Raw genomic sequence first — 72,089 nt, 5'->3', positions numbered from 1 at the left:
GAATAAAGACAAATTGCTGGAAGCAGTTGAGGTCGTTAACTTGCACATCACAACGTTGTTGGAGAAAACCGGTGTCGTCACACTCGCCACTCCTTGATGCTGATCGAAACAGGAGCACGCACACTCTGCTTTCTTGCCGGATCGCGTAGATCTTCTCGGGAACATATGTCCCGTTCGCTGGTCTTAAACTTGGCTGAAACTGACTAAAAACATTGTTTCGGCTGAATTATTATGAGAGAAAAAACACTGTTCCGGCTGAAAAAAAAAGAAGCCGAATAAGTCGAATATGGAATAAGCCGAACGAGGCCATATTCTACTGCTTGCACAGTAGTTGTGATAGATGATGTTCCGGTGAACTTTTACACGTACTACATTGTGCCATTTTTTTAAAAAAAAGTTCAAGTAAAGGTTGTTGGTGATAAAATTCGAGATGGCAACAGATTTAAAGGCGAAGAATATGCATCAAATGCGCAGAGACGGGGGCGAATTCAACTTTGCCACCAGCTTTGGTCCTAGATGAAAGTATCATTTTAGGTTTAGTCTAAATAAAACTATCTTACCTCTAACTAAACTAGTAGAAAATAGTATTAGAGATGTTTTACGGTGCTTGGGAGGAACCATAGGTTCCTCTCTATGAAAATTATCTCAACTGTGATCTTAAAACAGACTAATTAAATTGTAGTTAAGACTAGTCTAGTAATTGCAACATTAATACATCCGCCCAGCGCTCGGCTCCCGGGGCATCATCGGCGTTGGGCCTGCCTCGCGCTCCTCCCCCCGTCCTGGTCCATCGCCGCCTCCCTCATGCACTTCCTCGGGCTCCGCACTTCGCTGGCCTCGTCAGATGCCCTGGGCTGGAGTCTGGAGGAACATGTCATGCAGGAGCCTGACCACGCACCCTAGCTTAGCCGCTGATCGGCGCTCGCGTGCGTTTGCGTCCACCAGCTGCGGGAGACGATAAGAGAGAGAGAGAGAGAGAGAGAGAGCAGAGAGGGAAGGAGCTGCAGGCCTGCCCAATGGACGCCGCGTGTGCCAGGGAGCCCCGCGCGCGCCAGAGCTTGTGCCCGGCAGGTGCCACCGCGCCGCCGTGATAGAGGGAGCTGCATGAGAGGATAAGAAAGAGAGGGAGCTGCGGACATAGAGGACGCCCAGGAGACAAGGAGCATAAAGTACTATTGTACCCTTTAAATTTATTTTGAAAACAATTCCTGATCTATATATTTTTGGTTCCAGGCCCACACATTACTGCACAAAAATATTTTGCAAGGCGTTTTGAAATGGGCCTCGGAGGCGGGCAGGCTTTTAAACCGCCTCGGTTAATGCCTGGGATTAACCGATCATTTTTTATTAACCGAGGCGATCACCGTCAACCGCCTCGCAAAATCGATTTACTGAGGCCCTAAAATCTATTAGAGGCCTGCCTCAGAAATTCAGGCCATTTTTGGAGGAGGGCCTCTTAAAATGGCCCGCCTTGGTTAATATGGCCGAGCCCACTAACTGTTGGCAAAGCCCATATGAGCCCGGTTTTAACTAGGAGTATATATACTGAGGAAACCCTAGGCCACTCTTCTAGCCCCCGTCCCTCTCCTAGCCGCGCCCCTTTTCCCCACGCGCAGTCGCGTCTCCCTCCCATCTCCTCTCCCCCACCCGCTCTCCTCCAGCAGACCAGCATGCTCTCCCTCACGTCAACGGGCTCCTGCGGCGGCGGGGCTCAATGGCGCAACCCCGTCGTGCTCGGTGGCGGGGCTTGGTGGCGCGGCCGCCCATCGGAGCTCGTTGGCGCGGTGGTGGACCTCCCGTCGGGCTCCGGCAGCTTAGTGGCGCGGTGGCAGGGTGCGGTGGCACGGCCTCCCGTCGGGCTCCAGCGGCGGCGGACTCGGTGGCTCCAGCGGTGGGTTTCCCTTACCCTCTCTTCTCCCGTCGGGCTCGAGCGACGGGTCTCTCTCACCCTTTCTCCGAGCGGCCACCACCAGATCCGCCGAGGAGAAGCCCGATGTGGCGAGGAGGAGCCCGGATCTGGCGAGCGGGTGTAGCGTCGGGGATCGGTGGCGGCACAGATCCGACGAGCGCATCGGCGGCGCGTGGATGGGCTCAGTGGGCCCGTGGATGGGCTCGCCGGGCTTATCCATGTGTTTTCCTTTTTGGGGGGCTTTTTATTCGATTTACCGAGGCGGCCATCGAACCGCCTCGGAAAAGATCCCATTTACCGTGACCTTTTGATCGAGGCGGTTGGGATGCCCGCCTAGGTTAAGCATTTATGCTCGCCTCGGTAAAGTTTCCTGTAGTAGTGACATATTTCAGGTTCCAGCCCACAACTTAAGTTTCTCTACAATGATTCTTCTTTATTTTATAGTCATTCGATCTATCCAATTGTATGGCTCTAGTTTTTTTCAAGCACCGTAAAATATCACATAGTATTAATATATTTATAACTTCAAATAGTTATATTATGAAAGTTTATTTCCGGACGAATCTAATAGTGTTTATTTAATATGTTAAATAGTAGTATCTTTTTATATAATTTGGTCAAACTTATTTTGAGTGAATACTATTTTAGATATTAAATTGTTCTTGTGACAGTTGACATGGTGGATGAGGCCATGCATGATAAGACATGGCATCGATAATGCTCAGCGGATCCTTGGCATCCACCGCCCACTTGATGTACTGTGATGGCTGATGCACCACTTGCCAAATCATTGTCTTCTGCTCGCCAAAGAAATTTCTAACACACAATGACAATGCGCAGCTCTTATACAAGTAGAAACACACGCACAATGCAACTTGATCCATGGAAGATTCTCAAACCTATAAATTAAGAAGCTGGTAACCATTTTGATTGCCTAAACTTAGCATCAAAACTAAAGAGAATATTTTTGTGTGTTGGAAACCATTTTCATATGTCCATTTGCTGCGTTGGTTCAAGTCTTTAAAAGATCCTTTTGCCACCGATGAGCTTTTAGTTAGATATAATTTCTCGATCGTGTACCACTGGAAAACTTTGAAATTCTCGATCTACATACCATTAGAAAACTTATTGTGGCTTCCACCACTTCGGTCGGCCTTTGATAAAAAATGGCCAAAGTGAGTTGTGAACTTTGATGATCTGAAGTATGTCACACACTAACACGTTCACTGGTGCAAGGCTTTTTACTCCTGGTTGGAAAACCCCTTTAGTCCCGGTTTCTTAACCGGGAGCACCAATCTGGGACTAAAGGTATCATCTTTTAGTCCTGGCTTGACGCCCGGGACTAAAGGGGGGCCTTTAGTCCCGGTTGGAAACACCAATCGAAAGTAAATGGGGCCTCCAGGTCTGGTCAGGGACCGCCACGGGGCAGGACCTTTAGTTCCGGTTGGAAACACCAACCGGGACTAAATGTCCCTCTCTCTTTTTTTTTCCTTTTTCTGATTTCTATTTTTGGTTTCTTTTTCATTTAATGATTAGTTTTGATATTAAAATACATTTTCGAATACGCTGCTAATAGTAATATATATGTGTACTTCGCACGCGTAAGTTTTCGTTCAAACTTTGTACATAAATAACAAACGAATATACGCGTACATGCAAATATATATGATGATCATATATATACACACGTTATTTTATGTACATATAATATGTGCATACATATATATAAGGCTGGACGAAAAACTCGAAGCTCGTTAACTCGCTCGGCTCGTGGCTGGCTCGACTCGGCTCGGCTCGGCTCGTTATGATAACGAGCCGAGCCGAGCCAGGATTTTAGCTCGTTAGCTATAACGAGCCAACTCGAGCCAGCTCGTGAGCCGCTCACGAGCTAAACGAGCCAAGCTTCCAGGAAAAAAAGTATCAAAACTTGTATTAGTTTTTGTATTACTTCATGTCTTGCACTTTACAATTGACTGGTAACTGGTCTAGACCCTATAAATTGACTGGTAACTGGTCTAGATGCATTTCTTTTGTATTATTATTATTCTCAAATTTTAGATAAATACAAATATTATATTTTGTGTATTTTTTATACCTGGCTCGCGAGCTTAACGAGCCAGCTCGAGCTTTTAACGAGCCGAGCCGAGCTGGCTTTCTGGCTCGTTAGGATAACGAGCCGAGCCGAGCTAGCTCATTATCTTAACGAGCCAGAACGAGCCGAGCCCAAACGAGCCGAGCCGGCTCGTTATCTAGCCTTACATATATATATATATTACAAAGGTTTGATATATAAATTGTTTATGTCCTTAGCAATTCACTCCTCCAGATTTGGCATCCACGTTTCGTTCGGGTCATTGTAGAACTCGCCGTTGGGGTTGATGACCTGGTCATTTAGAAATCCTGCTATAGTCTCTCGAATTGCTTTAAGTTGGTCAAGTCGTATGACTCTTTTCCTCAACCATTCAGTCTTCAATAAAAGTTAAAGGAAAAAAGTATTAATATATATATATATGTATTGCTTATGTAATTACTTATACGTACAAATGAGAGCAATAAAGAAATTGTAAATATACGATCGAAATAATATAAAGGAAAAAGTATTTATATACGTACTTTGAGTTGCTCTTCAGGAGTTCTTTTTTAGTACGCCATGATGAACTCGCAAACATAGTATCCGCAGTAGTTGTTACACTGCTCCTGCCTTAGAACCCACTTTTACGACAAAAAAATCATTTAGAGTGAATTGAAATCATCATATGGTGTTAATTGAATATAAATGTGTAGTTATAGTACTTACTTTGTGTGCGATTACATCCAGTGGCGCTTTGCAATGTTTTATTTTTTGTTCCTCAATGAACCTTTTCCGAACCCTGCTCCCAATAAAATAAAAAAATAATTTAACCTTTAATAATTGTTGAGAGATCGGCGCCATTATATATATATGTTGTTATAGAGAAACTAAATTAATTACCCTTGTATAATATCTATCATGTCTTGATACTCCGTTTGCGGTTTTCTCAACGAGTCTAAGATTTTCAATCTACTATTGGCCATATCGATGACCATCAATATCCAGTGATTGCTGTTGTCGATGGGGAACCCTACGGGCCCCCCATAGACCATACTGCAGGGAGGTAGGCTTTGGTAACAAGGCCTACAGCCCAATCGCCAAGAAGAACGCGAAGCAAAGCCACGTGCAAAACCAAAACTCCAACTCAAACTATACAAGGAAAGACGCTTGAAGCGTAGCTTAGGACTCTGACCTTGTATCCGAATAGGACACAAACAACGCCTCTCAGCGCCTGGACTATAAAGGGCTGGTGAGGGTACCCATTGTAAGGGAAGAACGCATACCCGATACTCAAAGCAATACAACGCAAACAGGCTAACGCCAAAACTGGACGTAAGGTTATTACTCGACTAAGTCGAGGGCCTGAACCAGTATAAATCGTGAGTCTCTTTGCGTAACCGCCGAATTCCGCTATTCGCCGAAGCCCGAACAACTGTCCCGGGTACCCCCGTGGCAGGCTATCGGTGGTAAAACATCGACAGCTGGCGCGCCAGGTAGGGGCTTTCGACAAATTTTTTCTCGAGAGTTCGGCGGACCTCAACCTTAAGATGACCTTTTTGGCGGGAACAACCTTTGTCTTCGGATCCTGGATCTGCAAGGCTGACGGCGACGGCAAGCTTCGTACCTGTCTCCGAGAAGAAAAAGAATTCGATGACGAAGTTCAATACAAACTCGCCGAGAAGATGATGAAACTCTCAACTTCGGATACAACTCGGAATAAGGAAGAAAGTGGATACGAAACTGACTCTAAAAAAGAGATACAACCCGATTCCAAGACAATCTTCACGGCACAAGAGCCAAGCCTAATTGGACTCAGAGACACAACAACGATCGCGAAGGGATACGACCCGTACAACTCAAAGAAGAACTTGGGAACTTACGGACTGCGCAACACGGCATCAATCTATCAACACTTTACCCAAAACAAGATGAACTCAGCAAGAAGAATACTCCTGGAGGGCGCACAAGAAGGGATGATCATGACAATGACCCCACAAGATTGTGTGGTGCATTGGCCAGGTTCTTTCACCTCAAGCAAAGTCCAGACTGGCACGCACGTTAAAGAACTACCTTATCAAGAAGGAAAAGAACTCGGATCCAGCTCAGAAGCTACAGATAGCTCAACCAAACGAAGGATGGAATATCATATAAGAAGAGCTCGGAAGAGGTATACTGTATACATGGCAGAGCAGTTAGAACAACCTTTGGAACCACCACAGATACCAGATATAAAATCTTCAGACGAATCAGAAGGTAACATCTCGCCAGATAAGAAAAGCAACAGCAACGAAAATGATGAGCAAAGACTAGCAAGGCTAAAGAAGAACAAATTGAAAGCTGAAAGGAGGAACCGGGCTAAACAAAGGAAGCAAGTCTGGAATAAATACAAAGCGGAGCTAATGGAATACAATAGAAAGAAGGCGGAAAAAGAAGCCACAAAAATACAAAAAGGGAAAGAATTGAAGAATTAACAAAGGAGTTGTACACCCTCACAAATAACGGGAAAGCAAAGGAAGACCAGAAGAAAGAAGTCAGGGGATCAGAAAAACAACCCGGCGAAGAAGTTCCACAGGAGCCACAAAGAGAGCAGCCACCCAAAAAAATTGAATTTTCAAAGGATAGGACCAGTAGAAAGTGCTGATATCAATGGAAGGAAGGAACACTACTCAAAGCAACAAGAAAGAGACAAACCAGAATTGAGCCAACGCTACCAAGAAATATCAAGAAGATTTGACAAAGAAGATGACTACTGAGAGTCTGAGTTAAAAGAAGACAGGTCTTATTACAGAAGGGCAAGATCGCCAGATTACGGAAGAATGGAACCATACGACAGATTCCCTTGTTTCGCAGGAAGACTACAAACTTTAAAGCTACCGCACAAGTTTAAACCAGCAAATCATTCCAAGTATGATGGCAAAGTCGAACCAAGACAATGGCTAAGGGTTTACTCCCAATCTATTGAATTAGCTGGAGGAGACGACGACATCAAGGCTCTATTCTTCCCAATGGCCCTCGAAGCAATGCCGCTACAATGGTTTGACAAATTGAGGCCAAGATCAATCAGGTATTGGGAAGACTTGCAAGAAGCTTTCTGCAACAACTTCACAGGCATTATTACCCATCCAATGACTGTAGCCGAATTGAAAGGAGTAAAGCAAAGGAGAGGAGAAAGTCTAAGGGAATACTATAGAAGATTTGGAGAATTCAGGGCTCAAGTCCATGACATTACTGATAGGGAGGTGATAGAGGCCTTTGTAGAAGGAATCTGGGCAAACTGGCAATACAAGGACTATTTCAATGAGAATCCAAGAACAAATGAAGACTTCAAGAAGGTTGTTGAGAAGCTAATTTCGTCAGAAGAAAGAACTCGGCATAGATTTGCTAGGGACAACCAAGAGAATAGAAGACCCGATTACAGACAGCAAGACAAAAGACCAAGGCAAGACAATATGGTGGCAACCACAGACACCAAAAGAAGATACAATGGCAACGGCAATGATAACAATGGTAGCAATCACAATGGCAACTACAACAATAGCAACAACCATAACAACAGCGGTTACAACAGTAATAGCAACTATCAGAGTAACAACTACCGAGGAAGAGCGTCGGAAAACATAGAAAACATGCCGTGTCACATACACCTAGGGGCCAGACACAAGTTAGTTGAATGCAGCACTTTTCAGCGGCAATTCATGAAGAGAGAAAACAGGAATCAAAACAACTCGGAGCCAAAGCAAGAAGAATCCAAGAAGAAGGAAAAGAGAGCTGAAGGAGATTATCAAGAACCCCAACGCCAATTAGCGGTGATATTTTCAGGTGTTCCTAACACACGAAGCAAAAGACAAGAGAAACTAGCTCACAGAGCCATCATGGCAGCTGAACCAGCCATCCCAAGATATCTAGATTGGTCAGAGTACCCCATCCACTTCACAAGAGAAGACCAATGGACCAGTGCAGCAAACGCAGGATGCTACCCGCTGGTACTAGGTCCGACTATCGTAGGAGTAGCAGTAACTAAAGTACTCATCGATGGATGAGCCGGGCTTAACATAATTTTCGTAGATACTCTCAAAAGGATGAATCTAGATTGTGAAGATCTAATGACACCCACAAGCACACCATTCTACGGAATAGTACCCAGCAGAGCAGTTATGCCCCTCGGACAGATAACCCTACCCATCACCTTTGGCACACCAGACAAATACCGGACAGAATTCATCAAATTCGAAGTTGCAGACTTTGAATCATGCTACCACGCAATACTTGGGAGACCAGCTTTAACAAAATACATGGCAGTACCACATTATCCATACCTACTGCTCAAGATGCCAACAACAAAGGGCGTATTATCATTGAAAGGAGATCTAAAGAAAGCACATGATTGCGATGTACAAGCAGTACAAATATCCAAAAGATTACAAGATATAAAGGAAGGAAAGGAGATTGCAATGCTGGCCAACGAAATGAACCCAGATGAGATTAAGATACCGGCTAAGAAGCCAAGCAACTTCGCACCACCAAAAGAAGCCGCTACCAAGACTATTGACCTATTGACTGGTGATCCAGAGAAGACGGCAATCATCAGTGCAAATCTCGACCCCAAATAGGAACTCGCGCTCACCAACTTTCTTCGGGACAACAAAGATATTTTCACTTGGAAGCCAGCAGACATGCCAGGGGTCCCAAGGGAGTTGGCTGAGCACATAATTGATGTGAACAAAGGGTCCAAACCCGTTAAGCAGAAGTTATGAAGATTCGCTCTAGATAGAAAAACAGCAATCAAAAAAGAGATCACCAAGCTCATGGCAGCAGGATTCATCAGAGAAATAATCAACCAGGATTGGCTTGCCAACCCGGTCCTAGTAGAGAAGAAAAATTCAAAAGAATGGCGCATGTGCATCGACTACACAGACCTCAACAAACATTGCTCAAAAGATCCATATGTCCCACCAAGAATTGATCAAATCATCGACTCGACAGTAGGATCAGCTCTGTTATCCTTTCTAGATTGCTATTCAGGCTATCATCAAATATCCTTAAGAGAAGAAGACCAAAGCAAGACATCGTTCATTACACCCTTTGGGGCATATTGCTATAAATCAATGCCTTTTGGGCTAAAAAATGCAGGGGCAACATATCAAAGAGCAATTCAAACTTGCTTGGGGAGTCAAGTCAGAAGAAATGGAGAAGCATACATTGATGATGTAGTAATCAAGACAAAAGAACTTAGATCATTGATAGAAGACCTTGAGGAGACTTTCAAGAATCTAAAAGCATGGCAGTGGAAGCTAAACCCCACAAAGTGTGCTTTTGGGGTACCATTAGGACAACTACTCGGGTTTCTAGTCAGTAACCGAGGAATTGAAGCAAGTACAAAGCAGGTTAAAGCCATTATGGATATGAAACCTTCAAAGAAAGTTAAAGACATACAAAAGCTTACAGGATGCATGGTAGCACTCAACAGATTCATCTCCCGACTAGGAGAAAAAGGGCTACCTTTCTTCAAATTATTGAAAAAGGCAGGAAATTTTGAATGGACAGAAGAGGCAGAAGAAGCATTCCAAAAGTTAAAAGAATACTTGGCATCATCACCAGTAATGACACCACCAAAAAACAAAGAGGACATGATGCTATACATTATAGCAACCAAGAACATTGTCAGCACAACAATTGTGGTTGAGAGAGAAGAACCTGGACACGCATACAAAATGCAAAGACCAGTCTATTACATAAGCGAAGTACTAACAGAATCAAAAGTGAGATACCCACACGTGCAAAAACTACTTTATGCAGTGTTGATATCATCAAGAAAGCTGAGACATTATTTCCATGAACACAAGATTACAGTGGTAACCAATTTTCCACTTCAAGACATTCTACGCAACAAAGATGCAACAGGCCAGATATCAAAATGGGCAGTAGAACTCGGTGCTCTCAACCTTGACTTCAAACCAAGAACAGCAATCAAATCTCAAGCATTATCCGACTTCATTGCTAAATGGATAGAAATCAGTCAAAAAGAACCCGAACCAATACTTGATCATTGGAAAATATATTTTGACGGTTCCCTAAAGTTAGGAGGAGCTAGAGCAGGAGTACTATTCATATCACCAGAAGGGAGACAGTTAAAATATGTGCTACAAATACTTTGGCAGGCAACTAACAATGAGGTAGAATACGAAGCATTAATACACGGTCTAAGAGTTGCAAGCTTGCTTGGGATCAAAAGACTACTTGTCTACGGTGATTCAGCTATAGTAATCAATCAAGTCAACAAGGATTGGGATTGTACAAAAGATAATATGGATGCGTACTGTGCAGAAGTCAGAAAATTGGAGAAAATTTTCCAAGGGCTCGAAATCCATCATATACTAAGAGATTCCAACATTGCAGCAGATATGCTAGCCAAATTAGGATCAGATAGAGCAAAAGTACCACCCGGTATATTTGTGGAAGAACTCACAGCCCCACCATCAAACAACTCGGAAACACAGAAAAAGAGAAGGAGACAACAGATCCAATGGAAATAGGTCAAGCAGAAGAACCAGACCAGTCAAGACAAATCATGGTCATACAAAGTGATTGGAGACAAACATATATTGATTTTATCAAAGAGAAGAAACTCCCCGAAGACAAAGCAGAAGCAACCCGGGTTGTACGAAGAAGCAAAAACTACGTTCTGGTGGGGGATAAACTATACAAAAGAGCAACATCATCAGGAGTACTGCTTAAATGTGTTTCGATAGATAAAGGAAAGGAAATCTTGGATGAAATCCACTCAGGATGCTGTGGAAATCATGCAGCCTCTAGGACACTAGTCGACAAAGCATCCAGAACCGGTTTCTATTGGCCAACAACACTCAAAGATGCAGAAGAGCTCGTCAGAACATGCAAGAATTGCCAAATGTTTGCTAGAAAATCACATGTGCCGGCTCACAACTTAATATGCATACCGCCGGCTTGGTCGTTCTCATGCTGGGGGCTGGATCAAGTCGGACCACTCAAAAAAGCAAAAGGAGGCTTAGAATACATATTTGTGGCAATCGACAAATTTACAAAGTGGATTGAATACAAACCTTTGGTCAAATACAGTGCAGAAAAGGCAGTGGAATTCATACAAGACATCATGCATAGGTTCGGCATGCCCAATAGAACAATCACAGATCTTGGTTCACCATTTACAGCAAGAGAATTCCAATACTGGGCAAGAGATTGTGGGATAGAAATCGACTTTGCATCAGTAGCACACCCGTAGGCCAATGGACAAGTCAAAAGAGCAAATGGACTCATATTACAAGGTTTAAAACCAAGATTATATGAAGATTTGAAAGATTATGGTGGAAAATGGACCAACGAATTACCAAAAGTAGTATGGGGTCTAAGAACCCAGATCAGCAGAGCAACTGGATATTCACCGTTCTTTCTGGTCTATGGATCAGAGGCAGTACTACTAGCCGACTTAATATGGCTATCTCCAAGAATAGAACAATATGAAGAAGGCAAAGCAGAAGAAACAAGGCGGTTAGAAATTGATTCAATAGAAGAAATAAGAGACAATGCAATCATACAAAATGCAAGATATCAGCAAGGGTTACGAAGACATTATGACAAAAGTACTCAACCGCGATCACTAAAGCCAGGGGACTCAGTACGACGACTAATCTAGAAGAAAGATGGATGACACAAACTACTTAGTCCATGGGAAGGACCCTTCATCGTAAAGACAGCAACAGGACCCGGCACATACGAGTTGATGACTCTAGATGAAATACCTGTAAAGAACACTTGGCATATCAGCCAGCTCAAAAGATTCTACAATTAAGTACAACAGATTGTACTCAAGTTTCAAGAGAAATAAAACAGAGATTATTCAAGAAGAACAGCTTCAAATATGAGCCCTGTCCAACGGACAGAACCAACCCGTAATCAGGTTGGGGAAAAAGGGGCTTCCCTGTTAATAGCCAACTCGGAAACGGTTGCGCTACATGGGCAATCTTGTCACTCAACCATATGGAGATGGTCTGACTGACGGCCAATGGCCAAATAGCTTCTTGGGTAAGGAGACCCAAGCTAGCATTTGTCACTCTACCATAAAGAGATGGTACGACTGACAGCCCTATCCAACGGACAGAACCAACCCGTGATTAGGTTGGGGAAAAAGGGGCAGCCCTACAAATAGCTCAACTCGGAAATGGTTGTTGCTATACGGGTGCAATCGGTTATCCCAAGAGCTGGTACGATTGCTTACTTACCCTGCAAACAGCCAACCCGGAAATGGTTGTGCTATACGGGTCCGGTCGCCTACCCCAAGAGTGGTACGATCGAATACTTCGCCCAAGAAGCGGCACAAGCACTCCAACAACTCGGTCGCCTACCCCAAGAGTGGTACGATCGAATACTTCGCCCAAGAAGTGGCACAAGCACTCCAACAACTTGGTCGCCTACCCCAAGAGTGGTACGATCGACTACTTCGTCCAAGAAGCGGCACAAGCACTCCAACAACTCGGTCGCCTACCCCAAGAGTGGTACGATCGACTACTTCGCCCAAAAAAGCGGCACAAGCACTCCAACAACTCGGTCGCCTACCCCAAGAGTGGTATGATCGAATACTTCACCCAAGAAGCAGCACAAGCACTCCAACAACTCGGTCGCCTACCCCAAGAGTGGTACGATCGACTACTTCACCCAAGAAGCGGCACAAGCACTCCAACAGCTCGGTCGCCTACCCCAAGAGTGGTACGATCGACTACTTCGCCCAAAAAGCGGCACAAGCACTCCAACAGCTCGGTCGCCTACCCCAAGAGTGGTACGATCAACTACTTCACCCAGAGAGGGACACAAGCACTCCAACAACTCGGTCGCCTACCCCAAGAGCGGCACGATCAACTACGTTGCCCAAGGAGGGGCACAAACACTCCAACAACTTGATCATCTACTCCAAGAGTGGTATAATCGACTACTTCGCCCAAAGAGCGGCACAAACACTCCAAACAACTCGGTCACCGACCCAAAGAGCGGTTCGATCAACTACTTCGCCCAAGGAGCGATCTATAGTACAAATTGGTTGATTACCCCAAGAAAAGTATAATCAACTCCATCAACTCTACTACATCACAAGAAGAAACAAGCTATGGCAAAGCAGAAAAAGCCACAAGGAAAAATAGGGCAAAACTTTTCCATATTATTCAAAGACATCTCAGAAGAAAAAGAAAGATAGGTCGGAGCCTGCTCATTTCAGTCAAAGACAAATTCAAAAGCAGGGCAAAGCCTGATCATATTTTCAGAGATAAGTATATATTACAAGAAACCACAAGTTCATTACATAAAACATCTAAGGAGCTAGAGGCACAGCAGGAAGCACATCCATCTGTTCCAAGATTTGGTCTATAAGACCACCAAGCTCCACCTTCGCCTCATCCCATCGCTGCGCAAACTCTGCAGTCACGGAAGGATCTACAATCTGCTGAAGCGAAGCATCAGGAGTGGCAACCCGGATGAAGGATATAACATTGTTTACACAACGGTAAAAACCACCCTTGACAAACTCAAAAAATCGAGTTGACAACACTGAGATAATGCCTCTCAACCCTTGAGCAAAGTCCTCCTGGCGACAAACAGCAGTAATAATAGGCTTAACAGCTTCATAAAGAGCCCAGAATTGATCTTGGGCACCTGTCAGCTTAGTTTGGAGAGCTCGGAATTGATCATGGGCAACTGCTAACTTCTCCTGCAAATTTTGCACTGACTTCAAAGCCTGAACAAGGTCACGGTCAGCTCCAGATCTAATCAGCTTGGCTTGAGCAAATAAATCTTGGGCCCCTTTCAATTTGATATCAGAAGAAGAACTTACAGACTCGGCTTGATTTTGAGAAGTACGGAGGGTATTGACCATCTCCTCTTGTTCTTTCTGCCAACTCTCCTTATCCTTAACAAGAGCTAAAAAGAAAGCAGACAAAGAACTCAAAGAAAGAAAGAAAAAAACAAGGCAAAAAAAGCAAGTAGGCAAATAAAGGAGAACCCACCAGTTTTTTCTTTCTTCAACGCGGAGACCTCATTCTGAGCAGCAGTAACAGCCTGCAAAGATGAGTCGCGCACCTTCTCAGCCTCAAGCACCTTAGCATTGAGGGCGGACTCCATCAGAGCACGCTATGCCTTCTCATAAGTCTGGACAACTTCAGTTCGAGCTAGCTCATCTTCCTTTCTTTTCAAATTGGCTTCAGCAATGGCAGTAAATTGCGCCTCATGAGGACCAAACAAGACATCCTGATCTTGAAATAAAGACTACAAAGCAAAAATATGTGAGATAGCAACAGAAAAAACCAATATCAAAAGTTAAAAAGAACTCGAATACCTTGAGTTTGGCGCCATATGCGCCCGAGAAATTCTCCCACAAAGAAACCAACTCAGACAGCCGCTCAACACGACCGAGTTGGACCAACTCCTCCCCACCCTGAGTTAACAGGAGAGTACTTGGAGTAGAAGTCAAAGGCTGGCCAGCACTAGAAGTACCAGCAGCATCCATAGCAGCAACAGACGAAGGATTATTATTAGTCGACTCCCCATTCACTGCATCCTCCCAAGCAGCTGCTTCGAGGTTGTCCAACAGGGACAACCCGGTCGGCAGAATAGGAGCAGCAAAAGGGCTGCCTAAGTTCACTTCAACTCGGTGCTCCATTGGAGGAGACACCGGAGTTCCAATAGCCCCCTCCTCAACATGCGGAGCAGGAGAGGCAATACGTGGAAGAGAAGCTACAAAGAAAACAACCCGTTAGACAGAAAAGAAAAAACCAAGAAAGCAAGCATAAATGGGAAAATAACTTACCAGCAGTAAAATCTTGTAGAGGTCCACCAGCATCAAGAGCCAGGGAAGAAGAAGTATCCTCCGAAGGCCTACATTCAAAAAAGAGCTCAGGCCAGTCAGAGATAAAAGCAAAAATGGCGAATCAGAAGACAAGATAAATATACTTACTTGATAACCTTCTTAAAGTTTCCAGCCACCCCTGAGAAGCCAAGATTCGGGAGAGGCACATCGAACAAATCATCCTCAACCACCTCAAAGGAGGGGATTGGGAGGGCCTCCAGGACAGAAGCAAATACAACTGTCACAGAAGGGGCACAAGGTGCCGGTTTCCGACTATAATGAAAAAAGCAATTCAGTTATTTAGGAAAAGAGCAAAAAGACAAGCACAAGAAAATTTACAGCGGAAGACTTATGGTCGAGTGATCAAGGGGACCTCATCCTCAGTCTCCACCTCGCTCAAGACAACAGACCGGCCTTCTATCAAGACAACAAAAGCTAGGATCAGTAAAACAAAGCAAACCAAAAGACAGAGGCAAAAACAACACAGGAGAAAGCACAAGCTCACCTACGAGAACATTACCTGTTGAGGCAATCTGACGAATTGAATGTTGCCTCTTAGGTAAAATATGCTTAGCAGCAACCTCTGACTTCCGCTTCCTGGATGACAAGATATATTGAGCAATTCGAGGATCAGGAACATACTCAACGTAGGAGTGGTGACCTTCAAACAAGCCAGTAATCAACCTGGCAGAAGAAGAACAGGGCCCGGTAGCAGCAACTACCATAGGACCGGCAACAACATCATCATCTTCATCTCCTTCTTCGGCGGGCTCTTCAACAACAGCCCCATCACCACCAGCAACAGCTATCTCAAGCTTAAAAGCCTGACCAAAACCCTACAAGAGAAGAAGAAAGAAGTCAAAAACAGAATACGAATTACAAAAACTCAAAAGAACTCGGAGGAGATTACCACTTACCTCAGGAGGAGGATGAGCAGCATCATATTCTTCAACACGAGCAGGCATCACAGAGACCCCACCCAGAATATGCCCCAGGCATTCAAGAATGACCTCCTCAGGCAACTCGACATCAGGAACAAGTCGGGAAGGATCTAAGGGCCTAGTATATTCAAAGCCATAATGCACCCTCTGCATAAGCGGTTGCACCCGGCGACGCAAGAAACTGGCAACTATACAATTGCCACTTAAGCTTGCCTGTTTAAGCACTGCAACTCGAGCGAGTACAGGCTTAAGAGCAGCACGCTCAGCAGAAGAGATTTTATCTTTCCAAATAGAGAGGGGAACGGGAAGAACAGAAAGATCATGAAAAAAAAGGAAAGAGCAGGTTTTGAAATATAAAACCACTTCTCCACCCAATTCTTGATAGAATCAGAAAGGGTAAGAGAAGGGAAAGAAACTCCCTAACAGGATTGGATAAGGCAGTAGCCGAGAAAAGGAGTATTATTTCTGTCTGACAAACGCACATGGAAAAAATGACGAAAAAGAAGAAGATTTGGAGGAATTCCAACGAAAACTTCACAAAAATGCATGAAGGTAGAAAGAAAAAGAACCCCGTTAGGGGTAAGATGATGGATTTGAATCCCATAGGATCCAAGAAACTCAAGCAAGAAATCAGACGGGGGATAACAGAGCCCCGCCCGCACAAAAGGAACAAAAAGAACAGATTGATTCGGAGTGGGAGAAGGGACATCGTGCTCACCAGGACCAGAGAAATTAGAGAGACATTTCTCCTGAAGAAGGCCATGAGCAACAAGCAGATCCAACTCCGCCTCCGAAGTCGATGGCTTGGGGAGTTGCCTCTGCATTTTCCGCATCACAACAAATTCGGTGTTCTCGATCACCTTGAGCGACGCCTCCTTGTCGACAGATTTGCCCTTATTCTTGCTCTTGTTCTTCACCACCATCTTAGAAAAACAAAGACAAGATTTGGACGGAAATAGCAGGAGATCGAAGGCACAATGGAGCTAGGGTTTTGGCTGAGATTGGGGAATTTTTTACTACAAAGGCAAGTTAAGCCAACAGTAACAGAGCAGTTATCTTTATACAAGAAAAATACACGACCCACGAGGCCCAAAATCATGCGGATTGTCCAAAGAGGCCCTTCAAAGTTACCGTTCCACAATTACCGTGCACACAAAACGAAAAGGTAACGGTCCGTTCAGACTATAACGGATACATGACGAATTAACACATTCACAAGGAAGCAACCAGGAAAGAAGGATGCAACAAGTCAGTCATGACAATACAATATAGTACAAACATACAAAAGAGCTCGACCACATCAATAAACAACTCAGTCACAGAGCAGAAAGGAATATTTTTTCATTTCATCAAAGGTACATTGAGATTACAACAGAATACAAGATCTGATGAATTCGACGAAGAAAGCAAAGGAAATCATTCAGCATGAGGTTGCAACCCTCGAACCAAGATTCGATATTACCAGGCAGGATAAAACAACTTGAACGTACTTTTCTCCAAAGGAAGGGCGCACATCCAAAATTGCTATAGGTGATAGAGAAGGCACCCACAAGTCATCCAAGATTGACAACGACAACCATGTCAATATGGAAGAACCCGACACCATCTCTCAACACGTGCTGATCTGTATTGGACTGAACCTAAATGGCACAACAGAAGACTGAATAATGGCTGATCTACAATGGACTGTCGAAGAACAAGCCGGAACACGCGCCAATCATCACTGTAAGAAGAACAAAAAAGAAAGGGCAGGCACTGGAAGATGAGGCAATGCAACATGCATCACTCACATCACAAGTCCTACACCATTTGCCTCAATATCCCTTACAGCTAAATATCACCTCGAGACTAGCCTGCTACTAGTCTCTATCACAAGACCTACACCTTTTACTAGCAGAAGAAAACAGAAGAAAGAGAACAGGCCCGGGGGCTCGTCGAGCTCCCAAACTATAATATCCATGACTACAAAAAGAAGAAGAAGAAACTGCACAGCAGGGTATCAGCAACATGTCATATTTATAGCACAACTCAGATGCACATATGCCAGACTCATGGAAGAAAAAAAGAACTCCAAAAGGACAACCATGTGAACCACTGCAGAGCTAGGACTTCAGTAAAAAATCAGATGTGACTAGACCATCATGAAGGAACAGTACATACCTAGAACAACCATAGTACAAGATAAAGCATATCCAAGAGAATATTCCATAGCAGCAATACAACCCGTGAAGACACATTGAATTCTCCAACAACCAGAATGACAACAGCAATAAGCAGCCGAACAAACAACTCGGAGACGTGTGAAGGATCACATACAAAATTATAGTGTCAAAGGATTACAGTTGAAAAAGAACTCGGACGGAGAAAAATTATAAATCTCATTGATCGAAGACAAATACAAAGGTTACAGACGGCCAAACAGGACCGGATAAACTCAGACATAAGATAGAGACAAGATTCTTAAATATTGCAACAAGGAACCTAGTGGCGGCAGCAGCGGTAGCTCGGACGTAGAAGAACAAATAGAGCAGCATGATCATCACCAACCAAGCATAAGCCCGGGGGCTGCTCAACCTCACACACCAGCATATCTATGAATGAAGAAAGAATTGAAGAAGAATTTTCCTACTCAAGGCAGAACCACAACCAACAAAGAAGGTATTTATAGCAAACCAGAGATAAACAAGGCTAAAGATCACAAGAAAGAGAGAGGAAAAGAACAAAAGAGCAAAGCTACAAAGGCGAATAGTACCCAAAAGCAAGATTCCTGACAAAAAGTAAAAGAAGACGCTCACTCATGGCTATACAAGACCCATCCGTGACCAGCAAAAGACAAAGATCAAAGGAGTACAAATCAAGACCCTTCTTTCGGCTTCTTTTCAATAGAAAAGAACCCAGAGAAGGCTCGGGGGCTGCAAGCACCTACCACAGAAAAACATATTTTCAAATTTTTTGACCCTCCAGCTTTTTGTACAAAAAAACAGAAGGCTCGGGGGCTACACTCAATGAGTGCAATTTTTGCAAAATTGCACTCGCTGCACTCAAAGGAAAAAGAACCCAGAGGACATCAAGCAAAAGTGCACATCAGCCAAAAGAAGAATCAAAGAAGACCATCTCAAGATTTCACTTCAAGAAGAACCCGGATCAAGACTACAACAACTCGGCCCTTGAAGCTCAATCATGAAATGCTCAGGGGCTTGTCGATGGGGAACCCTACGGGCCCCTCATAGACCATACTATAGGGAGGTAGGCCTTGGTAACAAGGCCTACAGCCTAATCGCCAAGAAGAACATGGAGCAAAGCCACGTGCAAAACCGAAACTCCAACTCAAACTATACAAGAAAAGGCGCCCGAAGCGTAGCTTAGGACTCTAACCTTGTATCCGAATAGGACACAAACAACGCCTCTCAGCGCCTGGACTATAAAGGGCTGGTGAGGGTACCCATTGTAAGGGAAGAACGCATACCCGATACTCAAAGCAATACAACGCAAACAGGCTAACGCCAAAACTGGACGTAAGGTTATTACTCGACTAAGTCGAGGGCCTGAACCAGTATAAATCATGAGTCTCTTTGCGTAACCACTGAATTCTGCTATTCACCGAAGCCCGAACAACTGTCTCGGGTACCCCCGTGGCAGGCTATCGGTGGTAAAACATTGACAGCTGCATAAACACACACACACACACACACACACACACACATATATATATATATATATATATGATGTTGGATAATGATGTTGGATTCATTGATCCGTATGTCGTATACAAACACCCTAACCCCCCGATGGATTATAAGCCTCAACCTGAGAGAAATCTTATGAATTTCTTAGTGAACCAACGCGACAAGAAGGAGATACTCTTCCCCTACAACTTCAAGTGAGTGTTATTATAAGTAATTAATGTCGATCAAATATATGGGACACTTGAAGTTGTAGGGGAAGAGTATCTCCTTCTTGTTGCGTTGGTTCACTAAGAAATTCATAAGATTTCTCTCAGGTTGAGGCTTATAATCATCGGGGGGTTAGGGTGTTTGTATACGACATACGGATCAATGAATCCAACATCATTATCCTTTCTCTTTCTAAGTTCTGTCATCTCATATCTGCATACATGAAAATTGTGAATATATATATTATGAATATATAATAAAGAAATTGTGAATATAGTAGAAAATAATCACACTTACAGACAATAGCAGCTAATGAGACTTTTGTCGAGAGAGTCCAGGTGGCATAGTTGGTGTAATTCTGCAAGCTCGACATAGATAATGTCATTGCCATGGAAGTAATGGTGGTTTCTAATTCCGACAGAAAGATAGATTTGTCCCACATCAGATGCCGACATGTACCACCCGTTTAGCAGGTACATTTGCGTACCCAGTTCACCTAATTTCTCTGGGTTGTATAGACTCTAGCATGGTACAAATTTCTTGTAAGGATCCACTTCCGGAGCAGATGGTCCTTCAGCGAGTACTTCGGCAAGGTTCAAACCAGATTTCTCATAAAACCGAAGAAACGACTCATAGCCGCCTACCTCCGCCACTAAGTTTAAGTTTGAACCATATTCGTTAGGAACGACAAGGGGGGGATTGATTGTTGCGTTTGTTGTCCGAGTTGTGCAACACCTTTCCCTACTCTCTTCTTTTTTTTGCGCCGCCTCATATGACTTGGTGAGAGAGCGGTCATAGTCCGATATCAGTTGTTTCGCGGCGCTCTTAAGAGAATCCCATTTTTTTGTTCCAACTTCTTTCTTAGCTGATCTGGAGGTAGGAAGAAGTATGATGGCTCTGGGTTCTCCCTCGCTTGTCGTGCCTGTTTTGCACCTTCAAAGAAATCTGTCACTTCTTTTTGTACTGCATCCTTTAATTCCTGATCACTTTTCTCATACGATAGTTTTTGGGGAATAACTGGATGAGTATTTGCTTTCTGCTTCTTTGCCGACAAGCAGGGCAACGGCTTCATTTGTGGGGTGGACCTCTTAGGGGTTGGCTTCCTTGGAGGCGGGGGAGGCGTTGGAGACCGCCTTGGAGGCAGTGTAGACTTTGGAGGCGGCAGAGGCGTTGGAGACCTCGGTGGAGGAGTTGTGGACTTCCTTGGAGGCGTCGGAGGAGTTGGAGATGGTGGGGATGCAGCAGTGCCTTCGAAGGCGTCATCATTGCCCTGAGCACTATGATGGTCGGGAGAAGCAACAACTGGACTTTGGTTGGCGAAGGCCCTGCTTTGTGAGTACAAAAAATAATGAGATATAAGTAAATGCTTATTATTAGTCATGCCCATAGAAAATTATCCAAAAATTGTTTTGTTAACTTTTTTCCGTACCTAATGTCTGCTGGCGGTGGAGCAGACGCCCCAGGGATAATGATGTAGCGCTTGCGCCATAGTATATATGCCTTCTCTGCTTCTCCTAGAGTCTTCTCTCCATCACCTCCAGCAATGTCAAGAGCTAGATCCTCATAACCTTTGCTCACTTTATCCACTGCGACCCTAGCATATCCAAGTTGTATTGGTACCCCATGGATTCTTGGTGTCTTGGTAGGGTCTGGAGGAGTAAAAACACCGACAACGACCTTGATTGTGTCATTCCCCCTTAGAACATGTAGCTCAATTGATGTCATTGGAGTAGTGACATCATCCACGGGGAAGCGCAGTGCTGCGTCATCTTGCTTTGGCAGCTCAGTGGAAGGGCAGCTGCTTTTCAACTGACCAGGGGGGCTAATATTAACATTTATTTCTGGCTCTGATGCCTGCCTCTGGGCACTCATTGCTATCTGCACTTGCTTTCTGATTTCTTCCTGCATTCTTGCTTCCATTGCTTTTTCTCGCTCCTTTGCTTCAAGCACCATTTCCTCCAACATTGTCACCCACGCTGCTTGCTCCTCCTTGCTTCTCTGGCAGCTTCGGTAGGTTTCCCTATCATTAGGGAAACCAAGAACCCATGGAGTGTTGCGTCCTAAGACTCTGGTTCGGCCAGTGTGTTCAGCAGTCCCGATGGCATACGTCAACTCATCCTTCTCTCTATTGGGCTTGAACACACCAATCTCTTTAGCTTCTATAGCAAAAGCCAATCGGCGTGCTGCTGTTTCGAGTTTTTGCCCATACACTGCCAGGCCGGTCTGTGGGTCGAGTCTTCCCCCATGACCGAAAAACCAATTCTTCGAGCGTGGGGGCCACTTGGCTGATTCTAGTTCGATCCCCTTGGCAATAATGTACGCTTCCATTTTTTGCCACTTTGGAATGGCACTATCATAGCCACCTGATCCCATGTCATGGCGGTATACCTTTTTTCGGGCATTCTCTTGGTTCCTTCTCACCCGTGCCTCAGCCTCTGCTGATGTCTTGTACTCTACAAAATCATTCCAATAGGGCCTCTGTTTCGAGATCGGGCCCGTAGCAGTATTGAAATTCGATGTTTCATTCTTCTTGATGTATGTGTTGTATAGGTGTTTCTTCCAAGTCTGGAATTGTGTGGCCATCTTCTTCATAGCCCATGATCGAACTAGCTCCTTCAATTCATCATCGTCGATATCATCATAATCATCCGCTTACAACGTGAAATGGGCAAGGATATCATTCCAGAGCAAATTCTTGTCAACATCAGAGACAAAACTAACATCAGGCTCGTTGATCTTTTTCTTCCATTCACGGATATTGATTGGAATTCTGTCCCTTACAAGGTACCCACAATGTTCCACGAATTTCCTTTTATGTGGACCAAGTGGTTCGCCTATCTCGATGTTGAATTCCGATATTATGTACCGGCCCTCCAGTGGTTTCTTCGGTCCTCAAAAATTTTTGCTTTTTGCCTTTGTGGTCGCCGATCCAGAGGGCTGCATATAAAAAAATAAATAAATATCTTTTGTACACAGAAATATATACAATATTCACATATAATATATATTTAGTATATATACCTCGCCTGTATTTTCTTGCAAAACATTTTCTTGCTCATTTTCAAGAGCTAGGTATTGACTTCCGTCATCAACATCCTGCTCACCAGCATTGGCAATAATATTCATCATTTCTTCCTCCATGTTGTCTCCCGGGGTAGCCATATCTAACAAATTTAACAAAATTTAAGTCACATATATAAACAAGTCATATATATACAATAAGTCATATACAAATTTATCTAAGTCACATATATATAAACCAGTCATATATGTAAACAAGTCATATATGTACAATAAGTCATAAACAAAATAAATCTAAGTCACATATATAAACAAGTCATATAAACAAGTCATATAAACAAGTCATATATATAAACAATTCATATATGTAAACAATCATATATGTCAACAAGTCATATATGTAAACAAGTCATATATGTAAACAAGTCATATAAACAAGTCATATATATAAACAAGTCATATATGTAAACAAGTCATATAAACAACGAATTCGCCCTAGCGAGAATGGCGAATTCATCATTCTCGCTAGGGCGAATCGTCGTTCTCGCTAGGGCGAATCGTCGTTCTCGCTAGGGTATACAACAACGGGGCGGCGTTGCTCCGCATATACAACAACAGGGCGGCGTTGCTCCGCATATACAACAACAGGGCGACATTGCTCCGCATACAACACAACGAGGCGGCATTGCTCCTCATACAACACAACAAGGCGGCGTTGCTCCGCATACAACACAACAAGGCGGCGTTGCTCCGCATACAACACAACGAAGCGGCATTGCTCCGCATACAACACAACGACGGCGTTGCTCTGCATACAACACAATGAGGTGGCGTTGCTCCGCATATACAACAACGGAAGATGATGAGGCGGCGAGGGGTGTGGCCGGCGGTGACGATCGACGTACGTAGGGGTCGGCGGTGACGATCGACGTACTTAGGGGTCAGCGGTGATGGGCGTCCGGAGGCGGTGATGACAAGGCGGCGAGGGGCGTGGCCGGCGGCCGAGGCTCCTCCTCCTCCCTTCTCCTTCCTCCTCCCTTCTCCTTCTTCCTTCTCCCTTCTCCTTCTCCTCCCTTCTCCTTCTTCCTTCTTCCTTCTCTCCTCCACCTCCCTTCTCTCCTCTACTACCCTACGGCGGAGTGGGCCGGGGCTAGGACGGCCATGGTGGAGCGGGGTCGGCCGCGGCGGAGCGGGGCCAGGGCGGGGATGGCCGCGGCAGAGTGGGGCCGGGGCGGAGACGGCCCGCGGCGGAGCGGGGACAGGCCGGGGTGGTCGGGGGGCGGCGCGTCGATGAGCGCACGACGTCGGGGCGGTAGGGCGCCGGTGCGTGTGCGGGGGCTCGCGAGGTGCGGCGTCGGCGGCGGATCGGACAAGCGACGGCGGTCTGTTAGGGCTTGGCTCGGCAGTGGGGAGGAGGAAGAAGAGGGGCCAGGGCGGGCGCAGGCTATATAAGGGAGAGGACCTTTAGTCCCGGGCGCCACCACCAGCCGGGACTAAAGGCCCTTTAGTCCCGGGCCCTGTTAACGCCCGGGACTAAAGGTCACACCTTTAGTCCCGGCTGGTGGTGGCGCCCGGGACTAAAGGTTTTTGGCGGGCAGCCAAACTGTAGTTTCGCTGCCCGCCAATTCATTAGGATTTTAATATATTTCTTTTTACACAAATGATAAAAGGATAGTTAATTGCACAGAAAATTAAATAAAAGACATAAAAATATTTTTTTTAAAATATAGATTCTATTTTGCTTTATTGCACACAGGAAAATTATGTGACCTAAAGTTTTAATTTTTTTAACAAGTTTTAAAACACAATATAGTGTTTAAATTACTATTTTGATAATGCAAAAATATAGTGTTTAATTAAATTCAGAAAAACACTTGTGTTTCGACTGGAAATTTGTTTTCACATCATTTGAATGTGACATAATCCCACCATCAAACATAAATTTGTTTTCACATCATTTCAACGTGACATAATCCCAACATCAAACATAAATTTGTTTTCACATCATTTCAACGTGACATAATTCAACATCAAACATAAATTCATAATTATTACATAATATCTCTAATACACACTATTGAACATCAATATATATCAAGTGGGCACAGTAATGAACTTCTTGACGTATGTCCCTTGGTTATGATCGCGCCGTAACCATGGAGTGTCCTCATCGTTTAGCTGGATGCTAGGGTCTTTGTTCACTATGAAGGGTGAAATTCGGTCATCCTTTTCATAATCTTCTGATATGTCTGACTTGTCTTCGATTCCAATGATGTTTCTTTTTCCTAAAAGAACTATGTGGTGCTTTGGCTCATCATTGATTGGGTGGTTGTCGTTTTTCCCTCTCTTCGGTTTTGTAGACATGTCCTTGACATAGAACACCTGAGTCACATCCTTCGCAAGGACAAACGGTTCACCTTTGTACCCAATATTGTTGAGGTCCACTGTTGTCATTCCATACTGGTTGTCGACTGTTACGCCGCCTCCAGTCGTCTTTACCCACTGGCACTTGAACAAAGGTACCTTAAAATGAGATGCATAGTCTAGTTCCCATATCTCCTCTATGCAGCCATAGTATGTTTGCTTGTTACCACTAGGGTCGGTGGTATCTATGCGGACACCACTATTCTGGTTGGTGCTCCTTTTATCTTGTGCTACTGTGTAAAATGTATTCCCATTTATCTCGTACCCTTTGTATGTGAGGATATACCACGATGGCTGCCTAGCCAACAAATACAGCTCCTCATCAATACTCTCATCACCCTAACATTCTTTTCACAACCAGTCGCTGAAAGTTTCCATGTGCTGACGCATAATCCATGCTTCAGACTTCCCTAAGAACTTAGATCGGAAGAGGTTCTTGTGTGTCTCGATATACGGATCTACCAAGGAGGAGTTCTATAGAACTGTGTAGTGTGCTTTATTAAAATAATCATCACCCTTACCAATATATGTTTTCTTCCCTAGTGCCCCCTTTCCACTTAGTCTCCCCTCGTGTCGCGATTCAGAAACACCAATCGGGTTAATATCGGGAATGAAGTCAACACAGAACTCAATGACCTCCTCTATTTCGTAGCCCTTGGTGATGCTTCCTTCTGGCCGAGCACGGTTGTGAACATATTTCTTCAGGATTCCCATAAACCTCTCAAAGGGGAACATATTGTGTAGGAACATAGGACCGAGAATAGTAATCTCCTTGACCAGATGAACTAGGAGGTGTATCATGTTATCAAAGAAGGAAGGAGGGAACACCAACTCAAAGCTGACAAGACATTGAACCACATCATTCTGTAGTTTCGCTAGATCCGTTGGATCGATTGCCTTCTGAGAAATTGCATTAAGGAATGCATATAGCTTCACGGTGGCTAGACGTACATTTGGCGGTAGAATTTCTCTTAATGCAACTAGAAGCAGTTGAGTCATAAGCACGTGGCAGTCATAGGACTTTAAGTGTCCAAATTTCTTCTCTGGCACATTTATTATACCCTTTATATTCGAGGAGAATCCAGACGGTACCTTAATGCTATCTAGGCATTCAAACAAGCTGTCCTTCTCTTCTTTGCTAAGAGTGTAGCTGACAGGACTTAAGTACTGGCGTCCATCATCTGTCTTCTCTGGATGCAGGTTGTCTCGTTCTTTCAAACACCGCAGGTCCTGTCATGCTTCAATTGTGTCCTTAGGCTTCCCATACACGCCCATGAAGCCTAGCAGGTTCACACAAAGATTCTTCGTCAGGTGCATCACGTCGATCGTGCTGCGGACCTCTAGGACTTGTCAATAGGGTAGCTCCCAAAATATGGACTTCTTCTTCCACATGGGTGCGTGGCCGTTGGCGTCCTTCGAAACAAGTTGGCTGCTAGGTCCCTTTCCAAATATTACTTTCACATCATTGACCATATCGAGGACGTCCTCACCAGTTCGGTTGAGAGGCTTGGTCTGGTGGTCTGCCTTACCTTTAAAATGCTTGCCTTTCTTTCTTACGGGGTGATTTGCAGGAAGAAATCGTTGATGCCCAAGGTACACGACCTTGCGACACTTTTTCAAGAATATACCTTTCATGTCACCAAAACAGTGCGTGCATGCATTATATCCCTTGTTTGATTGTCCTGAAAGATTACTTAGAGCTAGCCAATCATTGATTGTTACGAACATGCTCTCTCTCGTAGAATCAAAGCTCCTCCTTGATGTTCGTTACCGCTCGGCAGAGAACATGCTCGCCGAGCTGAACACGGTCCACAAGTTCAACTAGTATAGATTTTCTATAAATTTCTAACTATTTTCTAAGTTTTTCATTTCATAAAAAGTTAAAATAAAATGTTTAGTCGCGGAGTCCATAGAAATGACCATATTTTGACCTAGCAACGCATTGTCAATTGTCATTGCGTTGCATTGCACCCCGGACCGGACTCCGGACAATAAAATACTATGGTCGATCGATGCCGTTCTTTGTCGTACAGTCGCACGGCGACGGCCGACAGACCCATTCAACCACCAAATCTGTCAGGCCCGGCTGTTCGGGCGTATCATCAAAAGAGAACGGATTTGCTTCCTATTACACGGCCTTGCATTGCATCTGTCATACCAGTCGGAGGCACTAGTCCCTATACTCATTTTTTAATACACTATAAATTTCTCATTTTATAAACAAATAAAATTAAAAACTCTAAAATTCTCTATATCTCTAAACAATGAAGTGTGCTATGCATGCTACAAATGAACGGTGAATACTAATTTTTAATAGCTACTTTAACCTTCCTTCATGTAAATATGCAAGCTTGAAGTGATTTTGAGCTCAAATTGCTTACAAATGAAAAAAAACCATAATAAAGAACCATATATATATAGTGAACAAAATGAGATAAGACAATGGTGAAACATGAGAGTATGAAGTTGGTAACCTTTAGAACCAAAGAATCGATGGAGGAATCGAAGAAATCGATAGAGGAATCGAAGAATAGATGGAGAAAGAGCAAGAACACTGCTTAAATTTGAACTGAAGCTCTCGGGCAGGCTCGGGGAGGAAGAAGACGGCCAGCAGGATTTATAGGAGGGACCTTTAGTCCCGGTTGATGGATTCAACCAGGACTAAAGGTCACTTTCCAGTCCTGGGCCACGCCACTAGCCGGGACAAGAGATTTACTCCCGGTTGGAGCCACCAACCGGGAGTAAAGGTCGACCTTTAGTCCCGGTTGGTGGCTCCAACCGGGACTAAAGGTCCCCTGCCACAACGGCCTGGCGCAAAAGCCGTTGGGCAGGGACCTTTAGTCCTGGTTGGAGCCACCAACTGGGACTAAAGGTCTCTCTAGTCCCGGGCGCAATATTTCCTGAGACTAGAGTCTGGTTTGACCCTTGGATCAAAAGTCTGTTCTCTACTAGTGGTTACATAGTCGAGTGGGTACATTATGCTAACACAGTTAAAACTATATTATATAGGCCCTGTTTGGTTCCCCCTCCTAAAAGTTTTCGGAGCTAAAATCTGGATAGAATCTGTCTAAAGAACCAAACACTCCCTCCTAAAACCTCCTAAAAGTTTTAGGAGGCTGGTTTTTCTTTAGGAGCTCCACCCCCTCCTAAAACCTCCTAAAGTCCTTCCTGGACCCCCACTACCCCTCATTTATTGTCCCCTCCCCCTCTCTCTCTTTCCTAAAGAAGGGTAAAAGTGTCTTTGTTTAACAACATTTACTGCTTTAGTCAATTTTAGGAGATGCAACCAAACACTATTTTAGGAAGTTTTAGAACGCTGTCTAAAACTTTTAGGAACTAAAGTTTTAGGAGGTCGGAACCAAACAGGGCCATAGTTAAGAGGATCTTCTAAAACATGTTACACATTAGTTGTCACATACATTGGGAAACACGTTTTACTTTAGCTTGTCACGTACGGACGTACGGTGGGAACAAAAAAGTACACACTAACCAAAATGTGTCACATATGGTAGAATCGTGGAAACAAGAAGGTTACATGCTAATATACGTACATGCCAAATCCAAATTGTGCTAATCAAATTATGTTATATCATGGTATATCCTAATTATACTAATCACATTAGCTATCACGTTACATGCTACTCAAATTATTCTCATCAAATTATATCATATCCAATGTTGCAAAATAAAAAAGATTTACCATATCCCATAGATCAGCATGTATCAATTAGATCTAGAAAAAATATTTTTATATCTAAAATTTTCCTTATTTATCCTATTTAACAAAATAAATAATTAAATAAATGTATTTTCACCTATTACCTCCTATAAAATAATAGATGATCCTAAGGCATCTGATCTAATCAAATGGATGGCTCACAGTCATTTGGGTATACCACAGCAAAGCATATTCTTTGAACAACACATTTTTAAATCTTATATTGTATATTTGACACTCAAAATAATTTTAAATGAAAAAGTTGTTAATTACAAAGCTGTAGATATCGTCGATTACTACAACTTTGATGTTGACTTCGTCTCAATTTGACATTGTTAATCGTATCAAATCTGATCTGAGAACTTATATTGAATATTTGAAGAACATGTAAACCATCTCAAATTAGAAATTGTCAGCTACAAAGTTTTAGATCTCTTTAAACTCTATAATTTTCATATAAAGTTTATCTTAATCTGATCTCATATGAAAAAAAATTATGAATTTTTTTTATGTAAAACAACTATCATTGTTGGTTCAAGCCATGAACTGATAGTGATAGGTGGACTATCACTGTCGATTGAAGCCACGAACCAATACTGAGCCAATGGCAGTCTACCTATCACTGCTGGTTTAAGCCTTGAACCGACAGTGATACTCTGTTATTGCCGGTTCCAAAACGACCAGCAGTGGATTGCCCGACAGTAATTGCTAGTTCTGTAGTAGTGTTATAGATTCTAGGTCAACATGCCTTGATTATCAAAGTGCGGGTGATGGATATTTTGACAGCCCTCTTCAAGTTAAAACTCAAGCTGTTCAGCTAGCAACTCGTGTGTTATAAGCCTTGCAGCAGCAATAATACAAACTTCTCAATGTGAGTACTAAAATCAGGCCTATCATGAAAATACTTATACTCCGGAACGCTGAGCGTGGTAAATTATGTCCCATTTTGTGTTTAAAAAAAAAGAGAAACGAACAAAAGCTCACGCGCCGCGCGCGCACACACATCTGAATTTTCATTGCAAAGCACTTGAGTGGCTAATGACATTATTATCTGCACAAATCAATGGGTTTGGTCATGACTCATAGCATCCACTTGTCTACTACTACTGCTTTTTGGCCCGTGGCCTAACTGATTCAATGCTCATTATGCTCGAGATGACACGCTTATATAATCCATCTTATATCAGCTTTTTTCGTCCAGTTTATATAAGCTGAAATGGTTAACTAACATACATCTCAACTTTTAAGCCAACTTACATATTTATAAGCTATCCTGGACCAGTTTGTCTTATTTCGAGTTTTGTCTTCTGAACCTATAAACTAAGGGTAAAAACAGATAAGACATTTCTCGATATTTGTCCTTCCAAAAGGGTTTCAAATACTAATAAGGCCTTGTTTAGATTACCTCAAAGTTCCAAGTTTTTTCACTCACTCTCCATCACATCAATTTTTAGACGCATGCATGGAGCATTAAATGTAGGTAAAAAAAATAACTAATTACACAGTTTGGTTGTAAATCACGAGACGAATCTTTTGAGCCTAGTTAGTCCATGATCGGACAAAGTTTGTCAAATACAAATGAAACGTGCTACAGTGTCCAAATTGTAAAAATTTACAATCTAAACAAGGCCTAAATGGATAAGTTCATGTCTGAATCCCTCTGTCCGTTATCTGTCAGCGAGTTGTGTCCTTTCCACTATTGATGCAGCTTGTCACATTCAAAAGTAGTACTCCCTCGTTTAAAAAAAAATACAATTCTAGTGTAATATGACATTTTAGTATCTTAAGTTTAATTAATTATAGATAAAAAAATATATATATTTATGATACTAAATAAATATTATCAGATTAATTATGAAATATATTTTTATAATAAATTAACTTAAAGATATAACGATGAATATTATTTATTAAAAATTTAGTTAAACATGAATCACTTTTGTTATATGTAACATATAGTTGCATTTTTATGGGGACGGTACAAAAGTCAGGTGTCCCTTTTTCTGGCTAGTCTTTCCAGGCTTTCAGTTCGATCGACCGTGGTAACATGTCACTGTCAACCGTATCATCATGTGGTAGGGCTAATAAATAAAGTATCTATATCTATAGAATACTAGTTTGCCTTCTCCCTTGTTACTTGGGCTTTATTTAGATTAAGGTTAGAAATCAGTATTTGACACCGTAGCATTTTCATTTGTATTTGATAATTATTGTCTAATCATGGCTTAACTAGGCTTAAAAAATTCGTCTTGTAATTTACAATCAAACTACGTAATTAGTTATTTTTTTATCTACATTTAATACTTCATACATGTATCAAAGATTTAATATGATGAAGAAAGAGTGAAAAAACTTACGATCTAAACAAGGCCTTGATACCACTTGTCTTGTTCAGCAGCACTCTCAGGTCTCAGCATACAAGAATCTTCTTCATTATTCTATAAAAAAATAGGTGAAGAGCTGACCCGATTGTGACTCATCATCAGGAGAAGAGTTGCTCCACCAAAGGTGATGATATTTTATTGCTAATTCAGCACGCACGAAATCTTCAACAAAGGTGATGACATTTTATTGCTTTCTTTTCACGAAGTGGAGGGGCCTCGACATAGACAATGAATTCAAACGTGTCAGTGTTTTGATGTGTTGATTGTTGTCGTCTAATGCATGCTTTCCTGAAAACTAAACATACGGCCAAAATATAGTAAACCCTCTTATTTTCTGTCCAGGAATGTTGGGAAATTTTAGGGTTACGGGTCAGTTTATTACCCTTGAATCAGGGAAAATGATACTATGTTCCTAACCATTACTGTATTTATGACATATATTTCCTTCCACTTCTTAAAGTTGAGCTAGATGCACCGAAAGAAAATCCACAAGTGCTACTTTAATTTCATGACCAAAATAACAGTATGGACCGTTGTCCAGTATACAACAATTGAGCATTATTGAGGTAATGTTGTGTGTGATTCTTTCCTAATCCCACTAAGACTCTACTTTAGAAAAGCATGTCACCAAATGATTACTCTCTCCGATTTCCTAAAGGATATCGTTTTGAGGTTGTCTTAAGTCAAACATTTTAAACTTTAGCTACAAATAAATTCTTTTGGGTTGAGTTTAAAAATATATAAGTGATATAAGTAGATTCATCTCGAAATGTAGTTTCATAACAGTGTATATTAACTATATTTTATAGAAAAAGTAACGGTCAAAATTGTTTTTTTAAAGACCATGTCCCTACCCAAAACGACATCCTATAGGAAATTGAAGGGAGTAATAAACAAATAAAATAATGGCTCAGAATAATGTTCTGGTAAGATTGGCTCCAAGGATATAGTGATTTTCCGAGTCTGCTTCGTGTCATCGAGCAACGTTCAGGCCCCTTTCAGTGCTGATGCTAGCTACTCGGACTTGTCATACAAAAAAGTCTATCAGAATATCCTAGCAAGTACAAAGCTGGTAGGTGTTGCTTTTCATTTCTAATAGTATAGCACTAGCTAATAGTGCAACCAATCACTCCTCATCACCCCGTGGCCTACTTAGACTTAGTCATATCCTGATATATGAATTTTTATTACTACCATTGTAAAAAAAGCAATTCTAAATTTAGTCCAAGTCAAATAACAGTGCTATGAAAAACATATTAACTTTTATGACTGAATAAATATATGTTACGAAAAATCTAGCGATGATTATATTTAATATGAAAATATTGATATATTTTATATAAATCTAATCAATTCAAGATTGTTTGACTTGGCACTACGGAAGATCCTAGATGGAGAGAGTGCTATCTCCTTTTTTAGATTAAGAGACAGTACTACCCAAAAGAATGCAATTCTAGATATATTTTTGGTTAAAGTGTCTAAAATTTGACTAAATAAATAAACAAAAATATTAATGTTTTGGATACCAAATAAGCATTCTATGGAAATAGATCTCATGACAAACCTAACTATATTTATGTGATGTTATACCTATTTATGTTTGTATATATAATTAGCCAAATTTGATATACTTTAACTCGATATTGTGTTAGAGAGTTGTATTCTTTTAGGAACCGAGGGATTATCCTTTTGCATGCTTTCTCCCCATGGTAAGGGCGCGTTTAGATGCAAAATTTTTTGGGTTTTGGCTACTGTAGCATTTTCGTTTGTATTTGGCAATTAGTGTCTAATTATGGACTAATTAGGTTCGAAAGTTTCGTCTCGCGATTTCTCACCCAACTGTGCAATTAGTTTTTTTTCGTCTACATTTAGTACTCCATACATATGCTGCAAGATTCGATGTGATGGGTACTGCGCAAAAAAATTTGGGAACTAAACAGGCCCTAACATGTCGTTGTCGACCCCTGTCACACAGAGAATAGTGAAAGTATCCGAGGCCATGTTTAGTTCACCAAAATCCAAACTTTAACACTATGCAAAAAGAAGATTTCCCGTCACATCAAACTTGCGGTACATGCATGGAGTACTAAATGTTGACGAAATCAAAAACTAATTGTACAGTTTGGTTGTACTTTGCGAGACGAACGTTTTGAGCCTAATTAGTCAACGATTAGATAATTATTATCAAATACAAACAAAATGCTACAGTACCTACAGTGCCACGTGATTTTCGGCGGCGCCGAATCGGCGGGCAACTAATCGTGGCCCGAATCATTTTTAATTTGTTCTCCTTTTCATACTTGTCTTGTCAAGTACAACTCAGGTTGTTGTTACTGGAACAATTTTAGGCCTTGTTTAGATTGGGGTTAGGAATTAGTATTTGACACTGTAGCACTTTTGTTTGTATTTGACAATTATTGTTCAACCATGGTCTAACTAGGCTCAAAAGATTTGTCTCGTAATTTACAATCAAACTGTGTAATTAATTATTTTTTTTATCTATATTTAATATTTCATGCATGTGTCCAAAGATTTGATGTGATGAAGAAAGAGTAAAAAAACTTGCAATATAAACAAGGCCTTACATACTGGGTGAAGAGCTGACCCTGCGGTGAGTGACTCGGCACAGGAGCTACTCAACAGGATGTTATAACAATTTTTATACATAAACCCTGTTTCACAGTTTTAAACGGATCCGGCTCTAGCACTTTGCTACAGTGAGCAGGAGAGTCTGAGTCGGTGAGGGGGGCTGTTCGGCTGGCCGAAACCTAGCTGAAAAACACGGTTTTTGCTAAAATACTGTGAGAGAAAAACACTGTTCCGATAAAAAAAAGCCGAACAAACCAGATATAAGGTAAGCTGAATGGGGTATATAATACCTAAATGTTTGTATATATATAGTGACACATTTTGAGAGAGAATTTAAATGTTATAGTGTCTGGGCCACATAGAGTACTACTTTTCTTGACAAGTACAAGGGCATTGTGTTAGTACATCGACTTGGTACCTGTATGGCTGTATGTATTGTACATGGAATCTTTTTTAAATGTAACAACCCAAAATTTGCCACTTTTGAAAATAGATATAAAATAATTTATTTCTGAATTTTGTGCTCATAAAATATAGGAAAAATAAAATTTTTCATTAAATTAAAATTCATCATAAGGTTTAGCAACATGTTTGTGCATACATGTCCTTGCATTTGATGTATTTGATTGAGTGGTTTTGATTGAAAATTTAAAATGGTTCAAATTGCTTTTGCAAATGAAATTAAAAATGGTCTTGAAGTAAAAGAAAAGAAAGAGAAGAGAATTAGAAAACAAAAGACTTTAAGAAGTTGTAAAAATTTATTTTGAAAACTTATCAAAATTTCTCACTTTTATTTGAGTTAAAAAGTATACTTGAAACTACGTCGGAATTCGATTTGGATCATGTTTTAAAATTTGGTTTGAATTAAGAAAAGAAAATAGAAAGATATTTGGAAAAAGAAAACTCCAATCTCTCCTTTTCTCTCATTTGGCCCAGCCCGGCTCTCTCCCTGTCTACTTCTCCCTCTCATCCGCGTGGGCTGGCAGCCCAGCAGCCGGCCGCAGCCCGCTCCCGCCTCCAGCTTCCTTGTTCCGTTGCGCGGCCCAGCATAGCAATCGGCCTAGCCAAAGCCCAGGCCCAGCCAGTCGCCCACGCCCTCTTCTCCTTTCTTCCGATGACAAGTAGGGCCGCCTTGTCAGCAACCCGTCTCCTTCCTCCAGTCGTCCCCAAGCCGGACTCTGCGCCGTCGCCCGGGAGTCCGTGTCCGCGCCGCTCCTGCCTCGCTCGGTTGCGTGCCTCCCAAGCCGCGCCAGCGCCATAAATAGCGAGCTCGTGCCCGCCGCCTCCACCCCAATCTCCTACGTTGCAGCCACCTTCGCCGAGCCACCGCCTATGCCCGCAGCCGCGCTGCCGCGAGCTCCTCTCCGCCCAACCGCGCCCGAGGCCACCACCGTGCCGTCCCAGATTCCCCTGAACCCTCCATCGAGCTCGCCTCGAGCTCCTCTCGCTCCCCGTAGTCCTCCCGTGCCCTGTGGTGACCGGGAGCGTCGAAGCCGACGTCGTCGGCAAGGTCCGGCCATGGCGCCGCCGTCTGGATGCAGCCGTCGGCGACCTCATATGCCCCAACCAATCACAGCCGTCCGATTCGCGATCAACATCCCATATTAGAAGGTAACGGTTCGCAGGCACAATTGCTAAAGAGTCGCTATGCTTTTTAATAATTGAACCCGCAGTCCAAAATGTTTTCCCTGAGTCCGTTTTCTTCTTTGGAAAGCGTACTTTATTTCGGTTAGATTGAAAATATGTTTTCACTTATTTACAGATTTGCCACTGATTTTGTTTTAGCTGTAACTTCTCCGTTTTAACTCTGATTTGATACGTTCAACTTGTGTTAGGTTCGTAATTTCATAATCTACGTGTTCATACTACTGTTTAGTATGTTTTTAACTTTTAAAACTCATGATTAGATTTAATCTATTATTCGATTAAAAGAAATCTTGTTTAAATCATATCTTCTATGTCTTAGATCCGTTGTAGTCCATTCAAGTTGCGTTGAATTCATAGCGTCAAGATCTACGCAATAGTAACAGTGTTTATCATGTCACTAATACTGAAATTTCATGGTTTGAATCATATCTTAAATAACAATTATGTAACTGGATTTTATAAATAGAATATGATTTGTTTCACTTTAGTTTTATAAATCAAATCTAAATTTGACTTAAATTATAATCTCTATGAAATATCTTATATATGTTTTTTATATATTTAAAACACATGAAGCTAATAGTTTTATATTTTCTCCTATGAGCGAATCTTTCGGTAGATGTATCTTTTTCACTGTAGCTTCGATTAGCGTGTTTTTCGCGTCTGTGTGTTCGTAGCGAGACGTAGATTCGTTTTCCAAACTTTTCATCTTGATTTTATGTTTGGTGTACTGTTCTAATTTAGATCTATTGTTGCTTCATGTATGATTGTATGGATGTTTGTGTGGTGCTTTATGATTACGTCCAGTCGGTGAGATATACGTGGTGATCAAGAAGAAGAAGAAGAGCATTGAAGATTAAAGCTTATCGAAGGATCGGTGTTTTAAGGCAAGTATAGCATGGGATCTTCCTTGTTGTCCTATACACCTTTAATCCTTTAATTCATATTGCATGTATCTACCTTAACTGCCACTAAGGATATCCTAGTCTTTTGTACTTGTACCTTGACTCCTTTGGGATATGCATTGGGTAGCTTCGCTAGTGCTCGACTACAACCATGATCTTGTAACTTGACTAATGGTATATGCAATAAACACTAAAAGATGCTTTTTAGCAACATGGAACAAGGGGGCTAGAGCATTGGGCTATTTTATGGTGCTCTAGATTCCTCTCCCTAAGGACTTATCTGTAAGTGATCATCCAAGACTTACAGTACATCTGTGAGGGCTACATGGCTCTGGCTTTAGCTCAGTATGAGGACCTTTTCTAGCTTGTTAGTGGTTACCTTTATGACGCAAGAGGGGTGTGTTCTGGGTTGGATATAGTGCGGCCTCTGTCCGTCAGTGTATAGGCTACGCGTCATTGTGCCTGTCGAAAGGGGAGCCCTACATTCGTAGGCCACAGAAACCTAGCGGCCCTAACTTGTTAGACGAACCTTTGAAAGGCTTCATAGTGAACCCTGCCGACCTTCCTTAGTAGTGGGTCAAGAGGCTGATCACCTCGGGCGAAAGGGTAAATCATGACTCACAATGAAAGTGTACAACCTCTGCAGAGTGTAAAACTGGTATATCGACCGTGCTCACGGTCATGAGCGGCCTTAGAACCCTTACGGAATAGATGATGAACACTAATGATATGGATGATGAAGATGCCTATTAATGGTTAATTGTTTATGCTATTCATTATTCATGTTTACCTGATCATGTGTTTATATGGGCTTGTGAATAAACTTGTTGCTACTCAATTGCTAAAAGATGACTCATTAAAAGCTAATCGCAGTTAAACCAGTGTCAGCCTTTTGAGCCTCATGAACCCCATGTTACATTTGTTGAGTACGACATGTACTTACGCTTGTTTTATTTTTCAATTATTTGGATAAAAATCCCGGATGGGTACCAGATTGCTAGAGTTTGGAGGAATTAGGCCTGTGATCAACCAGTCAGTTGTCCCTGTGGATTTGGAGTCTTCGCCTGAAGATCGGAGTTGTCTTTACGCTGTCTATACTCTAAGGTTATAATATTTATACTATTATGCTATGTTTTTAAGCATTATCTTTTGATATTACCTTTATTTGTAGCTATATGTGAGATTTGACTTCCTGGGCTCACATATGGTGTGTATCTGGTTTTGTTCTTAAAACCCGATGCTACAAAGTGGTATCAGAGCAATGCTGACTGTAGAACACAAGCCTAGTTAAAAATTAGCCGTCTTAAGGTTTTGAAATTGCTATAAAATCCTTGTTCTATAAATCTTGATATTTTCTTCTCTACTATATATCTATCCTTGATATTTATCTCCTCCTTGATGCATGTTTTAAGCCTTTGTTCTTATCTTCACCCCTTGATTTGATATGCTTTTAGAACTATTCCTCACCACCTTCTTGCGTAATCTGAAGATGAGTCTTAGGATTGTTACCCCTAATACAACAAGGACGATAGTAACGCAAGTCAAGTCAATGATTGAGTTGTGTATCCTTATTGCTTGTTGAATTATCATTATGCTTATGATTGTTTTACATCTTTGTAATGATTGCAATGATCTTGTTGGGTGTTCCCACAATTTCATTTAGTTTATAGGCCTAAGGTATAAGGATCAGTGCAATAAATAGTCGGGTTTTGGTTTTCTTCTGTTTTTCCTATCCTGTCCTTTCGAAGCAGTATCACTCTTCGGCTTATATCTCTATTCTTGGACAACCAAAAATCATGAGACAATTCTGGACAATAGTAGACTTCAATATCTTTCTCTGAGCGCAAGAATTAGCCTGATAGCTATTTTGGTTGTGGAGATATGAAAATCACAAGGCGATGCATCTGCGCTGTTTGGATTCTGAAGTAGTTTCTATTGTGCACTATTTTCGACCAAGTTAACTGCAGAATTTGGAAAAGTGTTCTATAAGGAAGTTGTGGAGAATTTTATAAGCTTTCCAACGGTATAAGCTGTATCTTCATCGGATTAACAGAATGTGAGTTACAACTATTTTACTGCACTGCTATTTTTCATCTCGCGAGGAATTTCAGGTTTCTTGTTTTTGCCCATACACAAGAGTATCGTTGGGATGTCAGAACATCTTGATATTAGTTAACTGATCTAGAAGGAGATGCAAGCTATACTTTGGTGTCCCCTAGTTTACCTTTTCTTAAGAGGGGTAGCCAAGTCGAAGAATTTGGAAGGTGAAGTATCCTACGTTCTAGTTTGCGCAGCGGAAGCGTGGTGGCACCCAAAGATGTGAAAGAAGTTTAGAGTCTCAATAAGGTTTGATTAAAGGTTCAAGGAAAGTTTATCTAAGGTCATCAAGATTTTGGTAGAGCTACTAAAGAAGCTTTTAAGTTAGTTTGGATAAAGAGACCTCAGCTAAGTGACTGAAGGAATCCAAGAAGAGGTTGGAGTAAAACCTAAGTATTAGCTTTGTCAGATCCATTCGAGAGTTTCATATCTACAATGATGGACCTTGTCAAGGTGTGGAATGTGTCCTTATACAAGAAGAAAAGAAGTGGCTTGTTCACTAACTCAACTAAGGAAGCGTGAGTTGAACTAACCGACATGTTATTTGGAGTTATCCATTGTGGAGCATGGAAGTACTGTCTTTTTGGAAGTAAACGTGACATATAGGAGGATCACAAGAATCTACAGGGCATCTTCACTAAGTTGGTCTTGAGCTTGTGATATCCTCGTTGGAATGAAATGGATTATGACTTGGAAAAGTGCTATCATTTGGAGAAGCAAAAGTCATGGCCGATGCTCTTAGCAATGGAAAATTGTGCTAAGAAGGTTCGGGTGACACCAAGGATTAAGAATTGTATTCCAAGTTCAAGCGACTTGACCAGAATCATTAATGTTTGAAGATTGGTAGTAGAGTTTCCTTCTGATCAAGAGATTTGTCAGGCTTGGTTGGAAGGTGGATATTTTAAGACAATGGAACTACACGATGAAGTAAAGAAGAATCTAAAGACGGAGTATCCCTATCTCTTAGTCGACGTCTTCCGAATCTCGGGGACGAGATTCATCTTAAGGGGGGTAGAATTGTAACACCCCAAAATTTGCCACTTTTAAAAATAGGTATAAAATGATTTATCTCTGAATTTTGTGCTCATAAAATATAGGAAAATAAAATTTTTCATTAAATTAAAATTCATCATAAGGTTTAGCAACATGTTTGTGCATACATGTCCTTGCATTTGATGTATTTGATTGAGTGGTTTTGATTGAAAATTTAAAATGGTTAAAATTGCTTTTGCAAATGAAATAAAAATGGTCTTGAAGTAAAAGAAAAGAAAGAGAAGAGAATTAGAAAACAAAAGACTTTAAGAAGTTGTAAAAATTTATTTTAAAAACTTATCAAAATTTCTCACTTTTATTTGAGTTAAAAAGTATACTTGAAACTACGTCGGAATTCGATTTGGATCATGTTTTAAAATTTGGTTTGAATTAAGAAAAGAAAATAGAAAGATATTTGGAAAAAGAAAACTCCAATCTCTCCTTTTCTCTCTTTTGGCCTAGCCCGGCTCTCTCCCTGTCTCCTCCTCCCTCTCATCCGCGTGGGCTGGCAGCCCAGCAGCCGGCCGCAGCCCGCTCCCCCCTCCAGCTTCCTTGTTCCGTTGCGCGGCCCAGCATAGCAATCGGCCCAGCCAAAGGCCAGGCCCAGCCAGTCGCCCACGCCCTCTTCTCCTTTCTTCCGATGACAAGTAGGGCCGCCTTGTCAGCAACCCGTCTCCTTCCTCCAGTCGTCCCCAAGCCGGAGTCTGCGCCGTCGCCCAGGAGTCCGTGTCCGCGCCGCTCCTGCCTCGCTCGGTTGCGTGCCTCCCAAGCCGCGCCAGCGCCATAAATAGCGAGCCCGTGCCCGCCGCCTCCACCCCAATCTCCTGCGTTGCAGCCACCTTCGCCGAGCCACCGCCTATGCCCACAGCCGCGCCACCGCGAGCTCCTCTCCGCCCAACCGCGCCCGAGGCCACCACCGTGCCGTCCCAGATTCCCCCGAACCCTCCATCGAGCTCGCCTCGAGCTCCTCTCGCTCCCCGTAGTCCTCCCGTGCCCTATGGTGACTGGAAGCGTCGAAGCCGACGTCGCCGGCAAGGTCCGGCCATGGCGCCGCCGTCTGGATGCAGCCGCTGGCGACCTCATATGCCCCAACCAATCACAACCGTCTGATTCGCGATCAACATCCCAGATTAGAAGGTAACAGTTCGCAGGCACAATTGCTAAAGAGTCGCTATGCTTTTTAATAATTGAACCCGTAGTCCAAAATGTTTTCCCTGAGTCCGTTTTCTTCTTTGGAAAGCGTACTTTGTTTCGGTTAAATTGAAAATACGTTTTTACTTATTTACAGATTTGCCACTGATTTTGTTTTAGCCATAACTTCTCCATTTTAACTCCGATTTGATCCATTCAACTTGCGTTAGGTTCGTAATTTCATAATCTATGTGTTCATGCTACTGTTCAGTATGTTTTTAACTTTTAAAACTCATGATTAGATTTAATCTATTATTCAATTAAAAGAAATCTTGTTTAAATCATATCTTCTGCGTCTTAGATCCGTTGTAGTCCATTCAAGTTGCGTTGGATTCATAGCGTCAAGATCTACATGTTAGTAACAGTGTTTATCATGTCACTAATACTGAAATTTCATGGTTTGAATCATATCTTAAATAACAATTATGCAACTGGATTTTATAAATAGAATATGATTTATTTCACTTTAGTTTTATAAATCAAATCTAAATTTGACTTAAATTATAATCTCTATGAAATATCTTATATATGTTTTTATATATTTAAAACACATGAAGCTAATAGTTTTATATTTTCTCCTATGAGCGAATCTTTCGGTAGATGTATCTTTTTCACCGTAGCTTCGATTAGCGTGTTTTTCGCGTCTGTGTGTTCGTAGCGAGACGTAGATTCGTTTTCCAAACTTTTCATCTTGATTTTATGTTTGGTGTACTGTTCTAATTTAGATCTATTGTTGCTTTGTGTATAATTGTATGGATGTTTGTGTGGTGCTTTATGATTACGTCCAGTCGGTGAGATATACGTGGTGATCAAGAAGAAGAAGAAGAGTGTTGAAGATTAAAGCTTACCGAAGGATCGGTGTTTTAAGGCAAGTATAGCATGGTGTCAGATACCATAAAAAGGTGTACCCTAAGCAAGAACCGAAAAAATTGCTTAGACCTTGTAAATAACAAATATCTAGGCTCACCCGAAGCGGGCTCGGCCCAAAACCATACCATGAGGCCTCGGACGAGGTACCGATTCTCCGACTCGCCTAAGGCCCCACACCGCAAGGCCTCGGACGAGGTACCGATTCTCTGCCTCGCCCGAGGCCCCGCTGAAGGGTTGAGATGGCGGACTAGAGGGGGGTGAATAGTCTTTTCTAAAATTAATCGCGTCGGCTAACCGAAACAAGTGCGGAATTATAACTATCGGTCTAGCCAAGACTACACCCCTCTATCAATGTTCTCTAGCACCTTCTAAAGATACTAATCAAGCAACAAAGGTGCCGGGCTAGCTAGAGCTCACCTAACCAATGCTAGGAGCAAGGTCACACTAACCTATGCATCTAGTACTTTAAGCAATAAGAGAGCTCCTACACATGCTAGTAAGCAAAAGCACAAAGCCACCTAAGCTCACTAGCAATGCTCAATAACAAGGCAACCAATGCCAAATTAGAGAGCGCAATTACTTAGCTACACAAACTAAGCAATGTGACTAACAAGGTTAGACAAACCAAATTAGCCACGCAAGGGAGCTACTTCTATGCTACACAAGCAAGAATGTAACTAGTAAGCTACACAAGCTAACTAATTACAAGAGCAACTACACAAGCTTAATATATATAAAAGTAATTGCAAGCTTGTGTAATAGGGATGCAAACCAACGGGAAGAACAAGGTTGACACGATGATTTTTCTCCCGAGGTTCACGTGTTTGCCAACACGCTAGTCCCCGTTGTGTCGACCGCTCACTTGGTGGTTCGGTGGCTAATTAGCATCACCCGCTAAGCCCACACGTCGAGTGCCGCAAGAACCTACCCCTTGAGTGAGGGTAGCTCAATGACACGCTTTACTAAAGTTGCTCTTCATGACTCCCGCGGGGCGAGCACAATGCCCCTCACAAGCTCTTCTCCAGAGCGCCGCACAAACTTCTTGCGGGCTTCGATGGAGACCACCACCAAGCCGTCTAGGAGGTGGCAACCTCCAAGAGTAACAAGCACCACCAGCTTGCAACTCGATCACCTAGTGCCACTCGATGCAACCTCATGATGCAATCGCACTAGAATCGCTCACTCACATAATCGGATGATCACTATCAAGTATGTGTGAGATGGATGGCTCCTAAGCACTCTCAAGCATGGACACAAAGTCCCCCAAGGTGCTCAGCCCAGCCATGGCCAAAGGCCACTTCTATTTATAGCCCCAAGGGCTAAACTAGCCATTACCCCTTCACTGGGCAAAAATCGGGTCGACCGGACGCTCCGGTCGTGTTGACTGGACGCTGGACCTCAGCGTCCGGTTGCCCGATGACAGCCACGTGTCACCTGCGTTCAACGGCTTTCTTCCGATCTCAACGGTCATCTTCTGACCGGACGCACCGGTAAAACTGACCGGACACAGAAGCCTCAGCGTCCGGTCGTTTCCAGTAAGCTCCCCGAGGCGTATTTCTTCGACCGAACGCGTCCGGTCCACCATGACTGGACACAGACTAGCGTCCGGTGCAATACCCTCGGTACTGTGCAGACCCGTCAGTTTGACCGGACGCACGCTGCCAGGGTCCGGTGCTTTCAGACCCAGCGTCCGGTCAGTTGACCGACGCCAGTGTCTTCGTGATCAACTTGTTTTCACTTCTAACTTCTTCACCCTTGCTCCAATGTGCCAACCACAAGAATTTGCATCCGGCACAATAGAAAATAGGCATTCCATTTTCCCGAAAGCGTCGAATCCATCTCAACCCTGCAAACACCACCTCCTTTGTAAATGTGCCAACACCACCAAGTGTACACCACCATGTGTATGTGTGTTAGCTTTTCACAATCATTTCCCAAAGGATGTTAGCCACTCAACTTGCCACGCCACTCGATCCTAGCACGATGCAAAGTTAGATCACTCGAGTGGCACTAGATGACCGATATGCAAACAAGTTTGCTCCTTTTGATAGTACGGCCATCTATCCTAAACCCGGTCATAAACTTCTCTACACACCTATGACCGGTGAAATGAAATGCCCTAGGTTATACCTTTGTCTTGCGCATTCCATTCCATCTCCTCCAACGTCGATGCAACACATGCACCAACATGATCAACAATGATATGATCCACTTCATATCATCACGTGATCTTATTGGTTCATCGATCTTGACTTTACTTGCTCTTCACCGTTGCCATTGTCCATCGGCGTCAAGTCTTGCTCAAGCTTCACCGCCACGTGGTCCATCACTCCAAAGCCTTCGACTTGCCCTTCACGCTTGCAACCGGTCTATCAAGCCAAGTCTTGTCTTGATCTTCTCCACCTTGATCACATGACTCAATGTCATGTCTCATGTGCAATAAGCTCCTTCATCATCACATGTGTGAGCTTTGCAACATCTCCAAGCCATTTTTACCTCCATGGCATATGTTGCTCACACACATATACCTGTGGACTAATCACCTGTGTATCTCACATAAACACAATTAGTCCACCTAAGTTGTCACTCAATTACCAAAACCAAACAAGGACCTTTCACCCGCGCATAAGGCCTCGGACGAGGTACCGATTCCCCGACTCGCCCGAGGCCCTGCCCGTAAGGCCTCGGACGAGGTACCGATTCTCCGCCTCGCCCGAGGCCCCATGCGTAGGGCCTCGGATGAGGTACCGATTCTCCAACTCGCCTAAGGCCCCGCCCGTAAGGCCTCGGACGAGGTATCGATTCTCTGATTCGTCCGAGGCCCCACGCGTAAGGCCTCGGACGAGGTACCGATTCCCCGACTCGCCCGAGGCCCCGCCCGTAAGGCCTCGGATGAGGTACCGATTCTCCGCCTCGCCCGAGGCCCACGCGTAGGGCCTCGAACGAGGTATCGATTCTCCGACTCGCCCAAGGCCCTGCCCATAAGGCCTCGGACTAGGACATCACATCCAACCAATGCGTCCAACCACTCTCGCGACGTTAGCCAAATGACGGCTTGATATAGTGGAGTGGCCAACGAGATGGGAGTCACATCGACGCCATGCCGTCTGGGACAGGACGGGGCAGGGGTTATCGGCCGCTGTGCTCGGCACTGTGCCCACGACTGATACCCGTGCTGCACTGTGCTGCCTAACCCCTGCTCCAAAGACAGCGCGGCGTGGAGAGTCAAGTCTGGGTCCCTGTAGCCTCGGAATCGATGTACAAAACCAACTGCTCCCTCTGAGCCTCGGCTACCCGCCTCCGGGCTCCTATAGCCTCGGGACTCGCGCCCGCTGAGCCCCCCACGATGGTTCAGCCTCTACACCGACTGGGCCTCGGCTCTCTACGTTATCAGCACTCTAGGACCGGCACGTCGCCTGCAGTACGCACCATACCCTGCGTTAAGCTGCAGGGGCTCCCACGTCGCGCACAAGGCCAAGCTCCTGTATCCTCGGAGTCAGCACACCCACGCCATCACATCAACCTGGCCTCGGCACTCCGCGCCGGTCAAACATACAGCAACCAGCATGCCTCCAACAGAAGAAGGCGCCCTACCACCACAGGAGCTCCCACGTCGCACAGGACCAGGCATGACCGGCGCGTCGCTCTAGTGCACCGAGGACAAGGCCGCTCCACCGACCATGCCGCCACAGTGATGAGCTACAGGGCTCAGACATGCCGCCTCTTCTCACAAAACGCCACGTAGCAAATCCATGTACGGCCCCCGTGCCTCCCTTCGACTATAAAAGGGGGTGACCGGGGGCGCTTCTAGAGAAAAAAAAATGGACACATGAGCAAGAAACGCACAACGCTCTGTAACACACACTCTTCATCACTGCACGAGATCAACATCTCAAGCAACCCACGCCACTCTACGCGGAGATCTAGGACAAGCTCCCTCTCTCGTCCAGCTTGTAAACCCCTTGTAAACCCCTACTATAAGCACCTCGGTGCAAGGAATACAAGATCACTCTCTCAGACTGGACGTAGGGCACCTATTGCCTGAACCAGTATAAACCTTATGTCTCTCTGCATCACCATCCGGGATTAGGGGCACGCAGTACACTTTCACTAGTCGGTTGAGGGCCTGCTGGTCCAAAACATCGACACATGGGATCTTCCTTGTTGTCCTATACACCTTTAATCCTTTAATTCATACTGCATGTGTCTACCTTAACTGCCACTAAGGATATCCTAGTCTTTTGTACTTGTACCTTGACTCCTTTGGGATATGCATTGGGTAGCTTTGCTAGTGCTCGACTACAACCATGATTTTGTAACTTGACTAATGGTATATGCAATAAACACTAAAAGATGCTTTTTAGCAACATGAAACAAGGGGCTAGAGCATTGGGCTATTTTATGGTGCTCTAGATTCCTCTTCCTAAGGACTTATCTGTAAGTGATCATCCAGGACTTACAGTACAGCTGTGAGGGCTACATGACTCTGTCTTTAGCTCAGTATGAGGACCTTTTCTAGCTTGTTAGTGGTTACCTTTGTGGCGCAAAAGGGGTGTGTTCCGGGTTGAATATAGTACGGCATCTGTCCATCAGTGTATAGGCTGCGCGTCATTGTGCCTGTCAGAAGGGGAGCCCTACATTCGCAGGGCACAGAAACCTAGCGGCCCTAACTTGTTAGACGAACCTTTGAAAGGCTTCATAGTGAACCCTGCCGACCTTCCTTGGTACTCTGAGGTTATAATCTTTATACTATTACGCTATGTATTTAAGCATTATCTTTTGATATTACCTTTATTTATAGCTATACGTGAGATTTGACTTCCTGAGCTCACATATGGTGTGTATCTGATTTTGTTCTTAAAACCGGATGCTACATAAAATAGTTGTACTTTTGTTTATTTTATTCATTACTAATTCCAAAATTGAACAAGATTTATTGTTTTTTAGTGTCCGGCTAATATATGAAGATAGTACTCCATCTGTGTCTGAATAAATAGATTTCTAGAGTTGTCTTAACTCTTAAGTTAGACTTTTTAAATTTGACTAAATTTCTAGAAAAAAATGTTAAGATTTATGGTATCAAATTAGTTTTATTAGATTTATCATAGAATATGTTTTCATAAGGTGCTCATTTTATTTCATATATGTTGTTACTCTTTTCTATAAAGTTAATCAAACTTAAAAATAATTGACCGGCACGGATTGAATTGATTTATTTGGGGACGGAGAGATCCTCGCATGATTTAATGGCTCGATGATCATCAAAATCTGGCTACATGTCTTATTTCTTTTTGTCCCAATGTCTTTTTCTCTTTCTTTTGTAGGCAGGATTGTCTTTGATTTTTCGTATCACTAGTTTTGCTGATTCATCTATCCCATAGTGCCTGAGAATCCCACGATCCACTTCTCCAAGGACCTAAATTTTTTCTCGTCTTCTAATAATAATCTAGCAGTTTTTTTTATCAATCCATAATATATGAGTCTTGATTATATTAATCGTTTCGTTATCCAAACGTACAGGCGTACTCATAAACAACGATCCGTGCGCGATCGAGTAGAAAGAAAAGAGAAAGCAGAAACCAAAACCAAAACCAAAACTAAAACCGCACCGTCAAGGACGATGAACACGCGGCACAAGGGCAGAGACGGCATGCGCTAGTAGTAGCAGGTGCCGTGCGTGGAGGCGCGGAGTGAGCAGGGACCAACAAGTGCCGCCTCCGGCCTCCGTCCCGCCTTCTGGCGCCTGGCGGTGGCGGTTGCGGCCCGTTCGCCGGTTGAATTTGGCTGAAAAAACAAGCTATTGTTCCGATTAAATTATTACGAAAGAAAAACATTATTTTAGTAAAAAAAAAAGTCGAAAGAGTCGGATTATAAGACGAACGGAGCCGCTCAAGGGGGCGCGCGAGCAGAAATCCTGAGAAGTCGAGGGGCCGTGCGTGCAAATCCCAGCCAAGACCTAGGCACGTGGACGAAACCGTGGTCCAATCCCAGCCAAGATTTCAGGGGAGGCGGAGAGAGCAGAGGACGAGGGAGGGGCAAAGAAAGCGCACACCACAACAACTGCCTCCTCGGCTCCGCCTCCCCTTCTTCCCCTCACCGCCACACCCACACCCCCACACCCACACCCGGGCACCCGGCTCGCAGTGCCAAACTGCCAGGAGAGAAGGGCCAGGGGCCGGGCCACCCCTCTCTTCTCCGCCACCTACTCTTCTCCCTCTTCTTGTTTCTCTCTCTCTCCAGGACTAGGACTAGGGTCGCCTCGCCGCCAGCCAACCACGCGCGCACACGCCCCGTTCGGCCGTCCCCGCACTTCTTCAATCCACCACTGCAGAGGGGAAGGCATTCGTGTGCGTTCCTTCCTAGCAGGAGCAGGAGTACAGGACTGCCTCTCCTGCTGCTGCAGGCTTCGCGGCCTCTTCGCCCCCCTGCCATGTCCACCATGGGTATCTGTCACTCCTTCCCTCCCTCACTCTCTGTCGATGAATGTCCCCAGTAATCTTTTTTTTCTCTTCCTGTGTGTGGTGCCATGCCTGTGCCGGCTGCTAGCTGTTTCATCTTCCCTGCCGCTCCTGGACGGATTGCGGCGCCACTCCTCGTCTTCTCCTCTGCGCTGCTGCTGTAGGGTTCGGTTAGGTTCTGTTCTGTTCTGTTCTGTATCTTGCCGTCTTCTTGGTTCTTGCCTTCTTGGAACTGACGGCTGCTTACAAAACCCATGATGATTCCATTCCATGCGTCTTTGATTCCTTAGGGCTCGTTCGGTTACGGCTCTAGGAGGCCAGGAATCAATCCGCTAGTGAAAGCTTATATAAATTAAAGTAACAATCCGGTCAGGATTTCTTCTCAGAGCTCATTCCTGGTGAAACGAACGTGGCCTTAATCGAATCGTCATCCGGCTCTCCGTTCACACCTTCCTCCTCTTTATTATATTTTTTTGTTAGTTAAAAAAAATAAAATTTTGATTAATCCCCGCACATGTTTTTTTTCATCTCTGCTTCTTGCCGTTCTGTACCGTACTTGGAGAGGATTGCTCTGCGCCGGAGCTGATGAATGGTTATTAACATGTGGCTGTACTGGCTGTGGCCGCAGATGAAGGCTACGGCCCTACTTGGGACAGCGACGACGAATACGACAACTTCATACGTAAGATGAACCCGCCAAGGTGCACTCTCAATTATTCACCACATCCCGCTAAATCTCCTAGTACAGCAATAACCAATCTCCTAGTACAGCACTGCCTGTTGAAAAAAAAGAAAAGAAAAGAAAGATGGCAAGTGCATGTGTCAAGCCCCCTAACCCTGGTCAGTTTTGGCGATTGACCGCAGGATCGTCGTCGACAATGAGTCCTCAGCAGAGGCCACAATTGTAAGGGTATGTATGTTCCTTCCTCCGGTTAATTTGCTGAATTGAATTCCACAGTCAATTTTGGAATTTACCATTTTGCTGTTTTTTCCACGGTATTACATTACAATTTGTAGGTAGATAGCGCAAACGAATATGGGATACTGCTGGAAGTGATCCAGGTCATCATTGATCTCAACCTTGTCATAAGCAAGGCCTACATAACCTCGGATGGTGGATGGTTCATGGATGGTAATCTGATTGCACCTGTCTATTCTTGTTCCATTTTGTGATTTTTATCTCAACCAATCAGAGCTAAACAAGCTCGATAATCTGCTTTCCTGCTGCGGCGTTCAGTCTTCAATGTGACCGATAAGGAAGGGAAGAAGATCAAAGATGAGGCAACCCTTTCACAGATCGAAGACTACATCAGAAAGGTATGCATGGTCATACAACCATATCAACCAATCAATTATGCCTCCCTCCTCTGTACTCTAGTGTGTCCTCCTAAGTAAAGATTAACAGATGTTCTTGGAACATGCGCAGTCCTTGGGTGCAGATTCAAGATACATTCCTTCCCGCCGGAGATCAGTAGACGTCGCCGCTACAGCTGACCACAATGTCATCGAACTAACAGGGACGGACAGGCCAGGCCTGCTCTCTGAAGTCAGTGCGGTGCTTGCCAGCCTCAAGTGCAATGTGGTCAGCGCTGAGATCTGGACCCACAACACCCGAGCTGCGGCCGTGATGCGGGTCACCGACGAGGACACCGGGCTGGCGGTCATGGACGCTGAGAGGCTGGAGAGGATCAGGGAGAAGCTGTCGTACCTGCTCCGTGGAGGCAATCTCTCCCGGGGCGCCGCCATGGCGTTGTCGTCAGGGACCGCCACCACACACACAGAGAGAAGGCTGCACCAGATGATGCTTGACGACTGTGACTATGAGCAGCTCCAGCGGCAAGCTCCAGGGCAGTCTCAGAGGCCTAATGTCACCGTGAGGAACTGGAACGACAAGGACTACTCGGTGGTGACCATCAGATGCAAGGATAGGTCCAAGCTTCTGTTCGACACGGTTTGCACTCTGACGGACCTGCAATATGTTGTTTTCCATGCCAACATTGATGCCAAGGACAATCAGGCATACCAGGTGAGTATACTGATCTGGATGTCTCTCACTAGTAATTGACATTATTGATCTACTCCATTAAAATTCTGGTTCAAAGAAAACTGTTTGATATTTATATGGATGATGCCCTCTCTGTTGTAGGAATTCTATGTAAGGCATGTGAATGGATCCCCAATGAACACTGAAACTGAGAGATTGCGAGTCATCCAATGCCTTGAAGCAGCCATTGAACGGAGGGTATCCGAGGTAAAAATTCCGTGCACTTATCTGGAATCACATAACCAAAAAACCTGCGAAACTACTAATCATGCAGCTTCAAATTGAAAACCACCTTGTTTCCTTGTTCTGGTTGTCCCAGGGTGTGAAGCTTGAGCTGTGCACTAATGACAAGGTCGGGCTACTATCTGAGGTTACCCGCATCTTCCGCGAGAACAGCCTGACCGTCACAAGAGCAGAGGTGACCACGAAGGGCAGGATGGCTGTGAACACGTTCTACGTCCGCGGTTCCACAGGAGAGGATGTTGATCAGAAGGCAATAGACTCCATCAGGCAAGCCATAGGCCACAGCCTTCAGGTGAAAGGCCAGCCTGACCCACAGGAGGCGCAGAAGAAAGAGTCCCCCACATGGTTCCTCTTTGCCAACTTGTTTCGGCCAAGGTCTCTCTACAGTTTCGGGTTCATGCGCTGACCGCATCGTCCCGATTGTTTCCAAGAATCGCCGTGTAACAAGTTCGTCCATGAAGCAATCCAGGAAACGGAGGATCTTCAGAAGGTGGAAGCCTTCATTCTGTCCCAGTAGTGCACGCTTGGTCAATATAGGTAGAGCATGGGTGGGTGTTCATATATCACCATCTGTAAATATATGCTGATTTTCACTTTATGACTGCATTTGTACATGTAACATGTAAATTAAGCGACGTAAATATAAGCTGTACAGAATATGATTAGATCCCAGATTTGTTGCAACGTCATAAAAAGCCCCGTGCCTTTTCTCGCAACTATTTTCAGTCTTTCCCGTGGGAGGAGAAGGAATCCGTTAACTTCTTTTTACCTTTTCCCTAAAAAAACTTCTTTTTATCTTGTTCCGAATGAGAGGCCGAGTCGGCTTGCTTTGCTTTCAAATTATTGCAGCTGTCCTGGGCCACTGGAATATGCATGACAGCAATGGCTGCTGCAAGTTATGTGGTTGGAGGCTAGATGCAAGTCAGTAGTCAAAAGCAACAGCGGTAATTGCCGTACCTGAAGCTTTGGTGATGTAGACACATTGCACCAAGTTGTTGTCTAATGTAGACAAAACTGCATCAACATGAGATCCAGCTTCTGTGGCTAGTCTATCATCCTGTCATCTAACATAATCTCCGATATGCGAACTACAATCGCCGATGATGAGGTGGTGACGTCGCGCCCGCCCTGCTCAACGTTGCCTAGCTAGAGGTTTGGCGGCCTGACATGTGCCTGAAAGTCCAGTGGTGAGCCATAAGGGTAGGGTAGCTGAAATAAGAATCTAAAAATAGGCAGCACAAGAGTTGGTTCAGAATGTTTTGTCACAATCTAGGACCTCTCAATGCCCATCAATAGTGCTGCTTTTGGCACCTGTGATGATTGGCCGATAGCACAAACTTGTGCTTTCGATCGGTGACATCTGATTCACGAGGGCATCAGAACACCAATAATGAGCCATCGGGGTCAGAACTTGGTCAGAAGTGGAGCCTGTCAGTTTCCGCACTCAGCAGCATGACATTGTTGAACAGCAAAGCAGCATTGGAGCCGGCGCAAATGCGCCATTGGAAGCACGCCATACTCACAAGGGATCCAGTGGATTCGTCTCAACGACGGCGAAGTGGCATGTCCTGTAAAGCAGTTAGGCAGAAGTAGGCGTCAAGAGCCATGCGGCATGAGCACGATTGTAACCTTTGTTGCTCTCCACATGTAAGAAACCCTGCATTTGAGCAGCACTAAGTACCAACAAATTTTAACCTTTCATGCACAAGAACACAAGTGCAGAAGCAGTCGTGCTTTGGATACTGGTAATCTATTGTTCCCTCCGTTCCAAATGGTACTCCCTCTAACGCTGTCCCGACAATCTCACAAGGAGAGTTTCGTGGTATTAAATAAGCTGATAACATAAAATAAAAAGAGATGATAAAAGTTTCATACGATAAAATAAGTTTCAGAGATCTACACTGTTACTAACACATGAAAGTTTTGTAAACTGAGATGAAACCTGCCTAGCAGTTATCATTCTAGTCTTTTACATTTGTCTCAAATTGGTTGTTATTCTCACTTTCTAAAGTATATTTCTTTTTCTAATACTCTATCTACTGGTTGTTATTCTCACTTCCTAAAGTACTTTTTTTCCCCAATACATCTCTATCTACGTCTCACTTCTTCTAGACCACACGTTTTTCACTCGTTAATCCCTGTGCCCAAAGAGAAAATATGGGATAGAGTAAATTTAGTTTCATCTTTAAGTTACACTTCTTTAGTTTTGACAAAGTTCATTAAAAACTAATCAAACATCTACAAGCGCAAATAAGATTCATCAAAAATATATTTTGATAGTGCATTTATTTAATATGGTAGATGTTAATACATTTTTCTATAACTTGGTCAAAGTTAGATAAGTTCGGCTTGGAACAAAACTAAAGCGATAATTTTGAGGTAGTAGTATAGAACAGTAATAGTAATTATTTTTCTAGTATAAAACTGTGTCCAAAATTGCCATGACCATAGGGCTAACAATTCATAGAGTACAAGAAAAATGGAAATAACAAAAACTCTTCACTGTGCTTAGGAAAATTACTATGGCACCAGTATAACACAGAGGAGAGCAACTCCACAGTACACGAGAAATAAAGCCTTTGCCAAGTGTGGTAGTTTACCAAGGAGGAGCCTTGTAAAGTGTTTGTGGCATTGCAGTGTTCTAGGCAAAGCTTTAAGCAAGTGGGAATGCTCCATAAGACTAAGAGGGGGATATCTTGACCCTCTGCTTTTGTAGTCAGGACAAACTTAAGTTGGACTGCGCAGCTCACAATACAGTAATCATCTAGATCCACCTCCAGTACTGCGGGAAGAGGATGAACAAACTAAGTGGCAAGGGGCAACATAAGCTGTATATTTACACTGGCCGAACTGCTCCTGAAATATAGAGTATCACCGCCTCCTTTTCCTGCCCTTTCCTTTCCCCAGCTGTCCAGATTTGAAAGCACTTTCCTGTTCTTGAAGGAAAGCCATGGCTTTTCCATACATCTCAGCTCTCTCTTCATCTCGCTTCCTCCTCTCCTTCTCCTTCACAGCAGCCAGGAAATAATTATCTTTTTGCAGCTCACGCTTTGCCCCCTTCATCTCACTCTTGACACGCTTCCTCATCTTTTTCATTTGTGCCCTTTCTCGGTCAGGATCATAATCAAGACCCTTGATGTAGCTGCAGAAAATAAAAGTAAATTGATCAAAAGAAGTTAAACATTTTTCTAAATTAGACCAACAATTAGACCCATGAGAAGTTGAGAACAAAACAGGACAGAATGGTGTATACTGAAAACATAAAATACCAAAAAAAAATACATACTTTTCTTCAAATTTTGGATTCAATTGCTTGATTGGTTCAGGCTTCTTCTTCCGCATTCGGAGGGGCTCTCTTGAAGCATGGTGTTCATCACTTCTCTTTTTAACCAAGTCAATGATTTCATGGAAAATGTCTTGTAACGTGCCTGGCAACTCAGATCTGTCCAAAATTTCTTGCAGCAAAGAGGATATTGGAAGGAAGATTTCTGGGAAAGAGCATAGCCCTTCATGTATAATAACAAAACCTCTTAAACATTCTGCCACAGATAAAAGTACACCAGCCCTGCCAGAAAATATAATGACTGTAAGACAACAAAAAAAGAGAACCACTACGAACAATCATGAAGTCATTACAACCATATACTTACTTAAAGTTATCAGATGAGAAATAAGGGGCGTCAGGATCCATGCCAACTATTTCTAGGACATTCACTGGATTCACCTCATGCACTTGATCATGGATACTGAGCCATGGTTTTGAAGTCTTGAGCTCCATAAATTGATCATTAAACTATAACCAAGATGATATTTTGCTTAATATCAATCAACTAGCAAAAAATATGAACAACATCTGAATTAGTAATCACCTGATTGTGCAGATGAGTTCCCACTTTTCCTTTAAGAGATGTCACCAAAAGAGATTGCAGAAAACCAATTGCTTCAGGGCAGAACTTTTTAGATTCTTTAGTAACCTACAGATGTAAAATTTGGAAAGAAACAAGTTTTGCTACTGTCAGAAAAAGATATGGAAAAACTAGTATATGTACACATGTCAATATAAGAAAGGAGGCATTGGAAAGTGATTAATCACTTCTGGACTAGTCTAAGGTCCTCCTTGGTACTGTATGAAAGTTGAAAAGGAGATTCATAGGGCTGGACAAAATACTCGCGGCTCGCCAACTCGCTCGACTCGTGGTCGGCTCAGCTCGGCTCGACTTGGCTCGTTTTAACCTTTTCACGAGTTGAGCTGGAAGTCTAGCTTGCTATTTTAACGAGCCAGCTCGAGCCAACGCGCGAGCTGCTCACGAGCTGAAGCCTATCAGCCCACGACCATGAATCCAGAAGATGATGATGCTGACCTAGAAGTGTACACCTATTCTATTGGTATGTAATCCTTATTTTTAGCTGTTTCATATGAATTTTAATTTTATAATTGTTGTGGTATTTAAATGTTGATTTTATGGATTGTTTTCCAGGGAGATGATGATGATGCTGACATTGAATCTGTGGACTTTCCTAAGTTTGTGGTGGCAAGCAACTAGTTAGTATGCTGGAACTGCATGATCATGGATGGACCAACTATGTTGCATGGTTGATACTTTTGATGAACCGGATATGTATTAATCATGTATGATTGCATAATGATGGACGTCACCTTCTGGAATTAATGTAGCATAAACATTATAAACATGTGTGTCCTATTTTTTTGTAGTAGCTCGCGAGCTAAACGAGCCAGCTCGAGCTCGGTAACGAGCCGAGCCGAGCTGCCCCTCTAGCTCGTAATATTAACGAGCCGAGCCAAGCTGGCTCGATATCCAGCCCTAGAGATTCAGCTCCAGTTTCTAAGTTCTAAATATCCATTCATCAATTGGGTAAAAATCTTGAAGAACTTATAACAATCATTACACATTCTGAAAAGAAACTAAAACGCAGGATAAGTTCAAAAGCATACCACAAGCACCATTGAACACAAGAAAGAACCAACAGCAACATCTCGACCAGATTGTATAGGGCACCGCATCAGATATTCGCACATAAGTAGAAGCAATGGAGTTGCAACGACATGGCGGAAGTCGGAGCAGGGAAAAATAAGAGACCATAATCTCAGCAGAAGTAACGTCTTCAAATTTGGCCAGCTGCTCTTTCCTGGAAATAATATTTAAAGGAGGCGGCATGGTAAAAAAGCACATCAATCATAACAAAATAAATTTCCAATAAACCATGTCATTATCTCACAAACCTGGAACCTTAATATCTTCGCATAGACGCGTACGTGTATGAATAAGTCGCTCTCTTGCACAGATGGCAGCAAAATATGGAGTTTCTCCACTCATCTCAATTAAAGGCTTAACAAGTGTGTCAATTATTCTGAACTTCACTGGACTTTCGGTAGCTAAAATTGCAAAGTACTGCAGAAGAACACCATAGAAAACCTACCAAAGGGATCTGAATATTAGAGAACAAGTTGTGAAAAGGATAAGTTAGTCAGAAGTAAATGTGATATCATAAGGAGTTCAATTTTTACTTACTTGCATTTTCCTTCGGTTTTCAGCTGCAAGCCTTATTGAATTGCAAGTACGTATTCGACTAATAATCTCAATTATTTCGGCTTCTGAACGACCATCTAGCAAAGAGGATAGATCTTTCAGGTCATTTGGTGCATCAATAACAAAAGGAATACTGCCATCCTTGACTCGTGGTTTCACATTAGATTCTCCTTTCAAATTGTGTGCATCCTTGTCCACCACTTTGCCATTGATCTCTTGCTCCTTCTCTTTGAAATCCTCCATTTCATCATCTCCTACATCAACCTCATCATCATCACTTTGCTCCCAATCTCTAGCAGACATATTACCAAAGTCATTGTCACTGGAGTCCTCTTCAGAATCTTCTTCATCATCAGCCCCATCATCACCAGCATTTTCATCATCGCTTTCTCCATCATCAGATGCTGCTGCATCATCACCAATCTTTCTACATTCCCTTTCATAAATTTCATCAACCCAGCCCTTTTTCTTTCCTATTGACTCATACACAGAGAAGGAATCACCAAGATCATCTCCAGATATAGGTTTTGAGTTACCTAGCTTCATGTGCTTATCGTCCTCGTTGTCATCATCCTCATCAGATGAATCAGCAGTTCCAAGCATTCTTTTTTGGCGCTCCTCCTACAAGGAAGACCAGTATCAAGACAATTCAGTATCAGTATTTCATAGCTCCAGAAAGGAAAAAATAGACATGTAGGGATTACAAGCTTAAACATAATAATCATATCAAATTTTGGATCATCATAAGGTACTCGCACTAGAACAATTCAGATAAGAAACTTAACTAAAACTGTATGCAACATATGGGAAGAGAGAAGCTTTAAATAAGAGCAACAATGCTTAAGTCCAGTGCTAAATTAATATCGAACAAACCTCCAACTTCTCAAGACGTTCTTTCTCTTCTTGTGCTATTTCCTCTGGGGTTTTAGTTCTATCAGAAGGCCGAGCACGTTGATCCATCACCATTTCTTTCACCAGTTTTTCATATGTATCTGGCTTTGCCTGACATGTATTAAGATAACAAAATAGATACAGATTTAGTATCATGAACTAGAAGTGTGCAACTCCATCATGTAAAACATGAAGCTTGTCCATGACTAACAACTAAAATTTGTAAAAAAAGAGAACAGCAAAGTGGGCATACACATCCTGCAAAGCCACTGATTAACCATACCCCATGCATCACCTTGTTAATATATAGCTCCTGATACTATATGTTCTGATAGAAATCTCTGAAAGAAATGGACAGTATTTTGGTTACTGATGATAAAAAAAAGGATCACCTTGTTAAAAATCTCCTTCCCCGTCAAGCCAGCACTTGAATCATTTTTGTTCACCTTGACCTTAGCTGACTCAGTTAAGGACAATAATGCCTGTGTCTGGGCCAATGATGCAAAATCATTGTCTAACTTTTCCACAAGATGTTCATCCTCTTCCCTCTCCTTGGCTCTTTGGGCCTGCATCAATAGAGCAAATTGTGTTGAAGTTATATGGCATCACTAAGAATTTCCAAATTCCAAGACATATGTAATAAAAAAGATTGAAGACAGAACAAGCATTATAGGTGAAAAATCAGGTAGTGCTGAGCATTAAGCCCCGAGAGCTTGGTACTCCAGACTAAGCTGTAAGTTGCAAGATTTGGGTTTTGTTCAATCCAAGTCAGATACATCCTTATTTATCTTTAACAAGTCAGGCATAATTATATTTGTCCTCATATATGTTGACGATATTATTGTGACAAGCTCTTCAGAATCTGCTACCTCAACTTTACTTCAAAAGTTAAGTAGTGAATATGCACTCACAGACTTACGAGATTTACACTTCTTGCGTATTGAAGTAAAGAGAACAGATGGTGGAATCTTGTTAACACAAGATAAATCATAAATATGCTCTAGAACTACTTGGAAGAGCTGGTATGAAGAACATCGGAGAAGCTGTCAGTTTATAGTGGAGATCCACTCCAATGTTTTCAAGTCGTCTAGTCGAACCTAGTCGCCATGGGACCGACTAGGACGATTAATCACGATTAATCGCGATTAATAATCGGACGACTTGTACAAGTCGACGGTACCCCTAATCAGTCAGCAGGGACCGATTAGGGCAATTAATCGGACGACTTGAAAACATTGATCCACTCAGTTCAGAAGAAAGCTCAAAGTATAGAAGTGTTGTTGGAGCTTTACAATATTTAACGCTCACTAGACCTGACATTGCTTTTGCTGTAAATAAGGTATGCCAATTTTGACACAATCCAACAACCCTGTATTAGTCTGCTGCTAAGCATATTTTGAGATATGTAAAGAATACTTTGGGAGTTGGTCAAGAAATTCGTAAGTCACCTTCGATACTATTCAGTGCCTTCTCGGATGCTGATTGGGCAGGATGCATAGATGATAGAAAATCCACTGGAGGGTTTGCTGTGTTTTTTGGTTCTAACCTTATATCTTGGAGTGCTAGAAAACAGCCCACTGTATCTCATTCAAGTACTGAAGCTGAGTGTAAAGCTTTAGCCAATGCTACAGCAGAATTGGTTTGGATGCAGTCTTTGCTTGTTGAATTGGGAATTGTTTTGAAACAACCACCATGTCTATGGTGTGATAACATGGGAGCCAAATATTTATCATCCAATCCAGTGTTTCATGCAAGGACAAAACACATTGAGATTGATTATCATTTTGTTAGAGAAAGGGTCTCTAAAGCCGATGGCTTCATCAAAGCGTTGTCCTCACAGTCTAGAAAGATTTCGAAGCAAATGAGGAAGCTAAGATTGAGGAGGTTGTTAGATAGAGTCCTGATTCATATAAATCTAGAGATATTTCAGTTTAGTTTCTTATACAAGTTGGCTATGACTAGAGTCCAAATATGTCATGAGATAGTTCTCGTATGTAATCCAACTCTGTAATCTTCCATATATATTGAGAGCTCTGGCAAAAAAAAGGTTAAGCCGTTCCATACAAAGATATTATTTTACACACTGGATTGCAGAAAATGTGATCAGACGCAGCATAAATATATCACATAATTTGTTAAAATAAGTATGTTATCACTTATTAGCATAGTATATAAGTGGAACCATTGATGGGTGCATGGTCAGCATTGTCAGTGTCAGGAAAGACAAGACATACAAAGCTAGATTCAGCTTTCTTTGGTATAGGAAGAAGTCAGAAATGTTGGGATACATCCCAAAAGGTTTGTGAAAAAGCAAAAGTACCAAGAATTCAACTCATTGAGATGGAAGTACCAAGAGTTGAACACAATGAAGTAAGCAGCTATTGACAGTTTGGAACTCAATATGTTCTAAACCAATTACCTAGGTATTTTCATTGAGGCTTCAGACCAATAGTTGATGTCAGCGGAAGCCGAAAGGACAAACCAAGAATGAACCCTTAGGTTATACTAAAGGGAAAGATGTTGTTCTAGGTAACACTACCAGGCCATGACATACTTGCCAAAAAAGGGCTTATTGAGAGAAGAGTCAGGTCACACACGATACCCACCTTATAAAATTTACTCTTTGAAATGATCTCCGTCATAACTTCCTTCTTGCTCTTCTGCCCCTGCTAACACAAAATAACTAGAATGAGGTCACCTCATATGGATCACATTCACATGATTGCATTTACATCTCAGTTTCTCACTGTGGCTATGAAACTCACATGTGTTTCTTGTGGCAGATCAGTCACTGAAGGATGGTCGTCACTTTGGAGAGATAAGCACTTCTTTGAGAGGACCATTTTACCTGGAAGTATAAAGATTGAAAGCACAATGAACAACACAGAAACAATAACATGAACTGATATGTATTACAATTCTTTATAATGCTGTAATATTATCACCATTCTTATTCTCGACATTGAGGTAAAAAGCTCAAAATGGCATAATTAAATCCAGCAAATGCTTTTCACAATGCAAAAGGATAACTACAATAACTAGTTATTGAAGCGTCACGAGTACTAACGCCAGATTTATACATCCACATCAAAGTGAGCCCAACAAGAATATGGAGAACAATGTGAAATCAGAAGATCACAGTGCAGTCTGGCATCCAGTTAACAGTGATGTTATAAGTGCGTAACAGAAAAGACGTGCTCATACCGCACATAATGTGGATGCACATATACAGTAGACAATCTCACATGATCTAGAGGGGTAAAACGATAACAAAAACTGGAGAGGATTGTATTCCAACCAGAGAGACAATAATAATCATACCTTCATCATCGCTCCCATCATCGAGAGGCACCTCCTCATCAAAATCATCCTTTTCCGAGATCATGTTATGAACATTGGCTTCGTCTTCATCGGCATCAGATAGATTGTACTTGCTTTCTCGTTTCAACTTGGCCTAGAAACCAATAGAAGAATGGGTCGATAAAGGATACCGGTTTATGCTAGGTCTCTTTTGCACCCAAGCATGTCAATGTCGGGAGAAATGCTAGAAATGTTGGCGTGGCTCTTCAATTAATGAACTATCTCTTGGCGCAACATACCAAGCGCTCGCGTTGCTGGCGAAGGATGGCCTTGTCGAACTCGGGCAGAGTGTCGTCCCTCTCGCCGATACGCCGGTCGTGGAACACGGACGACTTTCCGCTCTCCACGAACTCCTTGAGCAGCGTGTTCTCCCTCTGCAGCAAGGCAAGAGGAATCAGCCACCAAATCAACCGGACGAAAAACCGCTAAACTGAGTAATTAGCAGCTGCTTACCTTGCGGATGGCCTCGGAGCGGGAGCGCGATACGCGTCGCTCCTCGCCCTTGCGCTTCTTGCCGAGCACGTCGAACTTGCGGCGCGACCAGATGGCCTCGAACGGGTTGCTCCGCTCCTCCGCCGCCGCGCCACGAGCCTTCATGGCCACCTTGGCCGGGCCGTTCTTGCCCTTCTTCTTTCCTTTGCTCTTCTTCTTCTCGCCAGCCCCCGCCCCCGCCGCCGCCGCCATGGGCTTCGTCTTCGCCGTGGCCGGGACAGGAGGGGACTGGGGAGAGGTCCCGCTACCGCTAGGGTTTAGAGGTTTCTCTGAGATTGAATGTTGGGCTGGTTCATAATATGGGCCACAAATCACAATGCACCGAGGGCCAAGGCCCAATAAGGCAATAAGCAATAAACAACTTTCTCCAAAACCAAAAAGGGGTCCTTCCTCTAAAAGATAAAGTAAGATAAAAAAATAATATCATTTCTTTCCATGTAAAGTGCCATTATAAAACTAAAACATAATAAAAGACATTCTCTTCTAGAGAGAAAATATTAACAATAGCTCCTTCCACCTTACATTGCTTTTTTGTGCAACTTTTAAAAAGGTGTTAGAAATGGTTTAGCACACAAGAGAGGAACTGGCCACTTTGAACCCGAGGACCGAAGATGAAAAAGAACGAATACGAGTTAGCAGTATATTTGAGTTTGATCCATGTTTTATTATAGTTTGGAGTACAATTTAGGGACCGGCCATTTGACCTTCAAAACCTCAATAGACCAAATAACTCGAATATAACTCCAACAGCTAATAGAATGATATGCTCATCTTTGTGACTGTTGCTCTTAATACAAGGTGTAAACTTTCGAACTACTACACTGAGATTGTTACTTTGTTTGGTGAGGTTAAAGTGGAAAATGTTTGGAAAGAAACGACTAAAATCAGGGGTGGAACTAGCCTTTGCCATTGAGGTCAAGCGAACTACTATATTCACCTCTGCTTTGACTCCTATTGTGTACTACGAAAGGGGGGAAAACGGTAGGGATGGTCCTCACTAAAACACGGTGCGGACGTGTGGACCATAGGGCATCTAATTTACCATGCGTGCAATTAAAATGATACGGTGGCCCACATATCAGCCAAACAGTCCACACCACGCCTGGGTAGGGACGGTCCTCACCTAATTTTTTTTCCTACGAAAGAACCTAGTAGTCATGGTAGCTAGCATATTAGTGTTCTTTTAATTCAATGGGATGAATAGTTCGTGCTATATTACCTTGGATTTTTGGATTAAATCCTATAACCTTTTGTAGGATTTTGCATTGGTTGTCGAATTTTCAACCTTTTTTTTTCAGGAGATCGAACATGCCAAACCAAAAGAACCGAAGGGACTGAACGCCCACCCCTACGTGGCATAGCAAACCAGTAGAGGTGAAAAAGTACACTAATTAGGAACAAGATTCATGATCATGGCTAAATGTAGTTTTTTTTTGTAACCCGTTTAGGATGATTGTGCCAACCGGTTTAAACAAGCATGTTATGCACGCCCACGGGTTCATGTCCATTTGATCCAATATGAGCTTCTGCCATACCAAAGATAGAATAATTCTCCCTCTACATAAAAATCATTCTTCGGTTGTCTCTCTTGTCCCGTCTTAGACCCCTCCAAGGCTTGGTTAGATAGGCCCAATGCTGCTATCATACCCTTTGTCACCCTCATAATAATCAACCCAAGCTACATAGTGTGTGCATGTACTCCCTCCATCCCAAATTGTAAGTCATTCCAAGAATCTTGGAGAGTCAAAGCTTCTCAAGTTTGACCAAAATTATAAAAAAAATTACAAAGATTTATGATATCAAATAGGTATACTATAAAAATATAATTAACAAAGAATCTATTGGTACTTAGTTGGTATCATAAATGTTATTATCTTATTATATAAACTTGGTCAAACTTGAGATGCTTTGACTCTCCAAGATTCTTGGAATGACTTACAATTTGGGATGGAGGGAGTAGCTTTGTATTCCTATATTGAACAAAGGCACACCTACTCCTTGTTGTACTCCTCTCCCCTTTTCCCCCTTTCTCCTCCCTTCCTTCTTTCTGATTCATTTCTCCGCCATTTGTTGGTGTCTCCCTTGCGATCAGGCCTAGCTACCTACTGCTTGACACCTTGTTGATCTAACCTAATTATGGATCCTCTTTTAAGCTTGGCAGGATCTTGGCACCTCTTCAATCCTAACCCTAACCCCTAACATGTTGCTTCCTGTCCTTATCTAGTTCCAAGCTTGTATCCGCCCTCACCTCCGATAGCATCGCGACTAGTGCATATTAATATGATGTGTTAACTAGGGATTTCATACTCTTTTTTGTTCCCAGCACTTGAGACTAAGGGGAATTTTGAGTGAAATGGTTAAGTTTGTCTTGTACAAATTTCAGCAAGGAGTAGTTTGTGTGAATAACGTTGTGATTCATTATCTAAATCATTCAGGTCTTCTGTTTAGTCAATTACCAAATGATTAGCTTCGTCATGACCATGATTTGGGTAGTTCAATACTGAAATCGCTTTACACAGTTCATAATAAACTGTGAGTAAACTTTACAAAAGCACTCTTAAGATTGAAAAACTGTCATAAAATAGCCCTGTTAGTAATAATTAATTCGACAAAGCTGTTTCATAGTACCTCTTTTTTCATATTAGTTGCCATTCTAATTTTGTGCAAAGTCAAAACATTCCATCATTGAACATTTTCCACACCGAACAGTTTTCTGGAACAAGCTGAAGTTTTGATTGTTCGCCGTTCGGATAGCTAGCTTTACATCATCATTGGGCAGATCAGAGGCAAACTCGCTCTGATCAAGTTACCAGCAGGCCGGCAACAGTTTTGAACTGAAGGGACAAGAAAACAAAAGGAGGTGATAGTGATCGGTAGATAATCAGTGTGCTGGGACAACTAGGCGAGGAGCCAGAAGTCCCTGTGGTGCTTGCTGGAGACGAGGTAGCCGCCGGAGCTCCTCCGGCGCACGGCCAGCGCCACGCACGGCGCCTGCTCGATGCAGTATTCCACCATGCTGCCGCCGCCGCCGGCGGCGGAGGAGGATCCTCTGCTGCGCCGGCGCCGCCACAGCACCTGCTGCAGCCACCGCGCCACCGCGTGCCGCCGCGGGCGCTGGCCCAGCACGAGCAGCGACGCGCCGTGCCGCCTGGCCGCGTCCACCACCGCCGGCGCGCGCTCCTCCGCCTCCACGGCGCACGTCTCCACCTTCACCTGCATTGTGAATTGTGATCGTCTGGTGAGCGTGAGCCTCGGATCCCCAACTCCTCCAACATTATTGCCGCGCGAGTCTCTTTTCTTTTCTTTTGGCGCCAGCGCCACGCCCCCCACAAAATCCGCTAAGTGGCTGTTGCTTTTGGTGGTGGTGGACGGCAAGAAATCATTGCGCATCCCACGAATCATTGGCTGACCTTCGTTTCGAATTTCACACGGAAACAATTTAGCCTTATTTAATTTATATTATAGACAGTGGGATGACTGATTTGGCAAGATTTATATTCCATCCTATCCTAGTAATAATTTACTGGGAGATTAATTAAATTAATTACATTGTTCACGTAGCATTTGCGTGCGTGAGTACCTCTGGCCTTGTTGATTCACAGACGGTCCTCAAGGCGGCGAGGTGTTGCTGGCTCTGGGTCCCCAGCATCTTGACACAAGAATCACTGGCGGCTGCAGAAACATTACATTTAGACGAAAAAATAGTCAGTGAAATTCTAGTGAGCGTGGTGAAACCAACAATTTTATGGCCGACGCGACGACGGCACATGAGAGAGCGACACCGACCGTCTCGGGCGACCGGCGGTTTGGCGACGGCGAGGAGGACGACGGTGTCGTTGCTGCGGACGGCCTGCGACAGCGCCCACTGGAGCGCGCCGGCGGCCTCGGCGCGGCCGTCGGCCAGCACCATGACCCGCCGCCCGCCGCCGTCGTCCTTGTTGCTGCTGCCCACTTGCACCATCAGCGCGCCGTTGCCATTGACGTAGCACCCTCCCCCTGCTCCTCCGGCTGCTGCTGCTGCGCTGCCGGCCTTCTTGCCACCGCTGCTGCTGGGCAGTGCCGCGGCGGGGAGCTTGGAGGAGGGCGAGGAGTAGGTCGCCCGCTGCACCCGCTTCCTCCTCACCCGCGTCGCCGCCCGGCCACGGCACAACGCCGCCGCCGGCAGCCTCCTGCCCATTGTTATTGTTGTCCTGGTGTCCAAGGACACCAACTCTAGTTCTTCTACTACGCCAATGCTGCTGCAAATAGGAATGTGGAGGACTTATATATATTCGTACGGGGGAGTAGTGGCTATCTAGCGCCCTACCAGTAGCTGAGTGGTACGCAGTAGTCAGACGACGTGCAGGGCATGAATTGAAACCAAGGCCTTGTTTAGATTGAGAAAAATTTCAACCCGATGAATAGTAGCACTTTCGTCTTATTTGGTAAATATTGTCCAATCGTGGACCAACTAAGCTCAAAAGATTCATCTCGTGATTTTGAACTAAACTGTGCAATTAGTTTTTTTTTTTACCTACATTTAATGCTCCATGCAAACGGCTAAAAATTGATGTGATGGAGAGAGAGTGAAAAAACTTGGAATTTTGTGGGTATCTAAACAAGGCCCAAGGAAGAAACTAGCGAGCTACGGAAAGGAGTGGTTAGGCAAGTAGCAATTGTTGCATTGGAAATTTGGAACCTATCATTCCATTCCATTCCTAGCCTGCACTGCACACATGCACGCACGTACGCCAATCAAATCCTAAGTATACATCTGATATCCCTATCCCATGCATGATTGACGCGTTCATCGATATGATCCTGCCGTCGTCCTGCGCGATAAGCCTGGGCGTTCGGTTAATCGATTTTTTTTGGTCGGGTAATTCGGGTAATTCAAAATTCGGGTAATGAAAATTGCTACCCGATATTATCCCCGAAAAAACACTACCCGCAAATTCGGGTACCCGATAATTCGGGTTCGGGTTTGGGTTCGGGTATTACCCGATATACCCAAATTTACAGAAAACAACAAACTACACTAAATTTCAGTAGCGATCTATACATAATTTCAGCAGCAATTTGTATAGAATTTCAATAGCAATTTGTAGAGAATAATATATTACAGTCACTCATTCAAATAGAGAGAATTATATTCTAATAAAGTGATAAGTTAAATGGTTCAGCTAACAACACATGATAAATACAAAGACAAAAACAAATCTTTGGGTAGTTCGGGTAGTTTGGGTACCGGGGGATATTACCCGAATTACCCAAACTAATTTCGGGTAATCAAAATCGCTATCCGAATTTGGGATCGGGTACCTCGGGTTCGGGTAATTCGGGTCCGGGTTCGGATAATTCGGGTACGGGTAATGGGTATCGGGTATTTTGCCCAGGCTTACTGCGCGACCTCACAGAGCTAGTTTTCCAACCTATACGCATACTATGTTAGATTTAATGTGGCCAAGCCTAATATTTTATCTAAATAAATCGAATAATTCTAAGACCCTATTAAATATTGTGTGCTATATGATTTAGTCATATACGAGATTTTTGATTGAATATTGACTTGACTTATATGTGCGGACCATGTCTATCTACATTGAGAAGTTGAGAAAAGAATGAGCCACATGAGCATACGGTGCATGAATTGGTTTTGTCATTCAAGCTAATTATGGGCAGGAGTTTCTATTCCTAAATGAGAGAGTTACAGGAGTTTCTGCTCCTAATGGCATGGCAGGAGTTACTGGAGTTTCTACTCATAATGGCTAGAGTTACGGGAGTTTTCGCTCATGATGACGGGAGTTCCTTCTGTGAGCGTCTTTTCCGTTTCTGACTCTTGATCTCCTGCGGATGGAATAGGGAGAGTAGGCCTCCAAAACCGGCGCCGTTCGTGAGTTCATCTGCTCGGGTGAAGACCGACAATCAAGTTTTTGAGGAGCGACTATGCGACTGCTCGATCGTACAACAACCTCATCTTCTTCCCGGCGTTCGTGGCGGCAGCGGCAGATCGACACTGCAACCTCTCTGCACTGCATCGAGCAGGACGACTACTCCAACAGGCGCTATGTCGACTAGCGCAACCGGCTCTGATGCCGCGGGGTATGTTGTAGTTCATCCCTATTTTCAGCGATTAAAATCATGATAATTAGTATCGTCTACATGTTCTTGACACTTAGATCAAACGTCCACATGTCTGATGTCACCAACATTTTGATAATATTTTTCTGGTTTAAACTGGTACTGAAATTGCCTCAATTTATAACAATCTAAAAACCTGATAGGCATTTTTCAGTAGTCGGCTTTGTGGGTATGCTGAAACCAAATGTTTTTAGGGCACACATTACAAGAGGTGACGTTAGAGATGCATTTTATGGTTGAATGCTATGCACTGCTACTTTGTTGCCGAATCTAGATCAGTTGGACCACATACTCCTGAGGAGTGTGCGTTCCAAGACGCTGATACTACGTTCAAGAGGGCAATAATCAGCGTGCTAGGAGACTCCATAGTAGATGCATATGTGACTCTGCAAACTGGTAAAGAGATGTAGGATGCACTTGAGGCCAAATATGGAGTATCTGATGCTGGTAGTAAGTTGTATGTCATGGGGCAGTTTCATGACTACAGGATGGTTGATGACCGTTCTGTGGTTGAACAAGCTTATGAGATACAAACACTGGCAAAAGAACTCGAGAATTTTGGTACGGTGCTGCTGGATAAGTTTATGGTGAGCTGCATTATTGCTAAGCTGCCACAGGCTTGGACAGACTTTGCTACTTCTCTGAAACATAAGAGACAAGAGTTTGGCATTGCCGACCTCATTGGCTCTTTAGATGTTGAAGAGACAGCGAGAGCTAAGGATGTCCGCGGCAAGAAAATTATTAAGGAAAGTTCTAGTGCCCATATGATGCAGAAAAATCCTTAAAATTCTCACAAGAAGAAATTCAAGTAAGAGCTCAAACAAAAGATAACTACACCTTTTAAGAAACAGAAGAAGAAGAAGAAGAAGGAAAAGAAAAATTGCTTCACTTGTGGCAAGGCCGGGCATTATGCTAGGGACTGCGAGGAGAGTAAGTGGAAGCCCAAAAAGAAATCTGCAAACATGGTTGAGGCTGATGGAGGAACATTGGGGTATGGTAATTTATTACCTACAGTTCTTTTAGTTTGTCATTCACCTGATTGGTGGGTTGACACAGGAGCTAATATCCATATGTGTGCTGATATTTCTTTATTTTCTTCTAATCAGGTCGAGAGAAGTTCCTCCTTGTTGATGGGGAATGGAGCACGTGCGGCTATTCGTGGTGTTGGTACAATCGATCTAAAGCTTACTTCGGGGAAGATCGTGCAACTGAAGAACGTGCAGCATGTCCCCTCAATAAGGAAGAATTTAATTAGTGGTTCTATGTTATATCGAGATGGCTATAAACTTGTGTTCGAATCTAATAAGTACATACTATCTAAGTATGAAACCTTTGTGGATAAAGGCTATGAGAGTGGAGGTTTGTTTCGCTTGTCCTTAAATGATGCATGTGTTAAGTCCGTGAATAATGTGAGCTGTGATGTTGAATCTAATGTTTGGCATTCACGTTTTTGTCATATAAATTTTGGTTGCATGACTCACTTAGCTGGTTTGAATTTAATCCCGAAATTTGATTTAGTCAAAGGTTCTAAGTGCCATGTATGTGTGCAATCAAAGCAACCTCGCAAGCCTCACAAGGCTGCTGAGGCGAGGGACTTTGCACCATTAGAACTAATCCATTCTGATTTGTGTGAAATAAATGATGAATTGACCAAAGGTGGCAAAAGATATTTTATGACATTTATAGATGATTGCACTAGATTTTGCTACGTGTATCTGTTAAAATCAAAAGATAAAGCATTGGATTATTTTAAGATCTATAAAGCTGAGGTAGAAAACCAACTTGAGAAGAAAATTAAATGGTTGCGGTCTGATCGTGGGGGAGAATATTTCTCAAATGATTTTTCTAAGTTTTGCGTGGAGCATGGTATTATTTATGAGAGGACACCGCCATACTCACCACAATCCAATGGGATTGCCGAGAGAAAGAACCGCACTCTAACTGAGTTGGTTAACGCGATGTTAGAGATTGCAGGACTATCTAAGGAATGGTAGGGTGAGGCAATATTGGCAGCATGTCATGTCGTGAATAGAGTGTGAAAGGTCCTTGTTTGGTTTTGGTAATTGAGTGACAACCTTAGGTGGACTAATTATGTTTATGTGAGATACACAGGTGATTAGTCTACAGGTATATGTGTGTGAGCAACATAAGCCATGAAGGTGAAAATAGCTCGGAGATATTGCAAAGCTCACACATGTGATGATGAAGGAGCTCATTGCACATGAGACATGACATTGAGTCATGTAATCAAGGTGGAGAAGATCAAGACAAGACTTGGCTTGATAGACCGGTTGCAAGAGTGAAGGGCAAGTCGAAGGCTTTGCAGCGATGGACCGCGTGGCGGTGAAGCTTAAGCAAGACTTGGCGCTGATGGACGAAGGCAACGGTGAAAAGCGAGTAAAGTCAAGATCGACGAACCGATATGATCACGTGATGATATGAAGTGGATCATATCATTGTTGATCGTGTTGGTGCATGTGTTGCATCAACAATGGAGATGGAATGGAATGCTCAAGGCAAAGGTATAACCTAGGGCATTTCATTTCACCGGTCATAGGTGAGTAGAGAAGTTTATGACCGGGTTTATGATAGATGGTCATACTATCAAGAGGGGCAAACTTGTTTGTATATCGGTCATCTAGTACCACTCGAGTGATCTAATTTTGCATCATCGTTAGGATCAAGTGGCGTGGCAAGTTGAGTGGCTACCCCTTGAAAATGTTTGTGAAAATATGCTAGCACATATGCACAAAGGTGATACACATTGTGTTTAGCACTTGGGAGCAAAGGTTCGAAACTTCACCGGCTAAGTGTCTGCCCATAGAGTGCGAACAGTCTGACGGTGCCACCGGTGCCCTGTACAGAAAAGACAGGGTTCCATAGAGTGCGCCAGACGTTGGTCATGTGGTGACCGGACTCTGGGGAGCAACGTCCGATCAATTATAAAAGGCGATGGTACTCTCGGCATGTGATCGGACACAGGCGACCAGACTCTGGCTGAACATTGTTCATTGTCCGGTCATGCTGATGTGGCGGTGCATAGAGAAGAGGGAGAGTGATTGGACACAGGGCGAGTCCAGTCGGGCATGATCGGATGCTTCCGGTCGCGACTAGAACCTTACTGGAAGTGACCGGACGCTGGGGTCCTATGTCTGATCTTGGCACTGTGATGCGTCCGATCGCAACTTAACCGTTGAGATCGAGCGCTCAGTATTTAAAGTCAGGGATGACATGGCAGTCATCCATTGACCGGACACTGGCAGGGTGCGTCCGGTCGTCCCGAGTTTTGCCAGTGAAGAGGTAACGGCTAGTTTAGCCGGTGGGGCTATAAATAGAAGGGGGTCTCAGCCATGGCTGTCATTGAGCACTTTGGGGGACTTTGTGTCCATGCTTGAGAGTGCTTGGGAGCCCTCCATCTCACATATGCTTGATAGTGACCATTTGATTATGTGAGAGAGCGATTCTAGTGCGATTTCATCATGAGGTTATATCGAGTGGCACTAGGTGGTCGTCTTGCAAGCCGGTGGTGGTTGTTACTCTTGCACATTGCCACCTCCTAGACGGTTTGGTGGTGGTATCCGTTTAAGCCCGTAAGAAGCTTGTGCGGTGCTCCGAAAAAGAGCTTTGTGAGGGGCATTGTGCTCGTCCTGCGGGAGCCACGGAGAGCAACTCTAGTTGAGTGTGTCATTGAGCTACCTTTACTTTTGGGGTAGGTTCTTGCGGTGCCCGACGTGCGGGCTTGGCGGGTGATGCCAATTAGCTGTCGAACCACCAAGTGAGCGATCGACACAACGGGGACGTAGCGTGTTGGCAATCACGTGAACCTCGGGAGAAAATCACCGTGTCAACTTTGTTCTTCCCATTGGTTTGCAATCCCCTTACACAAGCTTGTGATTACTTTCATATACATTGTACTTGTGTAGTTGCTCTTGTAATTAGTTAGCTTGTGTAGCTCACTAGTTATCTTCTTGCTTGTGTAGCATAGAAGTAGCTCCCTTGCGTGGCTAATTTGGTTTATGTAACCTTGTTAGTCACATTGCTTAGTTTGTGTAGCTAAGTATTTGTGCTTTCTAATTTGGCATTGGTTGACTTATTATTGAGCATTGCTAGTGAGCTTAGGTGGCTTTGTGCTTTTCCTTACTAGCATGTGTAGGAGCTCCCTCGTTGCTTGAAGTACTAGTGGCATAGGTTTGTGTGACCTTGCTTCTAGAATTGGTAAGGTGAGCTCTAGCTAGCTTGGCACCTTAGTTGCTTAATTAGGATCTTTGCAAGGTGCTAGAGAACATCGATAGAGGGGTGTAGTCTTGGCTAGACCGATTGTTTTAATTCCGCACTTGTTTCGGTTAGCCGACACGATTAAGTTTAGAAAGGACTATTAACCCCCCTCTAGTCCGCCATCTCGACCCTACAGAGTGCCCACAAAGAACAAATAAATTACACCATTCGAGAAACGGGAAGAAGAAGAGATTAAATCTTTCTTACCTCCGAACATGGGGTTATTTGGCAAAGGTGAATGTGTCAATTAATAAGAAGCGAAAGCTTGGAACAAAAACTATTGACTGTGTCTTTGTCGGTTATGCTATTCACAGTGTGGGTTATAGATTTTTAATAAATTATGGAGTGCCTAATGTGAATATTGGTACTATCCTGGAATCTAGATATGCTACATTTTTTAGAGTGAATTTCCTATGAAAAATACACCTAGCACTTCTAGTCATGATTCTATAACACTTCCATAGTTGCATGAATCGATAGAACACGCTAATGTTGAAACCCATGTGGAAAATCTTGAGGATAATAATATAGTCACTCGAAAGAGTAAGAGACGGAGAACTGCAAAGTCTTTTGGTGAAGACTATATTATATATCTTGTGGATGACACTCCTAGATCCATAGAAGAGGCATACTCCTCTCTTGACGCTGACTTATGGAAGGAAGCTGTTCAGAGTGAGATGGACTCTATTATGTCTAATAGAACTTGGGAGGTTATTGAGCATCCTTACAGGTGTAAACCTGTGGGATGTAAATGGGTGTTCAAGAAAAAGCTTAGGCATGTTGGTACTATTGAGAAGTACAAGGCGAGGCTCGTGGCTAAGGGTTATACCCAGAAAGAAGAGCAAAGATTATTTCGATACTTATTCACTAGTTGCCCGTCTTACGACTATACGAGTGTTACTTTCCTTGGCTGCCTCACATGGTCTTCTCGTTCATCAGATGGACGTTAAGACAACTTTTTTTGAATGGAGAGCTTGAGGAAGAGATCTATATAGATTAGCCGGATGGATTTATAGCAAATGGTCAAGAGGGAAAATTGTGTAAATTATTGAAATCTTTGTATGGCCTAAAGCAAGCACCCAAGCAATGGCACGAGAAGTT

The 72,089-nt window shown here is 43.3% G+C and overlaps 3 protein-coding genes across 5 annotated transcripts; 1 reads left to right on the top strand and 2 right to left on the bottom strand.

Annotated features, from left to right (window-relative positions):
* The first annotated feature begins 47,854 nt into the window (after window positions 1-47,854).
* LOC136535751 (ACT domain-containing protein ACR4-like) lies at window positions 47,855-51,017 on the top strand. Of its 2 annotated transcripts, XM_066528170.1 has the most exons (9): window positions 47,855-47,999; window positions 48,103-48,189; window positions 48,643-48,715; window positions 48,879-48,924; window positions 49,032-49,146; window positions 49,252-49,331; window positions 49,441-50,040; window positions 50,161-50,265; window positions 50,378-51,017. In XM_066528170.1, the coding sequence occupies exons 1-9, from the start codon at window positions 47,987-47,989 to the stop codon at window positions 50,705-50,707; spliced, it is 1,449 nt and encodes a 482-aa protein (XP_066384267.1). In that variant the 5' UTR covers window positions 47,855-47,986; the 3' UTR covers window positions 50,708-51,017. The 2 variants fall into 2 exon arrangements, with proteins under 2 accessions (XP_066384267.1, XP_066384339.1); XM_066528242.1 differs by lacking the exon at window positions 48,103-48,189.
* Window positions 51,018-52,689: 1,672 nt separating this feature from the next.
* On the bottom strand, window positions 52,690-60,841 carry LOC136471771 (uncharacterized). 2 transcript variants are annotated; one of them, XM_066469529.1, is made up of 14 exons: window positions 60,555-60,841; window positions 60,341-60,475; window positions 60,063-60,195; window positions 59,507-59,589; window positions 59,348-59,410; window positions 57,134-57,307; window positions 56,724-56,852; window positions 55,833-56,471; window positions 55,544-55,736; window positions 55,256-55,449; window positions 54,171-54,275; window positions 53,952-54,094; window positions 53,588-53,866; window positions 52,690-53,443 (listed from the first exon to the last, which is right to left on the bottom strand). In XM_066469529.1, the coding sequence occupies exons 1-14, from the start codon at window positions 60,783-60,785 to the stop codon at window positions 53,173-53,175; spliced, it is 2,772 nt and encodes a 923-aa protein (XP_066325626.1). In that variant the 5' UTR covers window positions 60,786-60,841; the 3' UTR covers window positions 52,690-53,172. The 2 variants fall into 2 exon arrangements, with proteins under 2 accessions (XP_066325626.1, XP_066325631.1); XM_066469534.1 differs by having other exon boundaries at window positions 59,348-59,407.
* A 2,505-nt stretch (window positions 60,842-63,346) lies between these two features.
* Window positions 63,347-64,801, bottom strand: LOC136471760 (uncharacterized). The gene is made up of 3 exons (XM_066469519.1): window positions 64,380-64,801; window positions 64,174-64,265; window positions 63,347-63,806 (listed from the first exon to the last, which is right to left on the bottom strand). The coding sequence occupies exons 1-3, from the start codon at window positions 64,768-64,770 to the stop codon at window positions 63,492-63,494; spliced, it is 798 nt and encodes a 265-aa protein (XP_066325616.1). The 5' UTR covers window positions 64,771-64,801; the 3' UTR covers window positions 63,347-63,491.
* Between the last annotated feature and the right edge of the window lie 7,288 nt (window positions 64,802-72,089).

Source organism: Miscanthus floridulus, chromosome 1, assembly GCF_019320115.1.
Source record: "Miscanthus floridulus cultivar M001 chromosome 1, ASM1932011v1, whole genome shotgun sequence".
In the NCBI taxonomy this organism is placed as follows: domain Eukaryota; kingdom Viridiplantae; phylum Streptophyta; class Magnoliopsida; order Poales; family Poaceae; genus Miscanthus; species Miscanthus floridulus.
The sequence above is the reverse complement of the archived record's forward strand: the minus strand, read 5'-3'. Positions and strand labels throughout refer to the sequence as shown.

Bases quoted from the DNA above. Each gene is read 5' to 3' on its own strand.
- LOC136471760 (XM_066469519.1), bottom strand. From the start codon at position 64,770: ATGGGCAGGAGGCTGCCGGCGGCGGCGTTGTGCCGTGGCCGGGCGGCG. The intron at 64,266-64,379 runs GTCGGTGTCGCT...ATGTTTCTGCAG, and splicing joins ACCGCCGGTCGCCCGAGACG to CCGCCAGTGATTCTTGTGTC. The intron at 63,807-64,173 runs GTACTCACGCAC...TTCACAATGCAG, and splicing joins GTGAATCAACAAGGCCAGAG to GTGAAGGTGGAGACGTGCGC.
- LOC136535751 (XM_066528170.1), top strand. The intron at 49,332-49,440 runs GTATGCATGGTC...GAACATGCGCAG, and splicing joins TCGAAGACTACATCAGAAAG to TCCTTGGGTGCAGATTCAAG. The intron at 50,041-50,160 runs GTGAGTATACTG...TCTCTGTTGTAG, and splicing joins AGGACAATCAGGCATACCAG to GAATTCTATGTAAGGCATGT.
- LOC136471771 (XM_066469529.1), bottom strand. From the start codon at position 60,785: ATGGCGGCGGCGGCGGGGGCGGGGGCTGGCGAGAAGAAGAAGAGCAAA. The intron at 60,196-60,340 runs GTATGTTGCGCC...ATTGGTTTCTAG, and splicing joins GCCAGCAACGCGAGCGCTTG to GCCAAGTTGAAACGAGAAAG. The intron at 59,411-59,506 runs GTGAGTTTCATA...ATTTTGTGTTAG, and splicing joins ATCTGCCACAAGAAACACAT to CAGGGGCAGAAGAGCAAGAA.